Source organism: Triticum urartu, chromosome 5 (genome assembly GCF_003073215.2).
Source record: "Triticum urartu cultivar G1812 chromosome 5, Tu2.1, whole genome shotgun sequence".
Classification (NCBI taxonomy): domain Eukaryota; kingdom Viridiplantae; phylum Streptophyta; class Magnoliopsida; order Poales; family Poaceae; genus Triticum; species Triticum urartu.
Window position 1 is genome coordinate 183,149 of NC_053026.1, and position 72,089 is coordinate 255,237.

At 46.7% G+C, this 72,089-nt stretch overlaps 2 protein-coding genes and 1 pseudogene across 5 annotated transcripts; 2 read left to right on the top strand and 1 right to left on the bottom strand.

Moving 5' to 3' along the window:
- Nucleotides 1-3,415: 3,415 nt before the first annotated feature.
- LOC125506597 (cysteine-rich receptor-like protein kinase 44) lies at nucleotides 3,416-8,327 on the top strand. Of its 4 annotated transcripts, XM_048671384.1 has the most exons (9): nucleotides 3,416-4,161; nucleotides 4,732-4,922; nucleotides 5,188-5,240; nucleotides 6,069-6,215; nucleotides 6,295-6,550; nucleotides 6,636-6,864; nucleotides 6,960-7,113; nucleotides 7,217-7,423; nucleotides 7,717-8,327. In XM_048671384.1, exons 4-9 carry the CDS (start codon nucleotides 6,123-6,125, stop codon nucleotides 8,101-8,103), a joined length of 1,326 nt encoding a protein of 441 aa, XP_048527341.1. In that variant the 5' UTR covers nucleotides 3,416-4,161; nucleotides 4,732-4,922; nucleotides 5,188-5,240; nucleotides 6,069-6,122; the 3' UTR covers nucleotides 8,104-8,327. The 4 variants fall into 4 exon arrangements, with proteins under 4 accessions (XP_048527341.1, XP_048527340.1, XP_048527343.1 ...); XM_048671383.1 differs by having other exon boundaries at nucleotides 3,416-4,922; XM_048671386.1 differs by lacking the exon at nucleotides 4,732-4,922.
- A 3,525-nt stretch (nucleotides 8,328-11,852) lies between these two features.
- LOC125555403 lies at nucleotides 11,853-49,440 on the top strand (annotated as a pseudogene).
- A 16,927-nt stretch (nucleotides 49,441-66,367) lies between these two features.
- Nucleotides 66,368-71,031, bottom strand: LOC125506599. Its single transcript, XM_048671392.1, has 3 exons — nucleotides 70,791-71,031; nucleotides 67,958-68,383; nucleotides 66,368-67,848 (listed from the first exon to the last, which is right to left on the bottom strand). Exons 2-3 carry the CDS (start codon nucleotides 67,988-67,990, stop codon nucleotides 66,388-66,390), a joined length of 1,494 nt encoding a protein of 497 aa, XP_048527349.1. The 5' UTR covers nucleotides 67,991-68,383; nucleotides 70,791-71,031; the 3' UTR covers nucleotides 66,368-66,387.
- Between the last annotated feature and the right edge of the window lie 1,058 nt (nucleotides 71,032-72,089).

A 72,089-nucleotide genomic window follows, 5' to 3' on the forward strand; every position in this document is an offset into this window, starting at 1 on the left:
AAGTTTTTTTCCTCCCGCTAAGATTATTCCTCTTAGAGATGAAATTATGAATTTTAAGCAACTCGAACATGAACATGTTGCACAATCATGGGAGATAATGAAATTAATGATTAGAAATTGTCCCACTCATGGTTTAAACTTATGAATGTTATAGGAAAAATTATGCGGGACTAAACTTTGTTTCTAGAAATCTTCTAGACTCTATTGCAGGTGGTACTTTTATGGAAATTACATTGAGAGAAGCTACAAAACTCCTTGATAATATTATGACAAATTATTCTCAATGGCACACCGAAAGAGCTACAACTGGTAAGAAGGTAAATTATGTCAAAGTAATTAATTTTTAAGTGATAAAATGGATGCTCTTATGAAAATGGTTGCTAGTAAAAATGCCCATGTTGATCCTAATGATGTGCCACTGTCTACTTTGATTGAGCAATATAAGGATGCTATATATTGACGTGAATTTGTCTCTAGAAATAATTTCAATAACAATGCTTATAGGGCTAATTTCAATCCTAGACCGTATCCTGGAAATTCCTCTAATAATTATGATAATTTATATAATAATAATAGGATACCTACTGATCTTGAGAATGATATTAAAGAATTCATTAGTTCTCAAAAGATTTTTAATGCCATGGCAGGGGAAAAATTGAATAAAGTGGATGATATGGATGGAAACATGGATATAATTGCTCATGGTGTGGATAATCTTAAAATTAAAATTTTGCCACCCAAGCATGATATTAATGACTCTATTAAATCTAGCCAAGTCTCCATTAATGAAAGTAAAGAGAGAGCCGCTAGGTTAGAGGTAAGCGAGAATTCCTAGAAAAAGCTATTCCACCCAGTTTTTATCGTAATCGTGATGAATATATTCAAATGATTGGTGTCTCACCTATTGAATCTTTATTTAGTAATATAAAACTTGATGAAAAATGGACTGGAGATAAGTAAACTTTAGCTAGAAGGCATCCCAATTGTTTGGAGGTAGATGACCATAATGATAAAATGATAAAATTAGGTTTGGAGAGGTTGAGACTTTAAATAGTGATGTGCCCAGTACTTTAGATTACAAGGACTTTAATGATGATAGTTGCTCTTTAGTTGAATGTATTTCTTTGTTGAAATCCATGATAAATTCACCCAATGTTTATTAACAAAATACAGCTTTCACTAAACATATTGTAGAAGTTATGATAAAAGCTCATGAAGAAAAGCTAGAATTAGAGGTTTCAATACCTAGAAAATTGCATGATGAATGAGAACCTACAATTAAAGTAAAAAATTAAAGATAATGAATGTAATGCTTTATGTGATTTGGGTCTAGCGTCTCCACTATAGAAAAATATTTATGTGATGTGCTAGGCCTTACCGATATGGATGAATGTTCCCTTAATTTGCATTTAGCGGATTTAACTATTAAGAAACCATTGGGTAGAATAAATGATGTGCTCATACTTGCTAATAGGAATTATGTGCCTGTTCATTTCATTGTGCTTGATATTGATTGCATTCCCTCTTGTCCTATAATACTTAGTGCAGCTTTCCTACGAACCATAGGTGCTATTATTGATATGAAAGAAGGAAATATAAGGTTCCAATTCCGATTAAAGAAAGGGATGAAACACTTTCCTAGAAGGAGAATTAAACCACCATATGAATCTATTACGAGGGCCACCTATGGAATTAATTTGAAGGATGACAACTGATACGTCCATTTCGCATCACATTTTCCTACTGTTATTTATTATGTCTTATGTCATTATTTCACTTTACGATACAATTCTTATGTCTTTTCTCTCATATTTTGCAAGTTTTACATGAAGAGAGAGATTGTTGGCAGCTAGAATTCTAGACCAAAAGGGGCTACAGCAAAAATAGTTATTCTGCACAACTCCAAATGGCCTGAAAATCTACGAAAAATTGTTCTGAAATATATAAGAAATATTGGCGGAAGAAACCATTGACATGTCTCCTTTTGTGGATCCGAAAAAGAAGTCGTTGGGCATCTCAAAGTTTATTAAGGATCTCAAAATTGTGAAGATTGATAGACAGGTTAACAAGGTGACGCATGAGATTGCGAAATTTAATTTTGATAGCAAAAGCAATGAACTATGTAATGAAAGATTGTAAGAATATTGATATTTAAATTAATATATGGGTGAGGTTTTCAAAAAAGAAAGAAAGACGTGTCGACCACTTTCATTCACACGACTACCTGATGCCAAGTTGGTTGGCTGGGTGACTACCGTTGATAGTCAAAGACGACAAGTGGTTTGGCCTTTATATGTATAATGAACGCGGCTAGTAGATAGTCATTTTTTTTATCAAGTGGATAGAAGCGACGACAGATGTTGTTGAATGGTGTCTTCAGACTTAGTAATGTATTACTTTATAAGTCTTTGTGAATAATTAATAAAGTGGCCGTATGCATCGCCCAAATGCAGAGGCCGGAGGTCATCCTCCTTTTTAAAGAAAAATAGATACTCATTTTTATAGTTAGGCACCTGATTTTTTCTGCGGACCATGAATGCGCTTAACTGTAAATAAGGACCATTTAGGGACCTGTTAGGTTACTTGCATCTTTTTTGCCACTTTGCATACTTGTCTCATTTGACCCTGACTGAGCATATTCTGGCAAAAAATAATATTTTCATGTTGATTGATTGCCTGGATCCCCTCAGAAGGCCTGCTGTTTGGTTGCGAATTTGTTTGAGGGGAAACATAAGTCCAGTTGTTTGGTTACATCTAAGACAGTTGTGTGGTAACCTCCTTCTCGATGATGAACTACCAAAAACTAAACTAGGAGCAACAGAACAATCTTAGACACAAACACAAGTCTTAATCATGCATTACAAGTTTTAAACCAACATAGTATAATACGTTTTTTGCTGGCCATGAATGCGCTTAACTGTAAATAAGGATCATTTAGGTGAATAAATACTGGTTGCCCGGCAACCCAGAGAAGCCTTGACCGCCAAATCGTCTCCCCTCTTTCCCCACCTACGGAGCCCATGACGCGACCAAGCAGGGGGACGCGTATGAACTGAACGTCTCTTTTGACGTCTCGCGCCCTAGGCCCTAGCTAGGTAAGGAACCGTGTCGCTGTTGGCAGTAGGATCCAAGAAGGAGCGCCGCACTTCACACTCCGCGTGCACTGCAGCCAGCGGCCAGCTTCACATGATGCACAGTAGTACGTATCGTATCATCAACTGGCTCGTGAGTAATAACTACACTGCTCTGCGCAGCAGCATGACGCGTCCAATCAAGGCCATGCTTTCAGTTCACACGGCAAATTTCATTTTTCTCCATCTCGCAAAATAATAACAATAATTCATTTTTCTCTTTCTTTTTTCGGGCGAAGTAAACTTTGTCATTTTTTCTGTCCTAGTGAGAAAAGGCGTACAGCAGCAATTGACCCGCTGGTAAAACCACACAAGCAAATCTCGTGAGGAGTGAGAGGACCCGAGAGGGCGAAGCTAGGGTTCCTCCCCTGCTCCCCCGCCGCCGCCGGCAACCCACGCTCTCCCCCGCCACCGCCGGCCGCCGGTCGCGCCCCCAGCCCGCCTCCCTCCCCTTTCTTCCCTCCTCCCCTGCGCTCCCGTCGCCCCCCGAAGCGGCGGAGCGCCCCATCTGCTCCTCCCGTCTCGACCCGCCCTCCTCCTCCTTCCCCCTTCGTCGCCGCCGGCAGCGGCCTCTGGCGTGCTCGGGTGGCGCCGGCGGCGGCGGATGTCCCTTCCCCGCGCGCCTGAAGGGGGAGTCGGGGCTCCCTCCTGCCCGGCAGTGGGGCTCGACGGCAGAGCCCGGCGGGCCTCGGGTGCCCTCAACGTGGCGGCGTGGTCGTTGGCTGCGGGGCGGCGCTGTGGGCTGCTGGCCGGCGCCACCCGCTCAGCCCAGATCTGGGCCCTTTCGGGCCCCATCTAGGCTGGGGCGGGCCTGCGGGTCCGGGCGTGTTGGCGTGGCTCCCTGGTGGTGTGGCGAGGCGGCGGTGGCTGTGGTGGTGATGGCTCCGGTGGCCGACGTGCTGCAGCGTGGCTGCAGGGATTGTCCAGACCTGTTTGGGTCCGGCCGGGCCGGCCTGGCCTGGCAAATCCCTGTCGCTACGTCTGGTCGGCTCCGCGCGGCGGTGGAGGTTGTTCCCTCCTGTTGGCTGCGGTGTGTCTTCTCGTCCTTCCTCCAGGCTTCGTGTTGGCGACCTCAGTGAGACGGTGAAAATGGGGCAGTATCCGTAGTGGCACAGGCTGGTGGGCGGCATGTTGAGCGGTGCGCTTTCGATTATCTGAGGTGGCGGTGGTGGTTTCAGGGCAGGAGAAATCTCTGGCGGCTCGTTCGTCACCGGCGTGGCTGCGCCCGTGGGCGTTGCCGGACCCTCCTGAGGGGCGTCGGTGATACACCTTCCCCACTGCCATCTGTGTACCGGGGAAAACCCTAGGATTTGTCCGGGCAGCAGCGGCGTCGTCGTCGCATTTCTTCCTGAAGATGTTGCTTGGTACGTGAGGCTTCGGAGTGCTTGGCGGGCGGTGGTACTTCTCCGGAGGGTACAGTGGGTGTCAGCCATCTTTGCTTAGTTGAACTGCCGGTGTCGGTATTTGTTTTTTTTTTTGGGGTGGGGGGGGGGGGGGGGGGGGGCTTGTTTGTGCTGCGGCTCCAGCAAGCTGCTTGTATCGGTTGAACGTTGTTTTATAATCTAAAATGGGGGAAACCTTTTTTCTCAATGGCGTACAGCAGCTGAGTAGAAACAGAGTAGCAAGAGTGCACACTGCCCAGCCCAAGATCCACCCCCTTCCTCCCTCAGTCCCTCCTCTTACGCGCTGGTGGGTAAGGTTCCTCGCCGAGAGCAAACCACTCGTTTCCGACCATCGCCGTGCGTCCCCTGCCGCCGCCGCTCCTGCTGGGGGAGTAGCCTCCAGGTCCAGGTGAGCTGAACTGCCCCAACCAACTCTTGCATTACCAATTTCTTCTACTCTTTCATTTGTCTCCAACTCATAAAAATCAAACGCAAACTACTCCACTTGTTAGTTCTCAGTTTCGGCCCATCTCTTCTTAGTTGCCTTTTTGCATATTAACATGTTCATAGCTCTTCGTCTCCACTTGTTAGTTCCCACCCACTCTGTTTTTTTCTTCTTTTTTTGAGAGAAATTTGTCTGATTCTGAAGGTTTTTTTTGTTGCTGCCTATGTAGCGCAAGAAAAAGGGTCAGCATAGCAGATTTTTGTGAGGCAGGTTTCAAATAAGGTATATTAAGCAGGTCTCAAGATTTTTCTTTTTAAGCAGTATAAAATTACTCATCAGTACTAGAACCAAACTAATCGCGTAGCCAAACAAATCACTTATGCACTTATGCCCTAGTTATCAGAATGCCAAATTTTCAATTGATCCCCTCTCAGTTACCATTTTGCATACAACAAGTTCATAGCTCTTCCTCTCAACTTGTTAGATCTCAGTCACCCTTTTTTCTGTCTGATTCTGAAGCCTGCAGGGGGATTCTTTTGCTTATGTAGTGCAGAAAAAGGAATTGTCAACATCAGCATAACAGTTTTTTGTGAGGCAGGTCTCAAATATGTAGTATATTAAACAGGTTCCAAGCAAATTTGGTTTTTAGAAAAGAAAAGAAAAAACTATTTGTTAGTAGAACCAAACTTATTATCGCGTAGCCAAACAAATCACCTACACTCTGCTCTCAGCTCTGCTGCCTCCAGCGCTGAGTTGCTTGCTGCTGCAACACGCATGGTTGAGTCAATTCAACTTGCTATGCTTATCGATCAGATCGAGGTTGAGTCAATTCAACTTGCTCTGCTTATTAATCAGATCAAACCGCTCTTCTTAACTTTTGTGAGCTCTTCCATTTGCGCTATCTCCAACTAAGTTGAATAGCTGCAACTCTTACTTAATAATTCCACTTCATTTTATTTTGTTCAGTTATGGAAGTGCATTTTACAGAAATTTACTAGCAGTTCACTTGTCTGACTCATGCATGCACTCGAGGATTCAGTGTTGAGTCCGGTTTTCAGAAAATGCATTATGTTGTTGTGTTGTGTCTGTGAGGAATTTTGTGTTTTTCAGGGAGACGAACATCTGAAGCTGTACTTAGTACTCGTACATTCCTAGGAGATTGATATGGATCTCACGTTCCAGTTGATAGAACAGATTACCAAAAGTTTCTCTGACGATCAAAATATTGGCTGTGGTGCGTATGGGGAAGTTTACAAGGTACGATGTGATTTCCGGATAGTAGTTATCACTTGCTATGACCGAGTGCTCCATTTTAACACCGGCTTTTAAATAACAGGGAGTGCACAATGGTGAAGAAATTGCCATTAAGAAGCTTTACAACATGCAAGGGATTGATGACAAGGAATTTACAAATGAGTTCCGTAATCTTATGAAGGTCAAGCATCCGAACATCGTACGCTTAATTGGCTACTGCTATGAAATACGACATAGACATGTTGAGATGAACGGAGAACTTGTTTTCGCTAAAATAATAGACCGACTTCTCTGCTTTGAATATATGGAGGGTGGAAGCCTTGCTAAGTATATTTCTGGTATGATGGTATTTCTAATACTTTTAATTCAATATGTTTATGTCTGACAGTCTGAGTATAATGCCTGTCTTTACCTCTTGTGCAGATGAATCCTGTGGTCTTGATTGGCCCACTCGATACAAAATCATTAAGGGAATTTGTGAGGGTCTAAATCATCTTCATAATGGGCGGAGTGATTATATTTATCATCTGGATTTGAAACCGCATAATATACTGTTGGATAAAAACATGATGCCCAGGATTGCAGATTTTGGCATGTCAAGACTCTTAGCTTCATCCAAAACCCATATAACTCAAACTCTAAAAGGAACACTGTAAGTTGATTGAGCATGTCTGATCCATTTCTCTTCATTCAATAGCAATATGTTGTGCTTGCATTGCCTTTACTGTATGTGTCAATACCATGCAGAGGGTACATGCCACCAGAATTCATTGACAAGCGCAGAATCACAAAGAAGTATGATGTGTTCAGTGTTGGTGTCATAATTTTACAAGTAATGGCTGGAGCTCAGGGCTACAACAATTGTTGTGAGATGTCTTCTCCCCAACAGTTTATCGAGCTTGTAAGCCTTTGTACTATATTTTGAGCAAATGTTATGTTTTTTCTGGTATCTTCACACTATCCAAGAATGCGTGCGCTTATGAATCTTTATATATATACCGCAGGTACATGAGAACTGGAAGAAAAGGCTTCAAGGGATGCCAATGCAGGAAAATACTTACTCAATTGACATCCTAGCAGTGCAGAGATGTATTGAACTCGCAGTGAGATGTGTGGAGGCCGATCCCGTAAAAAGGCCTAGTATAATGGACGTCGTCGATGAGCTGAATAAACTAGATGCTGACATGAAGAATATATCACTTCCATGCCAGGTAAGATTCAGGTTATCTTTTCAAATGAAACTGAATCAAAACTTTGGGAGTTTAAGTAATTTGGTGGATCCTAAACATTTCTGTCATTCTGTGGCATGTGTATCTGAGCCAAATTCATACGAATACAAATTAACATTGGTCATATTTCCACAATTCAGAGATCACTCGAAGTTATGTGAATTTCTTTGTCATTTGGCCGAACTGGAATCTCCAATTTTTCAGTTATTTCAGTGGTGCCCAAAATATTTTCAAATCTGAGATTTGATACCATGATCTATTTATTCTCATTGCAGGAAACTTCTGATTCCAAAGATCTTGAGCTCGATCCTGCCCTCGAGCTACGCTTCCCATTTGAGCTAAACAGGGACATATCATGTTGTATGCAGCTAATCAACAAGACAAACGAGTTCGTTGCGTTCAACATCAGAACCAATAAAATGAAGTACAGTGCACGGCCAAATAACGGGACTATGGCACCATATTCCAAGATTTATATCACATTTACATTGCTGGCACAAGACAAGGATCCACCCTATATGCGGTGCCAAGACATGCTCATTGTGCAGAGCACTAGGCTCAGCATGGAATCCGGTGATGAGATCACTGACGAGTTCTTCGAGAAGGCAGTGGCAAGTAGGGTGGTGGATGAGGTGAAGTTGCCGATTGTCTATGTTGTGTAGTTACTGTGCTGGAGCATGAGTGAAATCCATCTAGGTGAGTGACATGACAAGGGAAACATAGAGGCTCATGACTTGCATAAAGTTCTGCGGATATTTGAGAGTAGATTCTGTCGGCAAGAAAACTATGTTCAACTTTTGCGTGTATAACCGTTTAGAAAGACTAATATGAACTTAGATCTGTATCCACCCTTCACTAGTTATATGGACTCAAAGGATTCATGCTACTACATTGCGTTTTTGTAAAGGGGGTGTATATTAATTAAGAACCATTGTCATCATTACAATCACACAACGTCAGATTGGACACGCATGTTAGAGCATCTACAGCCGGACTTGACAAATTCAACCCCTCAAACGCCTGTGGACATGCCCGAGCGCGTCCACGGACAGTGACCGGTCACCTCTCAAAAAACAGATTCCACATCCGGATACCTCAAATTAGAAACCTTAAATCCATATTATTATATGCAATGTGAAACCTAATCTACGCGGAGCTCGTCCGGTTCTACTCCCTGCTCGTCCGGCTCCGCCTTGGCCATGTCCAGTGGCCGCCTGCACTCCTCAGAGTGTTGGGCCGGTCGCCGGAAAGGTAGGGTAGAGCATGGGACACGAGCTGGCTCACGGGACTGAAGGCCCCGCCGTCTCCCGTGCCCTACTCTTCCTAGTCGGAGACCGGAACCCGAACGGTGTCGCCGACGTCAGATCGATGATGGATCCATCCGGACTGTTGCGCCATACGGGACGCCGGAGAATGCGACGGGAGGCACCATGGGCCTTGTCCGACGAGGCCATGGCATGGCGTGCCTGCTGTGCAAGGCACCAGGCCCGGGAGGCGGTGGCAACCACGGTGGCGGAAGTCGGCGAGGCGGAGTCTCAGCGGCGTGGCACAACGTGGTCTCGGCGACAGATGCATAACGATGTACGCGCGTAGGGAGGTGGTGTTGTCTAGTGTCGTGCCAGCGTTGATGGCAGGCCTGACAATGTCGATGCATCAGTACCTGCTCTGAAGATAGATGGATCAGTGAAAGACGGCGGCGATGACCTACGAGTGTGCGTCGGACCGGTGTGTGCCCCAGAACGGTATGCGGCTTGGTTGGGGCCTCCTGCTATAGATGTTAGGCCTAGGAGAGAGGTCTAGGTATTCGGCTCGGACTATCTACATCCCTTCATCAAGTGGATAGGAGTAACAACAAATATTGCGAAGATGACAGCTTCAAACATATTGAGGTATTTCTTTATAAGGTCTTTATAAATAATTAATAAAATGGTTAAAATGGTTGTATGCACCGCTTAGATGCAGATGTGTCAAGGATCGACCTTCTTTTCAAGGAAAAATGTAAGAGAAGGGCAATCAAATCAACGCGTAGAACCTGCAAAAAAAAAACACGTAGAACATAAAAGCAAAGTTGAGAAGCCTTTATCTGAAAGTTCAATTTGAGATATATATGGGGGGCGTATGAAACTGCTTTGTGAGACAAGGAGGGGACGTAACGAGACGGGAAGACGCCTGCTGCCCCCATGTGCAGGGACGGATTCAGGGGGGGACGAGGGGGGGGGCGGGGGGGGGGGCGGCCCCCCCCCCCCCCCCCAAGGATCGTGTCGTACCTTGATGGGGACGAGTTAATCGCTGATTTTTTGGCTTCCATAACTGCCCGCAACGTGCATCGCCCCCCCCTATCCATTTCGGCCTTTGCAATTAACGTTAAGCCAGCTCAGCCCACGTACAGCTCGATCCCATTTTAGGCAAAGCCCAAAATCATGGAAAGAAAAATGTCAGCCCAACGCTGAAGTTGGACTACGCACGTAGTCACGTACATATCGCTAACCTCTTCGTTTCCCCGCTTTTATATGATCCTGACCGGCTGATCAGACTCTCCATCGCGCCGCCATCGAGATGGGCAGAAGGGAAGGGGACGCCGGACAGGGTGCCGATCCACGGACACGTTGTCGCCACCTTGCGAGCGGATCGGACGCACGGATGAATCATGAGGGGCAACAACACTAGGAGATCTTTCTACCTGTACTACGCTTGAGTCTCCGCCTATCGCCGCCAGGGCAATTTGCTCCAGTTTCCAGTCAGAAACCAGAAGAGGACTCAACGAGATCCTCCATGGCTGCATAGGTGCACAATTATTCCTTTCCCCTTTAGTTCATCTTTTGATCTTTAATTTGTTCAAACCCATGCGTATTGGTCTATTCAAAACTACAGACGGTTGACACTAGCTAGGAAATACTTGATTGTCCAAATATACTTGTGTAGATATGAAACAAGGCGTGATTTGTTCACGTACATGATGATGCACGTCGTCTGTTTAGGCCTCTACTATGGTACGTTCAGCCTCATTATTAACATTGTCTACAAATCTCTAATTTTTTTTCGTCGTCTAACATGAACAATCGTTGATTAATTGACAAAAAAATTGGAGTTGGAATCAATTAGTTACAGCATACCAAAATTTCCTATATAACTAATTTGGGAACTAATTTTGTCTTGCCAAAGCGGACAATTTGTATTTTGTTCTTGTTGTGTACCAAACGTCAATGAAAACATGAGTTCAAGATTAGCCTTTTTTTCACACTCAAATCAACTTTTAGCTCATTAGTCTAGTAAAGCTTAAGTGTGGAACTCGCCCCCCCTATATCAAATTTCTGGCTCCGTCCCAGCCCATGTGAAAGTGAAACCAAGAACGACTCGTCTCGTTCCCATCAAAATCAAAAGGAAAAAAAGAAAAAGAAAAAAGCTACCCGTCTCGTCTAGTCGTCTTAGAGGTTCTAGTCTACGGCATTTTTTCGGCGAAAACTGTATTTTTAAAGGTTTGAGGGTTTGAGGGCTCTACCCTGAAAGCGTCGTTCCCAGCAGCAGTAGCAGTAGAGAGACCGCGCATGGCACATTCTTGTTCCTGGCCATGGTGGGGCATAGCTGAAGAGTGAAGAGAGATCCCCTGGTGGTGGAGGCGGCGTCGCGCGGGGGGAAGGGGAAGAAGTCAAGGCGCGTCTCAAGGCGGTGGGACGCTGCAGCGGGGGCGCCTAGCCCCGCATGCGCATACACTTGGAGTTGGAGGGGATTTGGCCGCTGCATCTGCATCCGCTCCATCGATCCCCACGCAGGCAGCAGGTTCGGGATCTATGCTCCCTCTCATTTCTTATCTCCTAAAACTGCAACATCTGTATTAATTGTGGCGTTCCAGCAATTCCGAATGTCCGTTACCATTTGGTTTCTTTTTCGACAAAGGGTGTATTTTATTACTATTTTTGGTTTCTAGAGTGGGCTAATAGGAGTCCATATATAAAAAATAAATAGATCTGCTGCTACACCAGAATGGCTGCTCAAGGTATATTATATCATCGAACATTTAAGGAAACGTTTTCAGTTTATGACATTTAAGGCCCAAATAAATTTTCTTTATTTTTTTCGAATAAATAATTTAAAGGAATCCCCTAGAATAATTTAAGGGAGTACTAGATAAGAAACCAATGTCTCAAAAAAAAACTAGATAAGAAACCAATTTCGCATTGCACAGGCTAGCTAAGGGAGTTCAGATCTGCGTACATACAAGACATACAAGAGGTCCTTAGCAGGAAGGCTACTCGATCTACTACTATCCAGCTACGGTTGTATACAGGTGGGAGCCTCGCTTTTGGCTCGTCGCCGGCGAGCTGGTTCCTGGTTGAGGTTTCAGATTTGGTTCCCCAAGTACTTGATATTACATATGGCTCTGAGGGTCAGATAATGCAAGGACCATGACGTGTTAAACTATTTCTTAGAGCTAAGATACTTGATAGTTTTTTTCACAGTTCTTTTTTCTGTATGTGCAGAAGGGCCAAGCTGGATGAATGACATGACTGCAGCAATGAATATACGTTTACATATTTTAGAAAAGATTACAAATGGATTCTCACCGGACTCGATAATTGGAAGGGGTGAGTATGGAGACGTTTACAAGGTATGGCTTATGACTAGATATTTTGTGTTTCAACAAATGTACCAGCACTAACAACAAACCACACAAATATAAAAAATAATAATTATCTACGGTACTTATGTCAAGCAGGGAGTCTACAATGGTGAAGTGATTGCTGTGAAGTTGCTTCATAATGATCCGCAGCAAGTACTCGATGACACACAATTTAACAGCGAAGTCGGTAACCTTTTGAGGGTTGAGCATCCAAATATTGTACGGTTGCGTGGTTATTGTTATGAAGCACAGTATAAATATGTTGAACACAATGGTGAGAAAGTTTTGTGTAAACATATGTATATAGAGTTCTCTGCTTTGAGTACTTGCAGGGTGGAAGCCTAGACAAACATCTTAATGGTACAATGGAACTTCACTTCAGTATGGTCATTATTTTCTATGCTTAAGCAAAACCGAATTCTTAAATTCTCATTTGTTAACATTATCTTTACCAACTTCTGTAGAACAATCTTTTGCACCTAACTGGAGCACACGTTACAGTATTATAAAAGGGATTTGTGAAGGTTTAAATTTCCTTCACGGGTGTGAACCACCAATTTTTCATCTTGATCTGAAGCCTGCCAATATATTACTAGACAGTTCCATGGTGCCTAAATTGGCGGATTTTGGATTGTCAAGGCTCTTCAATCGATCACACACTCATGTCAGAGAAAGAATTATAGGAACACAGTAAGTGCTCGTGGGACTCCTCATTTTGTATTTTTCTTTCTTTTGTGATCAAATAAATGGTATCTACACCTGACTGTGTTCTTTATATATCACAGGAAGTACATGCCACCAGAATTCATAAAGAAAGGCTTCATCTCAATTAAGAATGATGTCTTTAGTTTAGGTGTTGTAATCATGGAGATAATAACAGGGCTTAGTGGTTACTCAAGTTTCTTAGAAATGGACGACGTCACACAATTTATGCAGGAGGTAAGAATAAGCATAGAGTTTGGCACTCAAGTTCATATAACAAACTACCACATGATGAAATGCCTGGTGTCTATACTCTATGAGTCATGGTCGTCCAATAAATGAGTTAATAAGAGGACCGAAGGATAAAGAAACATATAGCAAAACTTTTTGCCCCCACACAATACATTCTGCATGGAATATTTTTGTCAAGGACAAATTTGAACAAGTATCATATATCATAGTTTTACATCCTTCATCTCCAATGTTATCTGTATATTTTGGTTTCATAGGTACTTACTGTTGGGCTGTGTGTGTATGTGTGTGTGCGGCCCAAAGGCCCACTAGTGTACATATATGTACCCTGCTCTGTAGCTAGCAATGTGAGAAGGAATCCAGAAATTTCCACACAACTCTTCATGGTATCAGAGCGGGTGCGGCTGCTGTAACCCCCGTCGCCGGCGGCGGCGAGAGGGACGGTGGAGGTCAGGAGGGGAGAGAAGAGCAGCGTCCTGGGGTGGTCTGGGATCTGAGAGGAGCAACTGCTGGAGGAGAGTAGCCCCCGTACTGGTGGTGGTCTGGAGCGGAGCAGGAGAGGAGCAGCTGCTGGAGGAGGAGAGTGTCGCCCCTGCTTCTGGTGGCCTGTAGTGGAGCGGGAGAGGCAAGCTGCTGGTTGAGACAGAAGAAGGCAGCTCGTGGAAGAAGGCAGAGAAGGGGAATCCGGAGGGAGCTGCTTGGGGTAGATTTGGTCGCCTGTGACAGTGAAAAAGCAGAGACTGCTTGCTGTGTACAGAAGAGAGGTGTATTGCAAGACTGGGAGGCCTTGTCTGGTACCTTGTTGTGCTTGTTGCTCCAGTACTACAAGGTGAGTCTTGTATTGAGGCTTGTACTGCGGTTTGCCTGTGTATTTGAGTGCTGCTGCAGCAATGGGGGAAAATCAAGGACTCCAGCAAGTGCTTGAGAAGTTGGCACAACTTCTCACAGAGAAGACCGGAGGCGGATCGCCCTCTGGTAGAGAGATGATATCTCATGCTGAAACTGTGCAGAAGATAGAATTGATGCCGAATGATATTAAGTTAGAGGGGGTAAGAAATTACTTAAGTTGGTCACGAAGGGCTTTGCTGATCCTAAAGACAAAGGGGTTAGAGAGCTTTGTTGAAGGAGAATCGACTGAGCCAGTGGGCAAGGCGAGTGCAGAATGGAGGAATTGGAATACCACCAATTCATTGATGGTGGCATGGATGTTAAATTCCCTGTCTCCGAGCATTGCTGCAACTGTTGAGACAATCTCAAATGCCGCTGAGGTATGGAAAACTCTGTCGAAGCTATACTCTGGGAAAGGGAATGTGATGTTGATGGTGGAGACACAAGAGAGAGTTAGTGATCTGAGACAGGGGGAGCACACTGTAATGGAGTATGTTGCTGAGCTGCGGCGATTATGGGCTGATCTAGATCACTTCGACCCTCTCGAGTTGCCACATGCAGATTGCATATCTACTGTTAAGAAGTGGATTGAACGTAGGCGAGTGATCCAATTCCTCAAGGGTTTGAACTCAGAATTTGAGGGAAGACGCGCTACTATGTTCCATCAACCCTCTCTCCCCACTTTGGAGGAAGCTATAGCAGCAATTGCACAAGAGGAGGTCAGACTGAAGGTGATGAAGAACAATATAACAACTCCATCTCGTCCTGCCTTCATAGTAAGGAACAGTGAGACCAGGGAGTGTTTCAACTGTGGTGAGACAGGGCACTTGAGTCGTGATTGTCATGCCCCGCGCGGGGCTACCCGTGGAAGAGGGAGAGGAAATGGCCGAGGTGGAACAAGAGGAGGCAGAGGTCGAGGATATAGGATTGGTCACAAAGCAAATGTGGCGGTCCATGAAGATGAATCCTCTGACAAAGTTGAGTTCTCTGTAAAAGAGTTAGAAGAGTTGAGGAAGTTGAAAAGGAAGATGGAGAATGCGGGGAATAAAGGCCAAGGAGACATCACATTTGGTGATTTTGCTCACTTTGCTTATGCCAATGAAGGTAATTGTGCCCACACATCTACTTCCTCACTAGTATCACAACCAGATTGGATCCTTGATTCAGGTGCATCTAAACATGTTGCGGGCACATCGAATGAGTTTGAGTCATATACTCAACATCCACCCACACATAAGGAAACTATCCAAACAGCCGATGGCACCTCACAGCCCGTTAAAGGTGTCGGCACAATACAATGCACACCACTTATTAAACTTTCATCGGTTTTGCATGTTCCTGCTTTTCCGGTCAATCTTGTGTCAATGAGTGCTTTGATAGACGATTTGGATTGTCGAATAATAGTTGACCGGAAAATATGTATAATTCAGGAGAGGCGAATAGGGAGGAGGCTTGGGACCGCAACCAGGCATAATGGGCTATGGTACATGGATCGTGAGGATACAAACACCGCAACGTCTACCGTGTTAGCAGTGATGATAGGAGAGAAAGAAGCTACTGTGATACTTCTACATTGTAGAATGGGACATATGTCTTTTGATAAAATGAGCAAAGTATATCCTGATGTAATGTGTGGGGTGGATAAGAGTAAGCTTTTGTGTGACGCTTGTGAGTTTGGCAAACACACAAGGAAGTCTTATGTAAATAGGGGGATTAGGAGTATATCTCCCTTTGTGCTTGTTCATTCAGATGTGTGGACATGTCCTGTTATCTCTGTTAGTGGAATGAAGTACTTTGTTACATTTATTGATTGTTACTCTCGCATGACATGGGTGTACCTTATGAGGCACAAGGATGAGGTGTTCAAATGTTTTCTGGATTTTTATGCCTATGTGAAGAATCAGTTCAACACACAAGTTCAAATGATCCGGACAGATAATGGGACAGAGTATGTGAATAAGGAATTTGGTGCTTTTCTGTCAGCACAAGGTATATTGCATCAAACCTCTTGTCCAGACACACCTCCTCAGAATGGAGTGGCAGAAAGGAAAAATCGCCACATCTTAGAGGTGGCTCGGTCATTGATGTACACGATGAACGTGCCAAAATTCTTATGGAGTGAGGCTGTGATGACAGCTACATATCTCATTAATCGCATGCCATCAAGAGTGATTGGAATGAAGTCTCCATGCGAAATGCTGCTAGGTGAGAACAAATTAGTGGTTCCACCCAAGGTTTTTGGATGCACTTGTTTCGTTAGGGATCATAGACCCTCAGTGGGGAAGCTAGATCCACGTGCAATGAAGTGCATCTTTATTGGATACCTATCGGGACAGAAAGGCTACAAGTGTTGGAGCCCGAGCGAGCGACGCACATTTGTGAGCATGGATGTGACGTTCAGAGAATCTGAGCCATATTATGGTGAGAGGACTGACCTTAGCTCATTATTTGATCTCGAACCCCCTAATGGTGATGGTCGAGAGGGGGGACATGAATCAAGTAGCGAGGAGGGTGAAGAAGCAAGGAGGTCAAAGGTAGTAATTGGTTCCATTCCATGTCTGGTGAATGAACCAACAAGTGAGCAAGCATGGAGACGAGTAAATGAAGAAAAAAATCTACAGGTGTATACGAGGAGAAACCAAAGGAAGGTGCTCGTAGAACAGCAACAACCAGTAGAGCATGTTGAGTTGCAACACTTAGAGCAGCAGGTACAATCGGTAGAACAAGAAGGACCTGAAATAGGTGATATTGTCAATTCCACTCCATCAACAACTGATACACCATGCAACACACCCACTCCATCTGGGAAAGATAGCTCTCTTGAGTTGCCAATTGCTTTGCGGAAGCCAACTCGCATCAAGGCCGGAAAGCCCCCATCAAGGTATGGCTTTGAGCATGACATAAGCAATTATGTATCTTATGAATCTTTGTCCCCTGCATATAGAGCTTTTGTTTCATCACTACAATCAGTGGAAATTCCAAAAGACTGGAAAACCGCAAAGCAAGATCCAAAGTGGCATGATGCTATGATTGAGGAATTGAATGCCCTTGAAAAAAATAGAACTTGGGAACTTGTACATCTTCCTGAGGGAAAGAAGGCTGTTAGTTGTAAATGGATATACACAGTGAAGCAGAATCCAGAAGGGAAAATCGAAAGGTACAAGGCAAGACTAGTTGCTAGAGGATATAGTCAAACATATGGGATTGACTATGATGAGACTTTTGCACCGGTGGCAAAGATGAGCACAGTGAGGATCCTAATCTCTTGCGCGACTAATTTTGGGTGGCCTTTACATCAGTTAGATGTTAAAAATGCTTTCTTGCATGGCGACCTACATGAAGAGGTGTACATGGAGATTCCGCCTGGTTTCTCCACTCCTAGGACCGCCGGAAAGGTGTGCAGATTGAGAAAGTCACTATATGGGCTCAAGCAGTCACCACGAGCGTGGTTTGACAGATTTAGGCATGCGGTATGTCATATGGGGTATAAGCAATGCAATGGTGATCACACGGTGTTCTATCGGCACGCAGAGCGTAGGATTACAATCCTCGCAGTATATGTGGATGATATCATAATCACAGGAGATGATGACATAGAGATATTGCGATTGAAGAAGAACCTAAGCAAGGAATTTGAGGTGAAAGATCTTGGCCACCTTAGATACTTCCTAGGCATTGAAATTGCAAGGTCTCCAAAAGGGATAGTTCTCTCTCAAAGAAAGTATGTTCTGGACTTACTTAGTGACACAGGTATGCTTGGATGTCGGGCTGCATCAACACCTATTGATCAAAACCACAAGCTTTCTGCGCAGTCAGGAGAACCAGTGGATAGGGAGAATTATCAAAGGCTTGTTGGGCGACTCTTATACTTATGCCACACAAGACCTGACATTTCCTATGCTGTGAGTGTGGTAAGCAGATACATGCATGATCCTAGGAGTGGCCATCTAGATGCAGTACACCATATCTTGCGATATCTAAAAGGTAGTCCAGGGAAGGGGCTATGGTTTAAGAAGAATGGCCATTTAAATGTAGATGGTTATAGTGATGCTGATTGGGCGAGCTGTCTTGATGATAGAAGATCTACTTCCGGATATTGTGTGTTTGTTGGAGGGAACCTTGTGTCATGGAGAAGCAAGAAGCAATCAGTTGTATCAAGATCGACGGCTGAAGCGGAATACAGGGCTATGTCATTAGGCCTTAGTGAAATGTTGTGGGTAAGAAATCTTCTAACAGAACTGAAAGTGATGAGAAGGGGCCTTGTGAAGGTGTGGTGTGATAATAAATCAGCTATCAACATAGCCAACAACCCAGTCCAGCATGATAGAACAAAACATGTGGAGATTGATCGCTTCTTTATTAAAGAGAAGTTAGATGAGGGTATAATAGAATTAAATTATGTAAGCTCAGGGAACCAAGTAGCAGATAGTCTAACTAAGGGTTTAGGTGTCAAAGAATGTAATTTAGCATGTAACAAAATGGGAATGATAGATATCTATCATCCATCTTGAGGGGGAGTGTTGGGCTGTGTGTGTATGTGTGTGTGCGGCCCAAAGGCCCACTAGTGTACATATATGTACCCTGCTCTGTACCTAGCAATGTGAGAAGGAATCCAGAAATTTCCACACAACTCTTCACTTACCAATTGGAAGAATATCATTCAAGACTCATCGGTGTACCCATCAGAGGAACTACATCAAGTGAAGATATGCATTAACACAGCAATATGTTGTGTGGATTCTGAAAGAGACAGTAGACCCACTGTAGCAGGTATCCTGGATACCCTGAATAAGACAGAAACACATATTCCCAGGAGACAGGTACAATCTGCCTACTTAATGAGAACGAAATGCATTACAGTTTGCAGAAAATAATTGGTCGGATAGTTAATAAAAAAGAAACGATCTCTTGGATACATGGACTACTAAGCACTTGTAGAGTTTGCAGCGCCTCATTTCCGGTCAAATATCTTTCCATATCTGTGCGCTTTCTCTGTGCTGCAATTTGCCACACTTGTATGTTGCTTTTTTATGTTTGAATGTGGTGCCTTTTTCCATGGTGCCGTTTTGACATTGTATTAAAGCTCTTCCCCTGCTGGTTTGCATGTTTTGTGAATAGCAGTTTAATCACCGAATTGTCTACCACATAATGAAAGCATATTCATCACAGAGAGTTAATTGATTATGATAATTTTCCTTATCCTTCCTAGTACTTATACATGAAAGTTATTGTAGTTGGAAGATGTGCTCCCTTGTCCGACAGTTGGTCCCACGAATACAATGGCTAAAAGGTTGAAGACGATTCCTGCAAAGAAAAATAAAAGGCTGAAGACTCTGACAACTGAAGTGGACAATATAACAAATAAACACCAAAATTTCTGTTGCACGCCAAGAGATAGCTTTAACATTAATGTTCAGCAAGTTCCTGACAAGGAAACATCGTCAGATGTGGAACAAACATTAATCATTGGAAGGACTGAAGAAAAACAGAAAATATTGTCTATTTTATCTGAGAGCATCACAGGAGAGATGGCCATTCTTCCAATATATGGGATTGGAGGCATTGGCAAGACAACCTTAGCACAATTGGTATTCAATGACTCACAGTTCCATGAATATTCTCAGGTGTGGGTATATGTTTCCCAGGACATCAACTTGAAGAAAATTGGCAACTCTATAATATCACAGTTAACAAACAAGACCAGCCATATAGCAGAGAAGCAGGTGCTTCATAACCGCCTTGGAGAGCTATTTGCTGGTAGAAGAATCCTTGTTGTTTTAGATGACCTGTGGGAGGAGAAACCATCTGAGTAAGATAAATTGAAGGCTATGCTAATGCCTCACCTGGGAAGCAAGGTGATCGTAGTAACTACACGTGATGAAGCCATTGCAAGGAAAGTTAGCAGTACTGTTATGCCATTCAAGCTAGATATTTTGACGGATGATATGTGCTGGACTATAATAAAACAAAAAAGTTCCTTTGAAAATCGACCTGACAAAAAACAGTTGGAGCAGATAGGAAGGGACATTGCAATCAAGTGTGGGGGCATGGCTTTGGCAGCTCAATCACTTGGGTACATGTTGAGGGACATGACGTCTGACAAATGGCAGTCAGTGAGGGACAGTTATATCTGGAATTTATCTACTTCTGAAGATCCATCATTAAGAAATCATGAAGTGCTTGCATCCTTGCTGTTAAGCTATAGTCACATGCCTGAATTCTTGAAGTTGTGCTTTTCCTATTGTGCAATCTTTAGGAAAGGTCAGAAGATAAAGAAGTACGATCTAATTCACCAATGGATAGCTCTTGGATTCACCGGACCATCTAGGATACTTGGTCCTATGCAGCTCTGCGAGAAATATGTTAGTCAACTTTTGGGGATGTCTTTCCTTGAATATTCAAAGGCACCTCAGGTGAGTTACTAAATGGTTCTATTATTCTTTTCTATCTTATGTATACCAACTCACATGGGATATATTTTTTCATGTCGACTCTGGTAACATATTATAGTGTGTATGCCCATGTTGTAGTTTTTCTGCCCTATCTTTTGGAAATTCACAAATGTGTATATTTTACACAAATGTATGAGGCTACAGTGCTGTACCCACTAACAGTAATTTTGTGCCAAACATAATAGAAGATTCAACATTCTTATTCATCACATGCCTCATGGTTGCAACAATCTGAGTACCGCTTGGATCACAGTGTGCATCAAATGCTAAAGAGAAGTGTGCAAATAAACAAATTTTTTGTTGATTATGTCTATGGGCGTAGGCAAGGTTGTCAGAATCGCGATTCCGTTATACGATTCTACGACTTTACGATCCAAACTAACCCCTATGATTCTACGATTTTAGTTCATAGAATCTACGTTTCTACGATCCTGATAGTGAAGATTCTACGATTTGCGATCTTACCATCGAAGCTCCGATCCGATTCAAAATCACGATTCTGACAACCTTGGGCGTAGGGGCAATGTAGGCGGAAAGTAGTGCTGCCGTCACACAAGGCTGTTTTCAGTTGACGATATGATTCCTTAGATTTTTCGGATATAATTGACCGAAATATTTGAAAGGTTGCATGGTAATAAAATCACGGTGTACAATTATGAAGATCTACTGATAGTTGGTCATTAGCTAAAATAATAGTTTGCTGGTCATATATTTTGCTTTTCTGTAGGAATTTTTAGCCTATTCCTCTTTTTCCCTTCGTATGGTGCTTTTAGTTTATAAAATATGGATATACTATACAATGAAGTAAATTCAAAATTCTGACACAAATAGGTGTTTTCTATGCAGAGAGGACAGCGGGACAAATATGTTACACTATTCACGATGCATGACCTAGTGCACGATCTTGCAAGGGCGATCTTGGCAGATCAAGTTAATGATAAGGGCAGTCCTGGGGGAAACAGTTGCCACTATGCATTGATCACATATTGTAGCAAGCCATTGCAGTTGTCCCCGAGTTATCTTGAAAATATAAGGGCGCTGCATTTTCGGGCCTGCCACGAAATAGAGCTTCATGGTGGTGCATTTTCACCGGCTAAGTGCATCCATGTCTTGGATTTAAGTGAATGCCTTATTCAGAAGTTACCTGATTGTATTGGCCAACTGAAGCAGCTGAGGTATCTTCGTGCTCCACGGATACGAGATAAAATGATTCCCAATTGTATCACCGAGCTCTCAGAATTAACTTACCTCAACCTTAGAGACTCTCATATCTCAGCACTGCCGGAGTCAATTGGTGATATGAAAGGTCTGATGCATCTTGATTTAGCAGGTTGTGCTGGCATTTGTGAATTTCCAAAATCATTCGCGGAGCTGAATCAGTTGGTGCATCTGGATTTATCAGATCGCTATTATACCAAACTTCACTTGAGTTTATCTGATACCATTGGCAATCTAATCAATCTCAGGTATCTAAATCTTATGGGGTGCATTAATTCTTGGGGCGTACCAGATGATCAAGTGGGCAACTTGCTTCACTCTGTCAGCACCCTTTCCAATCTAGAGCATCTGGACTTGTCGTACAATAGTAATCTTTCTACTATACCAGAAAGCATTAGCAACCTCAGGAAGCTTCATACATTGGACCTCTCATGCTGCTGCAACCTAGAGAAGCTTCCCGATAGTATGTATCAGATGGTTAGTCTGAAGGTTCTAATTGTGGATAAAGAGGTTACATTGGATGAATCCATGCTCTCTCGGTTGAATTTTGCCTCGTTGCCACAATTTGTGGTGCATGCTTCAAGTGATAAATGTTGCAGCTATATCAGCCTGCTCCAACATACAAATACTGATGACCTGATGATAGATAGACTTGAAAATGTGAAGTCTTCCGAAGAGGCACAGAGTATAGAACTGATAGATAAACGAAATATTGAAGTGTTAAGATTTGAATGGACTTCAGCTGCTCAGAGGTTTGTGGATGACAAGGATGTGTTGGAAAAACTAGTGCCACCAAGCAGTGTACAGAAATTGACTATAGTTGGTTACAGGAGTGTCAGCTTACCTGGTTGGTTTATGGATATTACGCGGTATCTCCCTAATCTTTTGGAGATAAATCTATATGATTTTCCTAGGTGCAAGAAGCTACCACCACTTGGTCTACTACGAAACTTAGAATACCCGGGTCTCCACCGTATGGACGGCTTGGAAGAGTGGACCACGACACATTACAGTGGCAAGGAAGGTTCAAATGAGCTCATGTTCCCTAAGCTTCAAAGGTTGACCATAGAGCAGTGTGCCAAGCTGAGGATAAAATCGTGTCTGCCTAGAGCTATGTATTTGTACATAAAAGATTGTGATACTATGCTATCATCATGTGGAGAGAGCTCTTCACACAGCGGTACTTCCTCATCTTCTCCATTAACTTGCCTGAATGTTGCTGAAAGCAAGGTGCCCATGCATCAATGGAGGTTGCTTCACCACCTCCCCGCCCTTCGTTGGTTAACTATTACCGGTTGCAGTGATCTGACCACCTCACCTCACATCATCCACAACCTCTCTTTCCTCACAGAACTGTGCCTCAAATTCTTGTCCCAGGCAGAACTGCCGAGATGGTTGGTTGAGCTGACATCTCTGGAGCAACTAACTCTGCGTGGGTGTGCAAGCATGACACTACCGGAGTGGTTAGGTGAACTTCCCTCTCTCAAGAGATTTGAGCTCTGGAACTGCAAGGGTATCAGGTATTTGCCGGACAGCATACAACAACTGACCAAGCTTGAACATCTATCCATTCACGACTGCCCAACATTAGAGAAGAGGTGTGAATCAAAGGAGAACAAGAGGAAGCTCTCTCACATCAAAGAGGTATGTGTGCCCGCGAAGCTATTTATTGTATTTCTTTTATTCTTGGACGGACTAGTCCTCTTTTCTTTATCCGCAAATACATATACACATGGCACGAGTATCTTGTATATTCATCTAAGAAGAAAGGAATTCTGTTTTTTTTTTTTGCGGGAGAATTCTGGATGTAATTGTGCTATAGCATGGCTGGCTGTACACATGCTCTGATTATACTGTTTATGTTGTTCAGGTCGTCCCATCATCACTAAGGGCAGATCCCATTCATGGTACTTTGATGGGTAAGGTGCGTCGAGATGTGGTGCGTAGTGATGTGATGAACACTAGGAGGCCCGCTCACATCACAAAGGTTTGTGTGCCCTCCAAGCATCTGTTGCATTGCTTTTATTCCCGCCCTGACTAGTGCCTACAAATTTATCCACATGGCATGTGTATCTTATATATTCAGAAGAAAGGAGTTCAGGTTGTAATTGTGCCATAGCATGGCTGGCTGTACACATCATAGATTAAAATAGCCCGCAAAATTGCCGCGATAGCTGCGCTATAGCTGCCCAGAAGCCTCGCCGCAACGCTATGGCTGCTGCCGCGAAATCCTCCACAACTCCTTATAAATGGCTCAACAATGAGCAAAACCCTTCGGAAATCATCTCTCCCATCAGATTTTTTTTTGCTATTTGCCGCGATTGCCCGCTATGGCGGCCACTATAGCTGCTGGGAGAGGCCGCCACGAAATTGTTTCTCCCGCGATTTTAATCTTTGGTACATATACATGCTCAGTTGTTCTGATTATACTGTTTATATGTTGTGCAGATCGTCCCATCATCATTAAGGGCAGATCCCATTCGTTGTACTCTGATTGGTAAGGTGCGTCAAGGTGTGCTGCGTAGTGCTGTGATGAACACGCCTGGCTTCACGGAGGAAGATTTGAGAGTTGCCGTATCTCATTTGGAAGAAACGTTCCATGGCTCTGTGTATATGGGCACATTGGTAGAAAAAGGGCCTGTTGTCCCGGTTCGTACGGGCCTTTTGTCCCGATTCCTGAACCGGGACTAAAGGGTCGGTACTAATGCCCTGTTCCTTTAGTTCCGGTTCAATCCAGAATCGGGACAGATGGGCCTCCACGTGGCCTGTGCGGGGAGCCCAGGCAGGAGACCTTTTGGTCCCGGTTGGTGGCACCAACCGGGACCAATAGGCATCCACGCGTCAGCATTTTTGTGGCTGGGGTTTTTGTTTTTGTTTTTGAAGGGGGGGGGGGGTTGGGGGTTTTGGGGTTAATTTAGGTGTTTCATATATTGTGTTAGCTAGCTATAATTAATAGAGAGAAGTGTCCTCTCTTATGTCCGTGCTTGGTCGACGCTACGTACTATACATACGTATAGAGAGGACTAGACACGCTAGCTAGCTAGTAAGCAAACGAAGCAAACAGAAGATCGTCATGAACATATATGCATACAGAGAGAAGTGATATCGACCACCTCTCCTTCTCCGAGAGATTGACCGAACAACAAGTTCTCGTATATCTATCCGACACTACCGGCTACATATATACAATAATTATTTCTTACAAATATAATCATACAGACTCATGGTCCACATAGTATTCTCCGTCTTCAGCGACCACGTGGTCAAGAAAGAATGCCGCCAATTCCTCTTGAATTGCTCGCGTGCGAGCTGGTGCTAGGAGTTCATCGCGCTTTCGAAACATCTAATTTGAAGAAGGGGGTCAATACATATATATATGAATGAATGAAACTCAACACAAATGATGGTAATAAAATAAAATTGTGAATGTTGTTATTTACATACTTCATATTGTTCGTCAGTGTAGCCCCGCTCATAGGTCGTGTGGCGGATGGACTTACAAATGTAGTATCCACAGAAATCATTCCCTTGTTCCTGCCACAACCACTTTATAAGAAATAGAGGTCAATCAAACTGATAAGTAAGAATGCCAAATGGTATATTGATGAAACTAGCGCTTGAATCAATAGGAGATGCGCGGAACATGCTACTATAGTACTTACTTTCGGGTGTCTAAATTGCAGCTTCTTCGGGAGTCCTGGAGCTTTTTTGGAGAATTTTTTCCAAACCCTGCCAGACAAAGAAAATAATTACTTGATATATCAGGAAATTAACAAAGTTGCTGATATGGTGGATAATGATCGATTTAACTTACTTCTCGAGCATTTGAGTCATGTCCGCATAATTCTGGGGATCTTTTCGTCTTGAGTCTAAGACTGTTACTAGTCCCTGCTCAAACTTAATCTCTAGGAGAATATAGTGGTAACTGCACACGCATGCATAACTCATCAATTACATTACTATAACCTTGACTAATATATAAGGGAAACCGAATACGCACAAGACAGTAACACTCACTTGAAGTTGTAAGGAAAGAGTATAATATCTTTGTTTTCATTTATTACCAACGATCGTAGCAAGTTGGCCTCTGTATCTGCGGCATTAAATTTAACCTGAGTTGCATCTATGAGATATGTGTTAATGAACCCAATATCACCGACTTGTCTTTTCTTCAATTCGGTGATCTTCAATCTGCATAATATAGTGAGGATGATTATAAATACATGCAATGAAAGAGCTGAGCTATATAGAGAGACTTAATGACAGAAGTAGTACTACTTACAGACAGTAGCAGGTGACCGTTGTTTTATCGAGGGCCAATTGATTGAAAAACTGAAAGAACTCCTCAAATGGAACAGGCAGCAGTTCAATTCCAACGAGGTCATGCTCCTTTTTAACTTTCACATACAAAGTACTCCTCCCCCAGAGTCTCTGCAGATTTTCAAGTACCAATCATGCAATCTTCGCATCATCGTTGATAGAGATCTTTCATCTTTGACGAGAGCCTTCCCGTACTCGTATCTTTGTATCTACACCTCCATGAAATCGTAATGTACATCGTCGGGCAGGTAATCGCCAAGATTGCTATAACCGGGCACCATCCTCGGATCATTAGCGACGTTGTCGCTAGGCACCTTGAGCGGGGGGCACGATTGCTTCGCTTGTTCGCCGAGCTGGGCAATTTGTTTCCCAGCTCATCGTTCTTTCAGCCTTTGATCACTGACAGTACTTCCCGACCGCTCTGCTTCGGCAAATTCCTTTCCAATAATGCGCTCATAGTTTCCTTTCGGCGGAGACTTGGGTGGTTTTGTCAGGGCAGCCAGAGTGCGCTTCGCTTTCACCGGATCTACCTTCTCCAGAGGTGGATGTTTCTTTGCTTTCACCCCTTCAAAGTAGTTCCTCACTTCTTCTCGTGCGATCTCGGCGTTCTCCTCCGGGGTCCTCTCATATGGTAACTTCTCTGGAGTCTTCAGAGAAGGACCGAATCTGTATGTCCTCCCGCCTCTGGCTGTACTGCTAGATGCCGCCAGAGCAGACGGAGCGGTTGTCTTCTTTACTTGCTTACGAGGCGGAGGATAAGGACTACGACGCGCCGGAGCAGCCGGAGCGGCGGCAGGTCTCTTCCGCCCTTACGGACGAGGCGGAGAAGGAGGAGGCTGGCTGCTCGGGCGCGTCGGCGCAGGCGGAGAAGGAGGCGGAGTGCCGCCACGCGCCGGAGAAGGAGTCGGTCGAGTGCCCTGATCGTCACTTGCCGGAGGAGGAGGCGGTGGAGGAGGCGGAGTGCCCTAACTCGCCGGAGGAGGAGGCAGTGGAGGAGGCGGAGTGCCCTGACTTGCCGGAGGAGGAGTGGGAGGCAGAGGCGTCCAGTTCGGAAGGTTGATGAGCTCCTTCCGCCATAGGCATGGAGTCTTCAGAGTAGAACCCAGCCTAGTCTCCCCTTCACCGGTAGGGTGGTCAAGCTGGAGGTCCTCAAATCCCTCCGTTATTTCATCCACCATCACCCTAGCATATCCTTCTGGAATCGGCCGGCAGTGAAAAGTTGCGCCGGGTTCAATAGGATAAACAGAGCCAACAGCCGCCTTGACCTTCAAATTCATCCATTGCGTCATAAGGTGGCAATTTTGAGACTCCGTGATAGCATCCACGAGATAGCTGGCAGGAGCCGTCAAGGCATGCTCCGGCTGAAGCAGCTCGGTGGAAACCATGCTGCTTCTCCGCTGAGATGGCGGGGTAGCTTCGGGGGAAGCTTCGGCAGTACGTTTGCTACGATTTGCTTCTCGTTCCTCTATCGCTTGTACCCTTGCTTGCAGCGCCTGCATTTGGGTCTGCTGCAATTTTTTCCTCCTCTCCTGGGATTTGTAACCGCCTGCGTCCGTGTAACACCCTTGATGCGACTATATCTCCCACGTGTCGAGACACGACTTAGAGGCATAATCGCATTGAAGGCATATGTCGCAAGTCAGGTAATCATCACAAACATCCCATGTAATATAGATAAATAAAAGGGATAACATAGTTGGCTTACACTCGCCACGTCAATCAAGTACAAAAATAACATACATCATCCAAACACTCATGGCCCGACTACGGCGCCAAAATAGAAGAAAACCCAACATGCGACACGGTCCCAATCACCCCAACTGGGCACCACTACTGATCATCAGGAAAAGAGACATAGTAACGCTGAGAGTCCTCGTCGAACTCCCACTTGAGCTCGTACGCGTCACCTGGAGCGGAATCACCTGGACCTGCATCTGGTGTAATAGTAATCTGTGAGCCACAGAGACTCAGCAATCTCGCACCCTCGCGATCAAGACTATTTAAGCTTAATAGGTAGGGTAAGGTAAAAATATGTGGAGCTGCAGCAAGCGACTAGCATATATGGTGGCTAACTTATTCGCAAAAGAGAGCGAGAAGAGGAGGCAAAGCGCGAGCGAGAAACTAGAGAGCAACCTGCGCAAACATTACTCCAACACCGTGTCCACTTCCCGGACTCCGCCGAGAAGAGGCCATCACGGTAACACACACGGTTGATTCATTTTAATTAAATTAAGGTTCAAGTTATCTACAACCGGACATTAACAAATTCCCATCTGCCCATAACCGCGGGCACGGCTTTCGAAAGTTCAATCCCTGCAGGGGAGTCCCAACTTAGCCCATGACAAGCTCTCACGGTCAACGAAGGAATAGACCTCCTCCCAAGACGTTCCGATCAGACTCGGTATCTCGGTAATTCAAGACACTTCGACAGGTTAAAACAAGACCAGAAACACTGCCCGAATGTGCCGACAAATCCCGATAGGAGCTGCACATATCTCTTTCTCAGGGCACACTCAGATTGTCCTAGGTACGGGTAGGCCAGCCCAGAGTTGCCCCTGGTGGCCACCGGCAGCTGACAGGTGGACCAACACTCAGAGGAGCACTGGCCCGGGGGGGTTTAAATAAGATGACCCTCGGGCTCCGGAAACCCAAGGGAAAAAGAGGCTAGGTGGCAAATGGTAAAACCAAGGTTGGGAATTGCTGGAAAAGCTTTAATCAAGGAGAACTATCAAGGGGTTCCCATTATAACCCAACCGCGTAAGGAACGCAAAATCCGGGAACATAACACTGATATGACGGAAACTAGGGCGGCAAGAGTGGAACAAAACACTAGGCGAGAGGCCGAGCCTTCCACCCTTAACCAAGTATATAGATGCATTAAGATAACATAGCACTATAATGATATCCCAACAAGTAAATAGATGTTCCAACAAGGAACGGCCTTCAATCTTCACCTGCAACTAGCAACGCTATAAGAAGGGCTGAGCAAAGCGGTAACGTAGCCAATCAACGGTTTGCTAGGACATGGTGGGTTAGAGGTTTAACATGGCAATTTGGGAGGATGACAAGCAAAAGGTAGGCATCGTAGCATTGCCATAGCAAAGAGCGAGCAAACTAGCATAGCAAAGATAGTAGTGATTTCGAGGGTATGATCATCTTGCCTGCAAAGTTGTCAGAGTTGACTGGATCCTCGAAATCAAACTCAACGGGCTCCTCGTTAGCGAACTCGTCTCCCGGCTCTACCCAAACAAGACAAACAAGCAACAAGGATACAATCAACCACGTGCAAGCCTAAACAATAAGATGCAATGATGATATGCTATGCGGGATGCAAAATGCAAGATATGACAGGAAATGCATGAACCTGGCCTCAACTTGGAAAACCAAGTGTGCCACTGGAAATATGACATGAAATCGCTTGAAAACAATATAAAGATCGCCGGAATCGGAGTTACGGTTTGGAAATGGCAAGCGATTCAAAATTGGCACCAGTCTGCGATTTACAGCAAGTAGGCATCTAAATGCAACGAAATGAACTTGCTACAGCACTCAAACATGGCATCAAAATACATGGCAGGGAAGCATTCAAGATGCTTAACAAAAGTCTAGCACTGAGCTACGGCCAATTCATCCATTAACAGGTTCAAACAAGCATGGCAAAAACGCAAATGGAAAACAGATCTCAGACTTAGTGAAATTAACACTTGTCTGAAATTTCAGATCATATAGCCCTATTCGGAGCAACAAACCAACATGCTAGAGGACCTGATTATGATAAATAAGAACATGTCATGGAGCTACTCAACAAGCTTAACAAAAGTCCCTTAGTGACCTTGAGCCAAAAGGGGTCTGAAAATATACTAACAAGCACACGAACATAGCAAAAACATAATCAGTTTTCAGACTTGGTGAAAAACTGACACATGCTGAAATATAACTCAAGTAGGCATGTTTACGAGCTTGATGCTCTCACTACGGTGCAAGTCATGCCAAGGCAAGCATACATCCATTAAGAAGGCACAAAATTCAAGCTAGACATAGCAAGAACAATAGTATAGCATGCACGGATCAACTACAACATCACCGGCAAAATTGCAAACGAGTTGACAATCTGCCCAGTTTCACAACGAAGCAAAAGTAGAGCTCGATTGACTCAAGCTAGGGTGCTCCATAATTGCAAGCAAAGACATGGATGGATAGAGAACTACAATATTAACAAAACTCCTTTACTGATCATCCTCAAAAGAGGCACGGATCACTAGGAAACAACACGAACATATGGCATCGTGAACTAAACAATCCCAGGACTTAGTGAAAACGCTAAGTCCCTGAAAACAGAATTACCGGGTGCCTCACTTTGCAAGCTTTCACTAGGCACCACACACATCACAAAAATACATGGGTTGCACCTCTGGAAAGATGACAAAACCTTTAACAAAACATATGTATAACTCATGGGCATATCATGCACACAACAATCATGGCAAAACTGACAAATGTCTAAGATGAAGTAGTAGATCTGACAATTAACTCAAGTAGCCCTCTTCTAACAGCATTTCGGGCATCAAGATGACCTCAAATGAAAATGATGCAATGGAATAAAACGATGTACTCTCTGAGACGAACATTTTGATATGCTATATGCCAAAAACGGAGTTACGATGATGAAGTTATCACAGGTCAAAGTATGCCAAAAATAACATGGAGGAGAGGGAAAAAATCAACCCTAGATCTCAGATCTGAGATCTTGCACTGTAGCCACTTCACGCGCGACGAGGATGGCTGGCCGGAGTCGCGGCTCTCGCCGGAGAAAGGGGAACCGGTCGGAGCTGGGACCGTCGCCGGACTTGGACGACGGAGCGGGCGACGAGGGGGCGGCGGACGGTGGCGGTGGGTGGCGCCAGAGCGAGTCGGCGAAGGGGCGACGAGGCGGCGTGTGCTGCGGCGGCCGGTGGCGAGGTCGCTCGCGGCGGCCGGCAACAGAGGCGGCGGGGCGCTGGGTTGCCACGGGCGATGAAGAAGATGGCGCGGGCGGCGGGAGGAGATGGGCCGGGGAGGGCCGCGGTCGGGCCCCGCGGGCCGGCGCTGTTGGAGGCGGCGGCGCGCCACGTGGCGATCGCGGAGAGGGCGACGGCGGTGTCCGGCACGCGGACGGACGTGTCCGGCGCGCAGATGAGGAGCGGAGCTAGGGTTAGGGTGGTTTGGATCCGGAATTTCGGGGAGAGGCCTTTATATAGGCATAGAGGGAGCTAGGAGAGTCCAAATGAGGTGTGGTTTTCGGCCACGCGATCGTGATCGAACGCTCTAGGTGATGGAGCAGAGTTAGGTGGGTTTTGGGCCAAATTGGAGGGGTGTTGGGCTGCAACACACACGAGGCCTTTTCGGTCCCTCGGTTAACCGTTGGAGTATCAAACGAAGTCCAAATGATACGAAACTTGACAGGCGGTCTACCGGTAGTAAACTAAGGCCGCTTGGCAAGTCTCGGTCCAATCCGGAAATGTTTAATCCCCACACACGGAAGAAAGGTAGAATTGACCACCGGAGGAGAACGAAGCGCCGGAATGCAAAACGGACAACGGGAAAAATGCTCGAATGCATGAGACGAACACGTATGCCAATGCAATGCACATGATGACATGATATGAGATGCATGACAACGATAACAACACACGGAGACAAAAACCCGAACCCGAGAAAATAAATATAACTTAACGCCGGAAACGGCAAGAGTTGGAGTACAAATTGGGAAAGTTACATCCGGGGTGTTACAACACTCCACCACTACGAAAGGATCTCGTCCCGAGATCTAGGACTGAAAGAACGCCGGGTACTCAGAACGGAGGTGATCCTCGCGTTCCCAGGTAGCTTCACGGTCGGAATGGTGTGACCACTTGACTTTGAGAAATTTGATCGACTTGTTGTGAGTGTTGCGTTCAGTCTCTTCAAGAATAGCAACTGGGTGCTCACGATAAGAGAGATCTTCTTGGAGCTCAATGTCCTCGAAGTTCACGGTGCGGTCAGGCGTCTTGAAGCACTTTCGAAGCTGAGAGACATGGAACACGTCATGAACATTTGCAAAGTTTGAAGGAAGCTCGAGTTGATAGGCGAGATCGCCTCTCTTGCTGACAATCTTGAAAGGTCCCACATATCTAGGGGCAAGCTTCCCTTTGATACCGAAGCGACGAGTACCTTTCATAGGAGAGACGCGGAGGTAAACATGATCTCCGATCTCGAAAGCCAAATCACGGTGCTTACTATCATAGTAGCTCTTCTGGCGGGATTGGGCTGCTTTGAGGTTATCACGAATGACTTTGCACATTTCCTCTGCCTCTGTGATTAAGTCATTACCCAAAAGCTGACGTTCACCGGTTTCAGACCAGTTGAGAGGGGTACGGCACTTCCTACCATACAGAATTTCAAATGGGGCCTTGCCCGAACTTGCTTGAAAACTGTTGTTGTAGGAGAATTCAGCATAAGGAAGAAAATCCTCCCACTTCATGCCGAAGGAGATCACACAAGCCCTGAGCATATCTTCAAGAATCTGGTTGACACGCTCGACTTGGCCGCTTGTTTGTGGATGGAAAGCTGTGCTGAAGCGGATGTTGGTGCCCATGGCCTTCTGAAAAGAATCCCAAAACTTGGAGGTAAAGATGCTGCCACGGTCTGAAGATATCACTTGAGGAATACCGTGCAGAGAGACAATTCGAGAGGTATAGAGTTCCGCCAATTGAGCTGCAGTGATCGACTCTTTGATAGGCAGAAAGTGAGCCACTTTGGTGAGTTTATCGATGACAACGAATATAGCATCATTGCCACGCTTGGACTTTGGAAACCCAGTCATGAAGTCCATTTCAATGTGGTCAAACTTCCATTCTGGAATGGAAAGAGGTTGGAGGAGACCAACTGGCCTTTGGTGTTCTGCCTTCACACTTCTACAGACATCACATTCATTCACGAATTGAGCAATCTCGCGCTTCATTCGAGTCCACCAATAAGCCTGCTTAAGGTCCTGATACATCTTCGTGCTCCCAGGGTGGATGGGAAGGAGAGAATTGTGAGCCTCGTTCATGATCACTTTACGAAGTTCACCTTTGGGTACAACAATTCGATCCTCGAAGAAGAGAGTATCCTTGTCATCAAGGCGGTAGCACTTGTACTTGGGTTGACTCTTGGTAATCCCAATCTTCACCTTTTTCACCATAGCATCAAGAAGCTGGGCTTGGCGAATCTGGTCTTCCAAGGTAGGAGAGACTTGAAGGTTGGCGAGGAAACCTTGAGGAACAACTTGCAGATTAAGTTTGCGGAAAGCTTCACAAAGCTCGGGTTGATAAGGCTTAAGAATCAGACTGTTGCAGTAAGCCTTTCTGCTCAAAGCATCAGCAATCACATTGGCCTTGCCTAGAGTATACTCAATACTCGGATTATACTCTTGAATCATTTCGACCCATCGAGTTTGCCTGAGGTTGAGATTAGGCTGAGTAAAGATGTACTTGAGACTCTTGTGATCAGTGAAAATGTCCACTTTTCTTCCCAATAGAAGATGTCTCCAAGTCAACAGAGCATGCACAACTGCCGCCAACTCGAGATCATGAGTGGGGTAGTTCTTCTCATTAGGCTTCAACTGGCGAGAGGTATAAGCAACAACTTTCTTCTCTTGCATCAACACTGCGCCAAGACCTTGGAGAGAGGCATCACAAAAGACCTCGTACGGTTTGGATTCATCAGGCGGAGTCAGAACTGGAGCAGTGATCAACTTCTCTTTCAAAGTGTTGAAAGCAATATCACACTCCGGAGACCAAACGTACTTGACGTGCTTCTGAAGAAGATTTGAGAGAGGCTTCGCGATCTTAGAAAAGTTTTCAACGAATCTTCGGCAATAGCTTGCGAGACCGAGGAAACTGCGGAGTTGCTTCACGTTCTGAGGAGGTTCCCAATTCACAATTGCAGACACCTTCTCAGGATTCACGGCAATGCCCTTGGCAGAGATGATATGACCAAGATAAAGAACCTCATCGAGCCAAAATTCACACTTGCAGAACTTGGCGTAGAACTGGTGTTCCCTGAGCTTATCAAGCACCAAACGCAAGTGTTTGGCATGATCTTTCTTGTTCTTCGAGAAAACCAGAATGTCGTCGAGATAGACCAAAACGAAGTCATTGGTGTAGGCGTTGAAGATGAATTTCATCATGCGAGAGAAAGTCGGAGGAGCGTTGACGAGGCCAAAAGACATGACAATGTATTCATATGAACCAAAGCTTGTCCTGAAAGCTGTCTTGGGAATATCTTGCTCACGAATACGAATCTGATGATAACCCATACGGAGATCAAGCTTGGAGAATACTTGAGCACCTTTGAGTTGTTCGAACAGCTCATTGATGTTGGGAAGTGGGTATTTGTTCTTGATGGTCTTCTTGTTCAATGGACGGTAATCAACACAAAGTTGGTCCGATCCATCCTTCTTCTTCACAAAAAGAACACCACAACCCCACGGAGAAGAACTAGGCCGGATGAGACCCATTCTCTCTTGCTCATCGAGTTGTTTCTTCAGCTCCTTCAACTCTTCAGGTCCGAGCTTGTAAGGACGCTTGCACACAGGTTCCGTACCAGGCTCAAGATCAATGACGAATTCAACTGGCCGGTGCGGAGGCATTCCTGGAAGCTCTTCTGGAAAGACGTCTTGATATTCGCAAACGACTGGAATTTGCGAGATAGCATCGAGTTCACCATTCTCATTGAGAGAAAACAGACGGATGGTATCATCACGAGCGGCAAAGACAATTACATCCTCAGACGAATGAGTCAACTGTATCTGCCTGGCTGCACAATCAAGCTGAGCCTTGTGCTTAGAAAGCCAATCCATTCCGATAATAAGATCAATATCCGAGTCACCAAGAACCGTAGGAGAAGATAGAAACTTGTAGTCGCCCAAAGTGATAGTAACATCCGGAGCAATGGAGTTAGCATGCATGCGCCTACCAGGAGAGACAACTGCTAATGGACTAGGCAAAATTTGCTAAGCCAAACCATGCTTAGATGAAAACGGTGTCGAGATGAAACAATGCGATGCACCAGTGTCAAAAAGAACTTTTGTGGGAACATCATTAATAGGAAGGTTACCCATAATCACATCTGATGAGTCCTCTGCCTGAGCTGCATTCATCAAGTTGACCTTGGCGTGCTTGGGGTTATGCTTGACCACAGCTGTACTTGTCGATCTCACAGGAGGAGGAGGAGGAAGACGCCTCTGGTTGAAACACTTGTTGGCATAGTGACCCTTTTCTTGGCACTTGTTGCACGTGACCTCTGAAAGCGGACGGTGGTACGGAGCACTCAATCTTGGAGGTTGAGACGAAGACTTGTTCTGAAAGCCAAGGTTGGGTGGGTGGGAAGAACCAATGCCACCTTTGCTCTTCTGCTGATACGGCTGACGAAACGGAGGAGGAGGAAGCCAATACTTCTGCTGCTTGGCCACTTGAGTAGAGGAAGAAGGAGTAGCATCTCTGACTCGCTTCTTGGAAGCATCACACCTCAACTGAGCAGCCTCTTGCTTCAGTGCCATGTTGTAGAACTCATCGTACCTCAACGGCTCAAAGAGAAGAAGAGCGAGCTGAATTTCTTCTCTGAGACCACCCCTGAACTGGTATATCATGCTCTTCTCATCAGGTACGTCCTGCTTGGCAAAGCGGGCGAGCTTCTGGAACAACTTGTTGTAGTCATAGAAAGACAAAGAGCCTTGCTTCAAGTTGCGGAATTCCTGACGCTTACTTTCAACCACACATTGAGGGATGTGATGAGCTCGGAAATCTTGACGGAAATCATCCCAAGTGATCACACATCCACCTCTGGAATCCTTGTACTGCTGGAACCATTCTGCAGCTTGATCTTTGAGTTGGAAGGAAGCGAACTTGACGAAATCTTCAGGCCTGACGTTGCTGCACTCAAAATGCTTACACAGATCCACAAGCCAATCGTCAGCATCGGATGCCTCAACACAATTGCTGAACGTCTTTGGCCCATTAGCAAGGAACTGGTTCAGTGTAGCAAAGTGATTCTGATTGCTGCCTTGATTCCCTTGACTGCCTTGATTGCGCTCTTGGAGGATTTGCATGATCAACTGTGTGTTTGCATTGGTTGCGACCATCACAGCTTGCCATGCCTCCGGAGGAGGTGGAGGTGTTGGCGGATCTTGATTTTGATTCTGACCGGTGCTCTTAGCGGGAGCCATCCTGAAGAGGTTGACCACCGTTAGCACATAGACAGATAAATGAAGCTGAAACCAACGGAATGAAAATTGCAACCTAAAGTCTTCACATCTGAACAAAATGAACGAATGCATTTCTCTTGAAGTGGTCACATATCCATAAATTGCGAAGCCACGTAGAATGAAGGTAGATAAATAAATCAACAAGGTACGGCTCAAGAACGAGTAATCAGTAAGAAATCCCAATCTCAAACCAATATCCGTGGAAGAAGAACTAGAGCTACAAGAATTCCCACCTATGAAACTCCCGAGCCTTTCCGGTTATGCAATCGGGTGTTGGGGATACAGGGAAAGCATAATATCTCACCAAAATCTAGCAAATCCTACATCCAGCTGTATCCATCCTTCAACACATAACCAAGAAAAACTTCGGAAACCATCTACCCCAACCTTCGAAAAACATCCGTTATACAAGTTATGGCGATACTCCCGAACTCCCGCCCCAGTACTGGGTGGCGTCGAGGTTATCTCACCAACGAACTGCATAAAATAGATTTACGATGTCGGCGTACTAAACTCAAGTATTCCAGAATTGCAACGATAAAATTATGATGACAACACCTCAGAGCTCAACTCCCCGGGACACTTCCACTAAACCCCTGACAGGAGGCACCAAGACAATGTTCTCATCATAAAACAATCGGAACGATTCCAAGATACCCGCGTGATCCTAAATTTTTTTTAGTGAAATTTGAGAAGAGAAGACTCAAAACTCTACGTCAGGATGCCTTACCAGAGCGATGAGGAGACTGGGAAGTAAAAAGAATTCCTAACTCTCCGATATATAATTCCTAAATGACTCAAAACATTTTTCTAGACACAACTCGGCTGCTAAAAACAATCAAGCAATGGGGCTCCTAAGGTCGGGGAAGGCTCTGATTACCAAATTGTAACACCCTCGATGCGACTATATCTCCCACGTGTCGAGGCACGACTTAGAGGCATAATCGCATTGAAGGCATATGTCGCAAGTCAGGTAATCATCACAAACATCCCATGTAATATAGATAAATAAAAGGGATAACATAGTTGGCTTACACTCGCCACGTCAATCAAGTACAAAAATAACATACATCATCCAAACACTCATGGCCCGACTACGGCACCAAAATAGAAGAAAACCCAACATGCGACACGGTCCCGATCACCCCAACTGGGCACCACTACTGATCATCAGGAAAAGAGACATAGTAATGCTGAGAGTCCTCGTCGAACTCCCACTTGAGCTCGTACGCGTCACCTCGAGCGGAATCACCTGGACCTGCATCTGGTGTAATAGTAATCTGTGAGCCACAGGGACTCAGCAATCTCGCACCCTCACGATCAAGACTATTTAAGCTTAATAGGTAGGGTAAGATAAAAATATGTGGAGCTGCAGCAAGCGACTAGCATATATGGTGGCTAACTTATTCACAAAAGAGAGCGAGAAGAGGAGGCAAAGCGCGAGCGAGAAACTAGAGAGCACCCTGCGCAAACATTACTCCAACACCGTGTCCACTTCCCGGACTCTGCCGAGAAGAGGCCATCACGGTAACACATACAGTTGATTCATTTTAATTAAATTAAGGTTCAAGTTATCTACAACCGGACATTAACAAATTCCCATCTGCCCATAACCGCAGGCACGGCTTTCGAAAGTTCAATCCCTGCAGGGGAGTCCCAACTTAGCCCATGACAAGCTCTCACGGTCAACGAAGGAATAGACCTCCTCCCAAGATGTTCCGATCAGACTCGGTATCTCGGTAATTCAAGACACTTCGACAGGTTAAAACAAGACCAGCAACACCGCCCGAATGTGCCGACAAATCCCGATAGGAGCTGCACATATCTCTTTCTCAGGGCACACTCAGATTGTCCTAGGTACGGGTAGGCCAGCCCAGAGTTGCCCCTGGTGGCCACCAGCAGCTGACAGGTGGACCAACACTCAGAGGAGCACTGGCCCGGGGGGGTTTAAATAAGATGACCCTCGGGCTCCGGAAACCCAAGGGAAAAAGAGGCTAGGTGGCAAATGGTAAAACCAAGGTTGCGCATTGCTGGAAAAGCTTTAATCAAGGCGAACTATCAAGGGGTTCCCATTATAACCCAACCGCGTAAGGAACGCAAAATCCGGGAACATAACACCGATATGACGGAAACTAGGGCGGCAAGAGTGGAACAAAACACTAGGCGAGAGGCCGAGCCTTCCACCCTTAACCAAGTATATAGATGCATTAAGATAACATAGCAATATAATGATATCCCAACAAGTAAATAGATGTTCCAACAAGGAACGACCTTCAATCTTTACCTGCAACTAGCAACGCTATAAGAAGGGCTGAGCAAAGCGGTAACATAGCCAATCAACGGTTTGCTAGGACATGGTGGGTTAGAGGTTTAACATGGCAATTTGGGAGGCTGACAAGCAAAAGGTAGGCATCGTAGCATTGCCATAGCAAAGAGCGAGCAAACTAGCATAGCAAAGATAGTAGTGATTTCGAGGGTATGATCATCTTGCCTGCAAAGTTGTCAGAGTTGACTGGATCCTCGAAATCAAACTCAACGGGCTCCTCGTTAGCGAACTCGTCTCCCGGCTCTACCCAAACAAGACAAACAAGCAACAAGGATACAATCAACCACGTGCAAGCCCAAACAATAAGATGCAATGATGATATGCTATGCGGGATGCGATGCGGGATGCAAAATGCAAGATATGACAGGAAATGCATGAACCTGGCCTCAACTTGGAAAACCAAGTGTGCCACTGGAAATATGAGATGAAATCGCTTGAAAACGATATAAAGATCGCCGGAATCGGAGTTACGGTTTGGAAATGGCAAGCGATTCAAAATTGGCACCGGTCTGCGATTTACAGCAAGTAGGCATCTAAATGCAACAAAATGAACTTGCTACAGCACTCAAACATGGCATCAAAATACATGGCAGGGAAGCATTCAAGATGCTTAACAAAAGTCTAGCACTGAGCTACGGCCAATTCATCCATTAACAGGTTCAAACAAGCATGGCAAAAACGCAAATGGAAAACAGATCTCAGACTTAGTGAAATTAACACTTGTCTGAAATTTCAGATCATATAGCCCTCTTCGGAGCAACAAAACAACATGCTACAGGACCTGATTATGACAAAGAAGAACATGGCATGGAGCTACTCAACAAGCTTAACAAAAGTCCCTTAGTGACCTTGAGCCAAAAGGGGTCTGAAAATATACTAACAAGCACACGAACATAGCAAAAACATAATCAGTTTTCAGACTTGGTGAAAAACTGACACATGCTGAAATATAACTCAAGTAGGCATGTTTACGAGCTTGATGCTCTCACTACGGTGCAAGTCATGCCAAGGCAAGCATACATCCATTAAGAAGGCACAAAATGCAAGCTAGACATGGCAAGAACAATAGCATAGCATGCACGGATCAACTACAACATCACCCGTAAAATTGCAAACGAGTTGACAATCTGCCCAGTTTCACAACGAAGCAAAAGTAGAGCTCGATTGACTCAAGCTAGGATGCTCCATAATTGCAAGCAAAGACATGGATGGATAGAGAACTACAATATTAATAAAACTCCTTTACTGATCATCCTCAAAAGAGGCACGGATCACTAGGAAACAACACGAACATATGGCATCGTGAACTAAACAATCCCAGGACTTAGTGAAAACGCCAAGTCCCTGAAAACAGAATTACCGGGTGCCTCACTTTGCAAGCTTGCACTAGGCACCACACACATCACAAAAATACATGGGTTGCACCTCTGGAAAGATGACAAAACCCTTAACAAAACATATGTAGAACTCATGGGCATATCATGCACACAACAATCATGGCAAAAATGACAAATGTCTAAGATGAAGTAGTAGATCTGACAATTAACTCAAGTAGCCCTCTTCTAACAGCATTTCGGGCATCAAGATGACCTCAAATGAAAATGATGCAATGGAATGAAATGATGTACTCTCTGAGACGAACATTTTGATATGCTATATGCCAAAAACGGAGTTACGATGATGAAGTTATCACAGGTCAAAGTATGCCAAAAATAACATGGAGGAGAGGGAAAAAATCAACCCTAGATCTCAGATCTGAGATCTTGCACTGTAGCCACTGCACGCGCAACGAGGATGGCCGGCCGGAGTCACGGCTCTCGCAGGAGAAAGGGGAACCGGCCGGAGCTGGGACCGTCGCCGGACTTGGACGGCGGAGCGGGCGACGAGGGGGCGGCGGACGGCGGCGGTGGGCGGCGTCGGAGCGAGTCGGTGAAGGGGTGACGAGGCGGCGGTGTGCTGCGGCGGCCGGCGGCGAGGTCGCTCGCGGCGGCCGGCAACAGAGGCGGCGGGGCGCTGGGTCGCCGCGGGCGATGAAGAAGATGGCGCGGGCGGCGGGAGGAGATGGGCCGGGGAGGGCCGCGGTCGGGCCCCGCAGGCCGGCGCGGTGGGAGGCGGCGGCGGTGTCCGGCGCGCCGACGGACATGTCCGGCGCGCAGATGAGGAGCGGAGCTATGGTTAGGTTGGTTTGGATCCGGAATTTCGGGGAGAGGCCTTTATATAGGCATAGAGGGAGCTAGGAGAGTCCAAATGAGGTGCGGTTTTCGGCCACGCGATCGTGATCGAACGCTCTAGGTGATGGAGCAGAGTTAGGTGGGTTTTGGGCCAAATTGGAGGGGTGTTGGGCTGCAACACACACGAGGCCTTTTCGGTCCCTCGGTTAACCGTTGGAGTATCAAACGAAGTCCAAATGATACGAAACTTGACAGGCGGTCTACCGGTAGTAAACCAAGGCCGCTTGGCAAGTCTCGGTCCAATCCGGAAATGTTTAATCCCCACACACGAAAGAAAGGTAGAATTGACCACCGGAGGAGAACGAAGCGCCGGAATGCAAAACGGACAACAGGGAAAATGCTCGAATGCATGAGACAAACACGTATGCCAATACAATGCACATGATGACATGATATGAGATGCATGACAACGATAACAACACATGGAGATGAAAAACCCGAACCCGAGAAAATAAATATAACTTAACGCCGGAAATGGCAAGAGTTGGAGTACAAATTGGGAAAGTTACATCCGGGGTGTTACAGTCCGGAAACCCAACCTTCCACGGAATGGAGCCTGGCGTGCCTCGTGTCCGTACAGGGTGCTCAGGATTCCCGAGGGCCATTCTGAGCTCGTTGTTCTCTCTGTCTGGAAAGAACGTCCCTTGCTGCATTGCTTCGATATACTGCTGAAGCTTCCTGACTGGTATGTCCATTTGATCGTTCGTCCAAATGCACTTCCCTGTTACAGGGTCCAAGGTTCCGCCAGCCCCGAAGAACCAAGTCCGGCAACGGTCTGGCCAGTTAATTGTCTCTGGTTCGATCCCCTTATCAACCAGATCATTCTCAGTCTTGGCCCACTTAGGCCGGGCTATGAGGTAGCCACCTGACCCCGTGCGACGGTGATGCTTCTTCTTTGCAGCATTTTGCTTGTTTGTCGCCGACATCTTCTTACTCTTTTCCGATGTCTTGTGGGCCCCAAATGCGGGCCAGTGATCTCTGATCTTCTCATATCCGCCCTTGAATTCTGGTGTCTCTTTATTTTCAACAAACTTATTCAGCTCTTTCTTCCACCTCCTGAATAGTTCTGACATCCTCTTAAGAGCAAAAGACTTGATTAATTGCTCTTTAACTGTCTTCTCTGGATCATCCTCTGGTGGTAGGGTGAAATTTGACTTTAGCTCAGTCCAAAGATCATTTTTCTGCATATCATTGACATAAGACACCTCAGGGTCTTCTGTAGCCGGCTTTAACCATTGCTGGATTCTGATCGGGATCTTGTCCCTAACCAAAACCCCGCACTGAGCAACAAATGCGCTCTTTGTCTGGAGGGGTTCAATCGGTTGGCCGTCGGGCGCGATTGCTATGATCTCAAACTTTTCATCCGAGCTCAACTTTTTCTTCGGGCCTCGTCTCTTTACCGAAGTTGTGCTCGATTCGGAGGGCTAGAAAAAAGAACAAAGACTTAATTAATATGTGTACATACCAAAACAATGAATGCATTAATTAGCTAGTCAGAAGAAGCTTAACTAATATATATACCTGGCCGGACTCGGTTCGGTCACCGGAGACGTCATCACGGTCTCCTTGCACCGGCATTGGGTCACCGGAGCCGTCCTCACGGTCTCCTTCTTGCACCGGCATTAGGTCAGCGGAGCCATCATAATCATAGCCAGCTGCTTCCAGACCATCGGTGTCGTTGAGAAACAACGAGCAGACGACATCACTTCCTCATGCGATTATGTCCCCCAACAACTCTTCTTGTACTTCGTCTCGGGCGGTGTCCATAGTTTCTACAAATATTGACAACGTGGCAATTATTATTCAAACATGACAGATGGATATATTAGTGGCAAACGTAGAACTAATATTAATTAGTGGCCTCGACGCTGCTTCTCTAGGGTTTGGGGTGGCCTTGACAACGCTTCAAGGATAAAAAAAGAAGAGGAAGAAGAAAAAAAAGAGGAGAAGAAAGAATAGAGGAGATTCTTCTTCTCTATTCTTTCTTCTCCTCTTTTTTTCTTCTTCCTCTTCTTTTTTTATCCTCTTCTTCCTCTCATGTTTGACGACCCTCGACCCCTCGGCGACCCTAGACCCCCTCTCGACCCCCTCATGTCGAAGTTATCGGGTAGGGGGTATATCGACAACGACATACCCGATACATACATACATATCACATACATCCATACATATATGAACAAAATTAATATCTACTAATTAACAACCTAAATAAAAAAACTAATACATATAGGAAGAAGAAGAAAAAAGAAGAGAAGAAAGAATAGAGGAGAAGACTTCCTCTTCTTCCTCTCCTCTTCTTCTCCCTCTTCTTCCCCTTCTTCCTCGCCTCTCTCATGAATGTCCGACGTTCTCGACCCTTGACCCCCTAAACTAGTTCTCAACCCTCGACCCCCTAAACTAGTTCTCGACCCCCCCTCATGTCGAAGTTATCAGGGAGGGGGTATATCGACCCCCCCCCTCATGTCGAAGTTATCGGGGAGGGTTATATCGACCCCCCCTCCTGTCGAAGTTAACGGGGAGTGGGTATATCGACAATGACATGCATACATGGAAAAAAATGCTATCCATCTATACATACATAGCCACATACATATATACATGGAAATAATGCTATGAAAAATATATGAACAAAAAAATGCTATGAACAAAAAAAATAATACACATAAACAAAAAAATACATATATGAACAAAAAATGCTCTGAACAAAAAAATACACATATATGAACATCTATACATACATGTAGCCACATACATATATACATTATATATACGAACAAAAAATGAAAAAAATGATAAACCGGGGCAGCGGCGGCTCACAGCAGTGAGGTTGACCGGCGAGGGCGTCGGCGAGGGCGACGGCGAGGGCGTCGGCGATGGCGGCGGATGGCTCGGGGAGAGGGCTCGGGGAGGACGGCGAGATCGGGGGCGGCACGGGCTCGGGGCGGCGCGGGCTTGGGGACGACGGCTTATAGAGAATAGATGCGCTTATAGAGAAAATTCAACCTAAATTCATAGTAAATTTCTATGAATTTCAGAGAAATTTACTATGAATTTAGGTTGAACTTTTCTCTATTAGGGCATCTATTTTCACTTTGAGAGGAGCTCAACAAGGCAGAGAGGGAAGGGCTTATAAACCGGTGTGAGCCCCCTTCGATTGGCGAGGTGGGACTAAACTCTGCCCGCAACGAGGACCAACCCTTTAGTCCCGGTTTGTGGCACAAACCGGGACTAATGGTCATGGGCCACGGGCGAGGAGCAAAATTATAAACTTTCTGTTAGTGACATTAGTTTTAGAAAAATTATAAACTTTCTATTAGTGCCATTAGTTTTCAAATTTGAATAGTTAAAATTTGAATTCTTTGAAAATTGTTTGAATCACAAGTTTGTGATTAACTTTACTTTTTCCAGTTTTTTTGTTGTTTTTTGCATTATTTATTTTCTTTTGTTTTTTGCATTTTTTAATTCTTTTTGCTTTTAGGTCAGAAAAATTATAAACTTTCTGTTAGTGCCATCAGTTTTAGAAAAAATTATAACTTTCTGTTAGTGCCATTAGTTTTCAAATTTGAATAGTTAAAATTTGAATAATGGTATTACGAGGGTCGAACCATAAGATATTAAAGCATTTCAAATGAACTCTGAAAAAGTTGAAAGTTGGCATGGTATCATAATTTCACCCACATAGCATGTGCATGTACAAAACGGACAATGGTAGCATGTTCGTGTGTTACAAATAAGTTGGCATGGTATCATCATAATAGTTGTGGGAGAAAGTCTTCACTTTTTCTTCGCTTGTGTCATTTGCTTATTGCGCCATAACCATGGATAATCTTCATCGTTTATCAGGATGCTTGGGTCAGCCTTGACATTGAAGGGAGGAATTTCATGAAACTTTTCATAATCTTCAGACATGTCTGTCTTGCCGTCCACTCCTAGGATGTCCCTTTTTCCTGAAAGAACTATGTGGCGCTTTGGCTCATCGTATGATGTATTCGCTTCCTTATCTTTTCTTTTTCTCGGTTTGGTAGACATGTCCTTCACATAGATAACCTGTGCCACATCATTGGATAGGACGAACGGTTCGTCAGTGTACCCAAGATTTTTCAAATCCACTGTTGTCATTCCGTACTGTGGGTCTACCTGTACCCCGCCGCCTGACAGATTGACCCATTTGCACTTAAACAAAGGGACCTTAAAATCAGGTCCGTAGTCAAGTTCCCATATGTTCACTATGTAACCATAATATGTGTCATTTCCGCTCTCGGTTGCTGCATCAAAGCGGACACCACTGTTTTGGTTGGTGCTCTTTTGATCTTGGGCGATCGTGTAAAATGTATTCCCATTTATCTCGTATCCTTTGTAAGTCAATATAATCAAAGATGGTCCCCTGGACAACAAGTACAACTCATCACAAACAGTGTTGTCACCTTTGAGACGTGTTTCCAACCAACTGCTGAAAGTCCTGATGTGTTCACATGTAATCCAGTCGTCGCACTGCTCCGGGTGTTTGGAGCGCAGACTGTTCTTGTGTTCATCGACATACGGGGTCACCAAGGTAGAGTTCTGTAGAACTGTGTAGTGTGCTTGAGACCAAGAATATCCGTCCCTGCATATTATTGAGTCTCTTACAAGAGTGCCTTTTCCAGTCAGTCTCCCCTCATACCGCGATTTAGGGAGACCTATCTTCTTAAGGCCAGGAATGAAGTCAACACAAAACCCGATAACATTCTCTGTTTGATGGCCCATGGAGATGCTTCCTTTTGGCCTAGCGCGGTTACGGACATATTTCTTTAGGACTCCCATGAACCTCTCAAAGGGGAACATATTGTGTAGAAATACGGGCCCCAGGATGACAATCTCGTCGACTAGATGAACTAGGACGTGCGTCATGATATTGAAGAAGGATGGTGGGAACACCAGCTCGAAACTGACAAGACATTGCGCCACATCACTCCTTAGCCTTGGTACGATTTCTGGATCGATCACCTTCTGAGAGATTGCATTGAGGAATGCACATAGCTTCACAATGGCTAATCGGACGTTTTTTGGTAGAAGCCCCCTCAATGCAACCGGAAGCAGTTGCGTCATAATCACGTGGCAGTCATGAGACTTTAGGTTCTGAAACTTTTTCTCTGGCATATTTATTATTCCCTTTATATTCGACGACAAGCCAGTCGTGACCTTCATACTGAGCAGGCATTCAAAGAAGATTTCTTTCTCTTTTTTCGTAAGAGCGTAGCTGGCAGGACCTTTATACTGCTTCGGAGGCATGTCGTTTTTTTCGTGCAAACGTTGCAGGTCCTCCCGTGCCTCAGGTGTATCTTTTGTCTTCCCATACACGCCCAAGAAGCCTAGCAGGTTCACGCAAAGGTTCTTCGTCACGTGCATCACGTCGATTGAAGAGCGGACCTCTAGGTCTTTCCAGTAGGGTAGGTCCCAGAATATAGATTTCTTCTTCCACATGGGTGCGTGTCCCTCAGCGTCATTCAGAACAGGTAGTCCACCGAGACCCTTTCCAAATATTACGTGTAAATCATTGACCATAGCAAGTACGTGATCACCGATACGCATGGCGGGCTTCTTCCGGTGATCTGCCTCGCCTTTGAAATGCTTGCCTTTCTTTCGACATTGATGGTTGGTCGGAAGAAATCGACTATGGCCCAGTTACACATTCTTCCTGCATTTGTCCAGGTATATACTTTCAGTGTCATCTAAACAGTGCGTGCATGCGTGGTATTCTTTGTTTGTCTGTCCTGAAAGGTTACTGAGAGCGGGCCAATCGTTGATGGTCACGAACAGCAATGCCTTAAGGTTAAATTCCTCATGTCTGTGCTCATCCCACGTACGTACACCGTTTCCATTCCACAGCTGTAAAAGTTCTTCAACTAATGGCCTTAGGTACACATCAATGTCGTTGCCGGGTTGCTTAGGGCCTTGGATGAGAACTGGCATCATAATGAACTTCCGCTTCATGCACATCCAAGGAGGAAGGTTATACATACATATAGTCACGGGCCAGGTGTTGTGATTGCTGCTCTGCTCCCCGAAAGGATTAATGCCATCCGCGCTTTCATTATGATGTGTGTGAAACTCATCCCAGTACTTTCTCTCAATTTTTCTCCACTGCGACCCGTCAGCGGGTGCTCTCAACTTCCCATCTTTCTTTCGGTTCTCACTGTGCCATCGCATCAACTTGGCATGCTCTTCGTTTTTGAACAGACGTTTCAACCGTGGTATTATAGGAGCATACCACATCACCTTCGCAGGAACCCTCTTCCTGGGGGGCTCGCCGTTAACATCACCAGGGTCATCTCGTCTGATCTTATACCGCAATGCACCGCATACCGGGCATGCGTTCAGATCCTTGTATGCATCGTGGTAGAGGATGCAGTCATTAGGGCATGCATGTATCTTCTCCACCTCCAATCCTAGAGGGCATACGACCTTCTTTGCTGCGTATGTACTGTCGGGCAATTCGTTATCCTTTGGAAGCTTCTTCTTCAATATTTTCAGTAGCTTCTCAAATCCTTTGTCAGCCACAGCATTCTCTGCCTTCCACTGTAGCAATTCCAGTACGGTACCGAGCTTTGTGTTGACATCTTCGCAATTGGGGTACAACCCTTTTTGTGATCCTCTAACATGGATCGAACTTCAGCTTCTCCTTTTGACTTTCGCATTGCGTCCTTGCATCGACAATGACCCGGCGGAGATCATCATCATCGGGCACATCGTCTGGTTCCTCTTGATCTTCAGCAGCTTCACCCGTTGCAGCATCATTGGGCACATCGTCTGGTTCCTCTTGATCTTCACCAGCTCCCCCCGTTGCAGCATCACCGTATTCAGGGGGCACATAGTTGTCATCATACTCTTCTTCTTCGTCGTCTTCCATCATAACCCCTATTTCTCCGTGCCTCGTCCAAACATTATAGTGTGGCATGAAACCCTTGTAAAGCAGGTGGGAGTGAAGGATTTTCTGGTTAGAGTAAGACCTCGTATTCCCACATTCAGTGCATGGACAACACATAAAACCATTCTGCTTGTTTGCCTCAGCCGCATCGAGAAACTCATGCACGCCCTTAATGTACTCGCAGGTGTGTCTGTCACCGTACATCCATTGTCGGTTCATCTGCGTGCATTATATATAATTAAGTGTCCAAATTAATAGAAGTTCATCATCACATTAAAACCAAAGTGCATACATAGTTCTCATCTAACAACATATAGCTCTCCAGAGCATCTAATTAATTAAACCATACATTGAAACTATGTAAAACATTTCAATGCGAAAACAAATGCGATCATAATCGCAACCAAGGTAACAATTGATCCAACGGCATAATGATACCAAGCCTCGGTATGAATGGCATATTTTCTAATCTTTCTAATCTTCAAGCGCATTGCATCCATCTTGATCTTGTGATCGTCGACGACATCCGCAACATGCAACTCCAATATCATCTTCTCCTCCTCAATTTTTTTATTTTTTCCTTCAACAAATTGTTTTCTTCTTCAACTAAATTTAACCTCTCGACAATAGGGTCGGTTGGCATTTCTGATTCACATACATCCTACATAAATAAAATCTATGTCACGTTGGTCGGCATAATTTTCATAAACAATAAATGAACCAATAGTTATAAAGATAATATATATACCATATCTGAATCATAGACAGGACGAGGGCCGACGGGGGCGGATACCAAAACCATCGCACTATATAAGATGCAATAATAAAAGTAAGAAAATAATACAAGTATCTATGTAAACATACAAGTAAGAATATTTTTCCTTTCAGAAAGAAGATAAGAACAAGAGGCTCACCACGGTGGTGCCAGCGATGAGCTCGGCGCGGGTGATCGATGGCGGTGAAGACGGGGACGGGGCGTGACGGACCGCTAAACCTAGACAAATATTGTGGAAAATGGAGCTTGGAGGTCGAGCTTGGAGAGGAGAAAGCTTAAGTAGTGTGGCTCGGGCATTCCATCGAACACCTTGTGTGCATAGGAGGTGAGCTAGAGCACCACCAAGCCCTCTCCCCCTCGGCCAGAAAAAAACAGAGCAGTGTGCTTTGCTCTTACGCGAGGGGGTATATATAGGCACTTCATTGGTCCCGGTTGGTGGCATGAACCGGGACTAAAGGGGAGCCTTTGGTCCCGGTTCAAGCCACCAACCGGGACCAATGGTGGTGGGCCAGGAGCGAGGCCCATCGGTCCCGGTTCATCCCACCAACCGGGACCAAAAAGTCCAGATGAACCGGGACCAATGGCCCACGTGGCCCAGCCGGCCCCCTGGGCTCATGAACCGGGACCAATGCCCCAATTGGTCCCGGTTCTGGACTGAACCGGGACTAATGGGATGATCCGGCCTGGACCAAAGCCCTGTTTTCTACTAGTGGCATGAACAAGGAGCACCGAGTATTGTGGCTGAGGAGCTTCCTGGCAGAGTACTACTACAATTTAACCAATGGTGGTTGGCAGTCAGTGACGAATCTACCACCCCTGCAGTTGAGAATGCACCAGTAGCGATGAGCAAAGTTGCTGGCAGCGAGCAGAGTGATGTGATTGATGGGGCGCGTCTGGATTTTAACTGCTGCTGGTTGGTGGTAATTATTTTGCAAGGTGATGTGACTGTAAAACAAACATTATATTTTTGCTGTTACAATCTATCTAGAACGCACCACAATCCTTGCTGGTAGTGCATCACTATGCTTATTGGCCTGTTTCAGGGATAGTATGCCTAGCTCTAGATTGAACAACCAAACTGTACGTGCTATTGGTAGAATCAAGTACTCTACCAGGTCTAGGCCGTAGGTGGTAAGGGAAGTATGGAGGATGGCGTGGCGAGGAACGGGCGCGCCGGCGGCAGGGCGCCGTCGCGAGCTAGGAGAAGGGCGGCGGCGGTTAGGGCTGTTGGCGGCTAGGGTTTCCGGCTCCTCGGGGAGCCGGGCAATAGGAGATAATATTCTTCTTATTGCTTGCTCTCAAACGATGTCTTACACGAGTATTTATAACTTTAGCCTAAGATAACTTGCCTAAGATAACTTGCCTAAGATAACTTGTGGGCCAAGCCCCTAATACTAATGCCCGGTGGGCCTCTTCCTAGTATAGACCAAACCGGTCATAACATCTCTCCCCGCCTGCGCAAACAGCTTGTCCTCGAGCTGAAAGTCTGGATAGTGTTGACGGAATTACTCATGCTGTTCCCAAGTAGCCTCCTCCTCCGGAAGGCCTGCCCACTGAATTAAGACGAACCAGATGCCACGACGGAGCTGGGCCTGCAACACCTTTGCTGGTTCTGGAAGAATGCGACCATCGGCGGTTGGAGGAAGCGCCGGAGGGGCCGCCGGTGGCTCGCCACGAAAAGGCTTGAGCAGCCCCACATGGAACACGTCGTGGATGCGAGCGCGGGCTGGAAACTGAAGACGATAGGCCACCTTCCCGATGGGCTCCACGATAGGGAAGGGCCCGGCGTAGCGAGGGCCGAGCTTGCGCTTCGCGCGCGGGTCCAGTGACTGCGTAGAGCGGTGGAGAAGATGCAGCCACACCCAGTCACCCACTGCGAACTCCGCCTCGCGATGATGATCGTCGTAGTAGTGCTTGGCCGCCTGCTGGGCCTGAAGTAGACGCTGACGGACCTCAGCCAGCATCTCATCACGGGTGCGGATAAGGTCACCCGCAACCGCCGTCCGAGCCGTCTCCGGGTCGACCGGAAGTATAGGCAGGGGTGGTCGACCATAGACCACCTCAAATGGCGTCGCGCGCAGGGCGGAGTGATAAGAGGTGTTATAGCAGTACTCCGCCCAAGAGAGCCAGTCCACCCAAGCTCGAGGCCGATCACCTGTCACACAACGCAAATACATGGCAATGACCTTGTTAACCACCTCAGACTGACCATCCGTCCGAGGATGGAACGCCGTACTCAGGCGGAGCTGGACACCCGCCATCCTGAAGAGGTCACGCCAGACATGGCCCGTGAAGATTGGGTCCCGATCACAGACGATCGAAGTAGGGAACCCGTGTAGACGGACGATGCCGTCGAAGAAGGCCCGGGCCACGGACGCCGCCATGTACGGATGGCCAAGCGCGATGAAGTGGGCGTACTTAGAGAAGCGATCGACCACCGTGAGGATGACCGACTTGCCCCCACCTTGGGAAGGCCCTCGATGAAGTCCATGGAGATATCCGCCCAGACCTGAGACGGCACTTCCAAGGGATGAAGGAGCCCAGCCGGCCTCAGGGTCTCTGTCTTGTTGTGCTGGCAAGTCTGACAAGACCGAACCCAGTCGCGGACCAGGGCACGATCACCAGGGATGTAGAAGTCGGCGCGAAGATGTTGGAGGGTTTTCTACACACCCTCATGCCCCGCCGAGTGGGCGAGTTGCAACACCTGGTGACGGAGATCATCATGAGCCGGAACAAAGATCCGGCGCCCTTGGAGGAGCAGTCCGTCAGAGAAGCGCCAGGGCTCCTCCAAGTCGCCCCCCGCGAGCTGCTGCTGAAGAAGTGCGGCGTCATCGGCCGTCACAGTGGCGCGGCGAATGTCGGTGAAGAGACCGAACGATGGCCCGGAGCGGATGCACAGGGCCGTCCCGGCGGACGCGTCGGCGGGTGGCGCGAGGTCAGAATCGCAACGGGACAGCGCGTCGGCCACGGTGTTAAGACGGCCCGGCCGATACTCGACGGAGAAGTCGAAGCCGAAGAGCTTGCTGATCCACTGGTGCTGCGGAACGGTCGACAGCCGTTGATCCAGCAAGAACTTCATGTTGTAGTGGTCCGTGCGAATATGGAAGGTCCGCCCCCACAAGTATGGTCGCCAATGACGCACGGCCTGGACGAGGCCAATGAGCTCCCGCTCGTAAGATGCCAACTTAAGATGGCGCGGCGCGAAAGGCCGACTGAAGAAAGCGAGGGGCCCATCGCCCTGATGAAGTACGGCGCCGAAACCGGCACCCGAGGCATCACAGTCCACCACAAACGGGCGGTCAAAGTCTGGCATCTGGAGGACGCGGCCCGTCGTGAGGGCCCCCTTGAGGGTCTCGAACGCCGTCGTCGCCTCGTCGTCCCAGGCGAAGGCGTCGCAGCGAAGCAACCACGTGAGGGGCGCCGCGATGAGTCCGAACTCCCGGATAAATTTCCAGTAGTAGCCGGCGAGTCCGAGGAACCCGCGGAGAGCCCGCGGCGAGTGAGGCGTTGGCCATGCGGAGACGGCCGCCACCTTATCGGCGTCCATAGCCACCCCGTCGGCCGAGATGACATGGCCGAGGTAGGCGACGGTAGGCGTCCCGAACGAGCACTTCGAGCGCTTAAGGTGGAGGTGGTGCGCCCGAAGCTCGTTGAAGACAATGGCGACGTGCTGGAGATGCTCGGCCCAGGTGGCGCTGTAGATAAGAATGTCATCAAAGAAAACAAGCACAAACCGCCGTAAGTAGGGTCGAAGGACGTCGTTCATCAGGGCCTGGAACGTCGCCGGGGCGTTGGCGAGGCCGAAGGGCATCACCAAGAACTCAAAGTGACCATGGTGGGTGCGAAATGCCGTCTTGGCGATGTCGTCCGGATGCATGCGCACCTGATGATAGCCCGACCGGAGATCGAGCTTGGTGAAGAAGCGCGCCCCGTGGAGCTCATCCAAGAGCTCGTTGACCACCAGTATAGGGAACTTGTCCTTGAGCGTGAGCGCGTTGAGGGCACGGTAGTCGATGCAGAAGCGCCATGTGTCGTCCGACTTACGGACGAGAAGCACCGGCACCGAGAAGGGCGACGTGGAGATCCGGATGATGCCCGCAGCGAGCATCAGTGCACACTGGCGCTCCAACTCATCCTTCTGCAGCTGGGGGTAGCGGTAGGGCCGCACCGCCACCGGAGTGGAGCCCGGTACGAGGTGAATATGATGGTCGTACACCCGGGCAGGCGGAAGACCCTGCGGCTCGTCGAAGAGGGTGTTGTGCTGCTGCAGAAGGGAATCCAGCAGGGGGTGCTCGGCCTCCGAGGACGCGGCGGCCAACTGGAGGTGTGGCACGGCCGGCGCGGAGCCCCCAAGGCCCTCCCACCGGATGCGGCGGCCCTGCCGCCAGAATGTCATCATGAGCACATCGAAATCCCACAGGATGGGGCCGAGGGTCCGGAGGAAGTCCACCCCGAGAATGAAGTCGAAGCAGCCAAGGTCGATGCCTGCACAGGTGATGGATAAGTGTTCGCCACCGATGGAGATGGGAACGTTGCGGGCGAGTCCATGGCACCGGAGGCGATCGCCGTTCGCCACCGTGATCCGCAGGTGCTCCCCGCTTGTCGTCGGAAGGGCTACTCGACGCATGGTCGACTCGGGCAGAAAGTTGTGAGTGGAGCCCGTATCCAGCAGGGCCAACAGGCGCGCGCCATGTATCGTCACAGGCAGCAGCATGGTCTGCTCGCCCCGGATGCCGGCCAGGGCGTGAAGGGAGACGACGCACGCCGTCGCCACAGGATCCGCGGCCGCGTCCTCGGGCGCCGCAGGTGGAGGTAGTGCGTTGGGCGAGTCGTCCGCCTCAGTGTAGTCGACCATCTCCAAATAAAATAGGCGGGGGCAGACATGGGTCGGCGTGTATGGCTCATCGCAGATGAAGCAGAGACCCTGAGGGCGGCGCTCCTGCTGCTCGGCCGGTGACAGCCGACGGAAGGGTCGTGTGACGGCCGGGGGTGTGGCCGTCGCGGCTGGAGGAGGCCGACCCGGGGCTGGGGGAGTCGGAGCTGGCCGACTGGGCTGGCGGCGCTCCGTCCGAGTGGCTGCTGAAGTGCCTGGGCCCGCTGCTCGAAGGCCCGGGCGTAGTGCATGGCCGTCTGGAGGTCGGGGGGTCTCGGAGCTCGACGTCCACGCGAATATGGTCCGGCAGGCCGCCCACAAAGAGCTCGGCGCGCTGGGTCGCGGAGACGCCCGGCGCGTGGCACGCCAGGGCCTGGAAGCGGTCGGCATAGTCCTGCACCGTAGATGTGAAAGGTAGACGGCCGAGGGCCGCCAGTCGGCTCCCGCGGATAGGAGGCCCAAAGCGGAGGAGACAAAGCTCCCGGAAGCGCTCCCATGGTGGCATGCCGCCCTCGTCCTGCTCGAGAGCGTAGTACCAAGTTTGTGCTGCGCCTCAAAGATGATAGGAAGCGAGCCAAGTACGATCCGAAGCGAGCGTCCGTTGCCCTCGAAAGAACTGCTCGCACTGGTTGAGCCAGTTGAGGGGGTCCTCCGTGCCCTCATAGGTGGCGAAGTCCAGCTTGGCGAAGCGAGGGGGTGGCGGCCCGCCGTGCCTGGGGGCGGCCGCAGTCGCCGGCAGCGCGTATGCCGGTTCAGAAAGCGCCGGGGCGTAGTTCACTGAGCTGGAGGGGTGATCGAATCGTAGGGAGGGCGTCGGGTGTTCCGGCGTCGTGGAGTATACCGGGCCCGGAGACGAGCCGGTCGTCCACGCGGGGATCGCCGAGGGTGACGGTGGAAACTGCACCTGGTGCAGGGGCCGACCCGTGGCCCGAGACGCGGGTGGTGGTGCTGACGATGGCGGTGGCGCCGGGTGGAGCTGCTGCACCGGCGCCTGCGTCGGGGGGGGGGGCGGTGGCGCCGGAAGAAACTGCTGGGTCGGGCCCCCCAGCGGCGCGGTGGAGGCCGGCCACGCTGGCCAAGGCCGTCCCGCCGCCGAGTAGTGCGGCAGCAGCAGCGGCGGCTGGGCGCCCCTCCGGAGGGCGCCTGGAGGGCCGGGGCGGCCCACTGTAGCGGCGGCGGTCCGTAGGCGGTGGCGACGGCGCTCGGTGGCGGGGGCTGGTTCCCGGCGAGGTAGAGGGTAATGCTCCTGACCGCCTAGACAAGCTCCCGCAGGGTGCCCGACACCTCCTCCGGCGAGAGGAGCGGGGGCGGATCCCCCGTAGTGGTGATGGCCGCTGGCGCGGAGGGGGCGGTGGTCTCGGACGCGATCTCCGTCATCGCCGTGGAAGTGGCCGGCGGCAGCGAGAGCGGGGCGGAGGTGGATGGTAACGGCGGCGGTGATGGAGGGAGTGACATGATCGGCCTGGTGTATCTGGATACCAAATTGGTAGAATCAAGTACTCTACCAGGTCTAGGCCGTAGGTGGTAAGGGAAGGATGGAGGAGGGCGTGGCGAGGAACGGGCGCACCGACGGCAGGGCGCCGTCGCAAGCTAGGAGAAGGGCGGCGGCGGTTAGGGCTGTTGGCGGCTAGGGTTTCCGGCTCCTCAGGGAGCCGGGCAATAGGAGATAATATTCTTCTTATTGCTTGCTCTCAAACGATGTCTTACACGAGTATTTATAACTTTAGCCTAAAATAACTTGCCTAAGATAACTTGTGGGCCAAGCCCCTAATACTAATGCCCGGTAGGCCTCTTCCTAGTATAGACCAAACCGGTCATAACAACTATACTATAAACTCCATGTACGGTAGAGGTGTCGCCCGCCTTCTTCTCCATGGGCACAAACCTGGCCTTGATGGAGCGGACCCCTGATGCACCGGTGCACCATTCGGATCAGGCACTACCAGAATCGTGATTAAGCCTGTGAGCCAACATATATTCCCGTCGGCCTCGCGTAGACTCCCAGGAAAATGTCATTTTACTGTGGGCCAGACACTGACCGACAGGTTTTTTCACCATATTCCTGTAGGTTCTGAGCAGGCGCACAGGAAAAGTATATCCCTGTGCGTCGCGGCCCACAGGAATCGCATTCGGCCCTTCGCGCCCGCGGGCTGCCGCTTCGCGCCATCGGGTTTTTATTGCGCGCGCATTTTTTCGGAGAGGCCCACCCTTTTGTCTATTTTCCTGTGTGTTTGGGCTCACAGAGTTAGGCCCAATACAAAAGGAGAGGGCAAACACGTACAGCCTCCATCCCCAATTCAGTCGTAGTCTTCAGAATCCTCTCGATCCCCAATCCAGTCCCGCGCTTCACCGCCGCCGCCACCATCGTCCGGTCCACAGCCGGAGCCGCCGCCACACCATCCTCCGGTCCACCGCCGCCGCCGCCACACCACCCTCCGGTCCACCGCCACCGCCGCCACACCATCCTCCGGTCCACCGCCGCCGCCGCCACACCATCCGCAGGTCCACCGCCGTGGCAGCAGCTACACCATCCTCCCATCTACCGTCGCGGCTGCCTCCCCTCCCTGCGGAAGGCCGTCCTTCCGCCTGCATCTTCCTCACCACTTGCGTAGTGCCGGTCTCTGCCTCGCCACTCGCCGGAGCACCAGCATCTGCCCCCCACCAAGCTCCCGTACTTGTCCCCCGATTCAGATTTACACGTCTTCACCTCCGGCTGCCTGTACTCCTCTACTCGCTGCCTCACAAGTCCCCATTTTCCATATCTCTGGTAATATATTACCTTCTTTTCCTAGATCTACGATTTGTTTGCTCTATTTCTTGTGTAGCGTACAAGCTTCGTTGGAACTAATTTAGGCACATCTGATTAGTATACGGTTGATTTGGATAAGTTCAAACACCAATTTTTATGGGTTCCAACGCAAAACTAGTTGTACATGACCATGTACAGTTCTTTGGTGTGCAAGTTGATTTGGACAGATTAGTTTTGGTTGTTCTTAGACGTAAGTTGGAGCTTCTGTAGCAACATCAGTGAACAGCTAGCATGTAGCTTATGTACATGACCATCTAACTGTTCATTTTTTCTAGGTTGTAGCTTCCGTGACACCTACCTGCTATTTATTTAAAGTGAATTTAAGATCTATAAATCCTAGAATAATCTTATCTTTTCATATTCCAGAAACATCAGTGAACAGCTAGAGGAGTTGGCTGGCCACCCTTTTCGACGCCGTAATTTCCCAGCTTGAACAAGTATATTGGTAAGTTATAGCTTTGAGCTCTTAAATTTATGTCTGAAACAATTGTCTTTTTGTGAATTGTTATTTGTGCTGCTGCCCTTTAGTATGCTATTATTTTTCTGAAATAGCCCCATTTCTGTGAATTTTATTTCAGTATGAGTTCTTGGTTAAATAATGGAGAACCGTGATTGGATGTATAGTGGATGGGTGTTTGGTCAAGTCCCTTCTAATATATGGCTTGAAGAAACTGCACGATTTATAGACCGGGCCTTCTCTTCCGTAGCTGAAGGTGGTAAAATTAAGTGTCCATGCGCCAAATGTCGGAATTATTTTCCGCAAGAAAGGCACATTGTAGAGAAACACTTGTATAAACATGGGTATAAGCCAAATTACAAAACCTGGACAGAACATGGTGAGAGTTTTGTAGCTGCTGCTGATGGATCTGTCCCTTTAGTACATCAAGAGGGCTGTAATGAAACTGATCGAATGGACAATATGTTGGTTGACTTAGGTGGTAGCCATCTTCCACCGGTTACTGAGGAGCCAACCTCCTCTGCCAAGGCTTTTTATAGGATGGTCAGTAGTGCCGATGAATTGGTACATGAGAACACAAAACACTCACGTCTTTCTGCTGTAGCTCGTTTGCTGGCTATGAAATCACAATACAACATGTCCATTGCACATTTTGATGATACCTTAAAAATAATCCATGAACTTTTGCCTCCTGAATCTAATTTGTCCGAAGACTTCTACCAATCCAAGAAACTCTTAGAAGGTCTTGGGATGCCATATGTCAAAATAGATGTGTGCAAAAATAATTGCATGTTGTATTACAAAGATAACAAACATAAAGAGAAGTGTGACTTTTGTGGCACATCTCGTTACGAGGAAGGCCAAAAGAAAATCCCACGTAAAGTTTTGCGGTACCTCCCTCTAAAAGATAGATTGCAAAGGCGTGCTAATGAAGAAAATGCAGAACTCAGGCGTTCTAAGGAGATGCTACAGCAGAAAGTAGATATGCTTGGGCAGCTCATAACTGTATGTACAAATTAACGCCCAAATTCTAAACCAATGGATCTCAACTTCTCAATTATCAACTCGAGTAACATTTCTTCCTTTTGCAGGCACTTTTCAAGGAGATAGGAAAAGAGTTGCTAGCGCATATACTACATATACTAAGCCATGGAGCTGTTTCGCAACCAGAAGTAAGTGTATGAGAAACTTGAAGTTATCTATATCATATGGATGAATGTGTGATGTCCACTACTCAACTTGAATTTGTGCATTCCTTCTGACCTGTCTACGCTGATGTAGCTGCAATATCAACATTATGTTGCATATGAGATTTTTTTTCATGTTTTATATCAAGATATTTGGCTGTTTGCATCTGTGAGCTTGTCTACTCTCATAAGATTCTTTAGCTGTTATGCCCAATTTTTTTTTCATGTTTTATATCAAGATATTTGGAACTTCAAAGTAGCCTGGACATGTAAATGAAAGGAAAATCCATTCTTGGTGCCAAGCATTAATCAATAAATGGAAATTATTTTGTTCTGTTGTCTCCACTTATTATCCAACAAAGTATTGTGTTTTTATTGTTCTAAATCAGATTAAATAACAATTTGGTTACTTGGGCTTGATTCAGGGGACAAATAACTCGTCTCAAGCCGGCTCACAAGCGGTTGATGGCAACAATGATGTCATGGAGTCGAGCGAGGAGAACGACACCACTGGGAATGTCGGTGATCAGATCGTTGACGCAGCAGCCAACCATGGCGGAAACTGATTGCTCAAACAACATGATAACATCAGACTGTAGGTGGTCTTCATACGCTCTTTTGTGGACTTGTGTATCCAGTATGGTTTAGGAATGAGAACTAACATCTGGTGGTAGTTGCAAGCGGGCGTATTTTGCTAGTATTGTTGTAGTTGGAAGGTCCTTTTGTGGATGGTACCATTGTAGCCTTGTAGTGTACTTTGTTGATCTATATGTATGGAACTAATGATGATATATGAAGTCTGATGTTGTCATATAAATCTATTCTCACATGGTCTCTGTGAAATAATGTAACATCTGTAGCATCTGGGTTAAGCACATTGCTTTTCCGGCAGGAATATGAAAAAAAACATCATGATGCAACAGTGACGGCCAACGGTTGACAGGAATGCACGAACGTTGCAGCTTTCCTAGCACAAATTCCTGTTGGCTGAACCTACAGGTATAAGTTGGTAGGAATGCCTCCTAGTACAAATTTCCTGGCGGCCTTTCCTGACAGGTGGTTGACAGGAATATGTATTTTCCGGGAGGCATAAATCTGACAGAGCATTTCTTTCGTGTGAGCCAACCGTCAGGAATAACCGACAGCAATAATATTCCTGTGGGCCGACCGGCAGGCATATTGTTTCATTCCTGGCAGGCTATGGCTGTCGGTTGTTCCTGTCGGTTGGCCGACAGGAATTATATTCCTGACGGCCAGTTTTATTTTCCTGACGGCTGTTGGCCCACACGCTTAGTCGCGTTTCTGGTAGTGAGGGTTCAGGGATCATCCTCTTTCCCGCCACATGTACATGCATCAGTTGTTTTTTGTTGAGTATATGTGTTATGTGTATATTGTGTATTAGGTCTATCTTCTAGTTCTTTGTATAGTTGAGGTCCGTGGCCCATTTCTGTACATCATATATACATGTCTATGCACAAAAGCAATATATTATGTAATCATAATCTCATACACCCTCCGTCCAAAAATACTTATCACAAAAATGGATATAAATGGATATATCAGTTTTTGAGATTTTAATCTCACCTTCGGCTGCCGCCGCCGCCGCTGCCCGCGCGTCGTCTCCCGCGCCAGCCGCTGCACCCCCGCTCCTCCGCCCGCTCGGTAAACTGCCGATCGGCCCGCCGGCCTGCATCGCTAGCTAGCTACCCACCCCGTGCCCGATTCCGTCAGCCGCCAAGTCACGCCCGCGTTCACTCGCCTCCATCGCCCGCTTTGCCAGCTCACTGCCTCGCTAGTTCCATCCGCTGCTGCCTGCCACGCATCGCTCCACCCGCTGCCTGCGCCGCGTCGCATCACCCGCCACCGCCAGCCGCCAAGACGCCTCCAGTCGCAAGCCGCTTCGCTGCTGCAGTTTGCTCTCTGCCGCCCGAGCCGTCCGCACTGTCCCGTCCTAGCTATGTCGTCCGTCATCTCCTCCGCGTCCACCAATTTCAACCCGTTCGTCGATGCCAACCCTCCCGACGTCAACGACATCCGCAAACTCAACATCTTCGAGCGGGTGCCGGTTCGTCTCTTGCAGACGGACTCCTCCTACTACACGTGGAAAACGTATTTTTCTTCGATCAGGAGCTACCAGCGAGAAGTCCCGAGATGCTCGGTTGAGACGAGGGACTAGTGCTACAACAGGACATCACTAGCGCAGTGGTTAGGACTTAGGAGAGATTTGTGATAGCGGTCTTTGCCGGACTGCATCAATAACTGTGAACTGACCAGGCCTGAATATCTAAGCACTGATGGCTTCTCTACATTATTGAAGTGGTGTCAATCAGAGGAGAACAATATGAAGCTTGCTCACATTAGAGAGAAGGTATTGGTGGCAACATTATATTGGATGTAATACATCTTATATTATGGGACGGATGGCGTATCTATTAGGTTGTCTTGCTTTCATTCTAGAGCCATACATGCTCTGTTGTTCTGATCATACTATTTCTGTTGTTCAGTCCTTCTCAACAGCCTATTAACGTCAAGTGGATCAAGGATGAAAACAGAGCCCAATCCATGGTAGCATGATGAAACAAGCTGCAAGCAAGACAAGGTTGAACAACGAATCCCCAATATACATGCCAGGCCTCCAATGCCTCAAGTTTTTTTGTGCGAATCGATGTAGCCGGCCTGATTTCATTTTTCCATACTGACTCGTGATAGGTGTTTGCCAAAGATGAAATGTTTGTTTAGCTCATATATGACGATTGTTGATTTCCAATTGGATTCACTCTGTTTCGCTGCCATGTGTAACGAGCTCTGGTTTGAATATACATTTTGCAGATGCTACCCCCGTTTCACATTTCTGGGCGGATTGTTTCATATGCATAGATGGTGTAGATGTCCAGCCTATTGGATTGTTCACAACCTCAGACAGATGACTTTGCCTGAGGTTGTTATAGCTTGTTTAGACTGCTGGTTTTACCTGCAGCAGCAATCAATCGATGTATAATACCAATAGCAAAGAGTTAAACAAACCAAAGCTGTTGACCGAGGTTCTCCTGAGATTCAGATATTTGAACCTGATATTTCCTACGAGGTGACTACAGCCGGTTCTGTTGGTTGCTGATGGCCTGAAGCCTAAAAAAACTTGCTCATCCATATAGCTTATAAGAAAATAGATTAATTATAGGTTTGACCCGTATCAAGAAAACCCACTATCTGTACTGGTACTCGAATACAAACTACTTATTGGACGAAAAACCTCATGCACCAAACTACCCTATTACAAACACACAATATAGAAAATGGTTCTAGCTAAACACACAGTACATGTTCTGTGTTGATGCGGGGACGGCTGGGTTTTTTCTCGCTGTGATTTGAGACGAAGCGGTGGTGCAAGGCGACGCAGTGTGGGCTGATCCAACGGTTAACATGCCTGCCATCCAATGGTGTGGAAGGGGACCGATCCTGGCTCAGATAGGTCAGCCGGCGAAGAGTGCTGGCTGGTGGAATTCCATCTCTTACATATATTGATCTGACTTCTCCCCGTGTAAGAGAAATGTCTCGCTCATTGAAGGCATAGTAATATGGACGCAGGATATATAGTCTAGGGCTTCTTTGATTCAAAGGAATTATATAGGAATTCTGGAGGATTGAAATCCTCAGATATTTTTCTTATGTTAGTCCTTTGATTCATAGGATTAGATTCCATAGGAATTTTTTCTATGAAATCTTTTATACTACATTTCATGGGAAATCTAACATCCATTCCAACCTCTTTTTACAAAAAAAAATTTCTATGGCATCAAACACTCTTTGCTAATCCTACAGAATTCAAGTGGGCATACCACTCCAATCCTCCACTTTTTCTATTCCCGTGTTTTCAGAATCCTGCAAATCAAATAGGCTCTTACTTTTGTAGGCAATAACCATCACCCACTCATAACTCACGGGTCATCTTAGATGGGAATTTCCTTTACATTCGAGTAGTCGAGCCCTTTTCTTTCCCCTCTCGCAAGGCGAGTAGGGAATTCCTTACTCCTCTCAATCTTTGTCGGCAAACCTGTGGCTTCATTTCTCCTATGCCCGCCGCTCCGGTGTTCGATGGCGGAGAGGGGCTTACTAGTGCCTCAGCTCTGGCTAGTAGATAGGTAGGATTTTAGTCGTCGTAGGGGCGGCGGTTCTTCTTCGAGTCGGTCTTCCAGGCTCCGATCCTCCTCAAGTTCGTCTATCAGGACGGTTAGACAAAGCTTCGACGTAAATTATTGCCAGCTCCTCGGGGCGGTGAGGGTTAGGTTTTCTCGCCATGCGTATGCAACAACGAGATTTGGTATCAGATCGATTTAAGGATTCAACGACGATGACTGCGACTCTGGGGCGTTGGTTCTTATGGGCATGTCTACAAAGACTTCCCAGCCATCATCGACAAGGTCGGATTGGATCCAGTATGGGAGCAGTGACAATCGTCGTTCGGTGGTCCATGAACCTAGATGTAATTTTTATTATGTTTGATGTGCTTTGTACTTCTGACAAATCTTTATAGTAGATTGACTATTTTCATTAAAAAAAGGTCATACATACATACTCCCTAGCTACATTTCAGAATGTAAGGTGTATTGATTTTCGTGCAAGTCAACCATTTGAATGTTTGATCAAGATTATAGAATAAAATAGCAACATCTAATAGATGAAATATGAAACTACTTTTCATGATGGATCAAATGATGTAAAATTCATATTGTGGATATCGAAAATACTTTTATAAAAACTCAGTCAAACATGCACTCGTTTGTTTTCTGAAAAACAAATACACCTTATATAAAGGAACGGAGGGAGTATATCATAGGGTGGATTGTTGAAGCATCACACCACATGCTTGCCTGGCCCGGCATATTCACATTATTCTCCGAAAAATTGATGATTGCTTACTTGATTAATTATCCTTCAGTTGAGTTCGTTCCATAAAAATAGTCTACTAGTTGCCAAACCATGTCCTTGGTGGATTGAACCAGTTCGCACAGTTCCGCGCGGTGGGGGGGGGGGGGGGGGGGGGGGCCGGGGGGGGGGGGGGGGGGGGTCCATTTTAGAATCGTGCCATTGATCTGACTTTCCTCTTCCTAAAAGAGATGTCTCACTCAATCTCTACTCCTAATGGACGAATTGGTTGAATAGTCCCCCCCACTTTCAACCGGTTTATTTTCAACCGGTTTTTCTTCGTCCCACCTCCCACCAGCCCCTCCCACCGGTTTTTCTCTTTTCTCGTCTGACCGGCAATACCTAACGTATTTATGGTAATCAATCATAATTAATCCACGTATAGTAATAAATCAATCCAGGTATGGTAAGGTCATAACTCAGGAAATTTTGAATATGGTAATTATATGGTAATAAATTTAAATTACCCCAAAGGCTATCAATCCAGGTATGGTAAGGCCATAACTCGGAAAATATCAAATATGGTAATAAATTTAAATTACCACCAGGTATGGTAAGGCTATCCACGTATAGTAATAAATCATATAGTAATAAATCATAATTAATCCACGTATAGTAATAAATCAAACCAGGTATGGTAAGGTCATAACTCAGGAAATTTTGAATATGGTAATTATATGGTAATAAATTTAAATTACCCCAAAGGCTATCAATCCAGGTATGGTAAGGCCATAACTTGGGAAATATCGAATATGGTAATAAATTTAAATTACCACCAGGTATGGTAAGGCTATCGATCCAGGTATGGCACGCCCTCACCTGATCACCTATCACAATCTCCAGCCCCACGCACGCACCAAAGAACCCACCCGGCACCAAACGCAGCTCCTCTCGATCCCGTCGAGTAAACGCCGCCACCGTCGTGCGATCTTCCTGACACAGACGCCGTCGCCGCCTCCTTCCCACCTACGGCGTCCCCACGTCCATGGTGACGGCGCTCGCGTCCTACACTGACCCTCCGCCTCATATAGGTTGGTCGTTGATGGAGTGGGATGTGCCGCTGCGGTTTGGGGAGGCGCAATCACGATCTGATTGGGATCTCAGTGTGGACTCGTTCTCTGCGATGAAGGATGGCGCTGCCTCCCTGGCAAATGGGATCGGAGGAAGGGGCTCTACGTCGTGATTGTCGGCGAGGCAGCGGCCGAAGGCGAGCCCGACGGTGAGCACGGGTGTTCGTCCCATGAAATAGGCGGCCACGGAGGGCGGATCTGAGGCCACCCCAATCGTCGGTGGCCCTTCCTCCCATCGCTCATCGCCTCCATTCTCTCTCTCCTCTAAATCTTTGTCGCCCCTGCCTGATTCTGGCCGATGCCATCCGGCTCTCGCATCGACCACCACCAGCACGGCTGCGGACGAGGCGCAACCGCAGACGCCGCCGCCGCCATCCTCATCCACCTCCACCATCCTTCCCAGCCGTCGTCGGGGGCACCCGCCATCTGCGCTCTAGCCCACCCGCTCCCTCCTATCCCCTCCTGGGCACCGCCTTATTCTCATGCGTGCACGTCTATATCAACGTCTCATTCCACCTCACCCGAGCCTTTACCTTCCCACCTCTGCTTCAGATCCACATCACTTTGCAAGGTATGTGCTTGATTGTTCCGAACTGGATCGATGGATTGTGCAAGGTACTTTGGGTGTCGTCATTGACGGCAATTGTCACGCCATGCTACCATCGGAGGGGTCCCTCATCGATGATTAGGGTCTTCCGAACTGCACGAGCTCCATTGAGAAGGATGTTTTTTATTCTGGTTTTGCCTACATGCTTTCTTTGCCTGTATCTACTTAGCTAATGTCTTCTTATAGATAGTAGCTGCTGAAGTGGTGATCAAAGTTGTTCACTATAAGGAAACAACCATGATAACAAAAGTGTATATTCCCTGACCTTTGACCTGAAGTACTTTTTCATTAGAAACTTGCAACAGCCAGGCATTGAAATTAGCAACAGCTTCGTACGTACTGAACTAATTTGCAGCAACACGTACTGAACTAAGTTAGGTTATGCTCATCGTTCCAACATGCTTAGTGATAACCACCTAGCAAGCTGATCAAACATGAAAAAATTGAAGTGCTACTGCTAATCGTACTATTATGAATGTGAAAATCTATTTAATTGGCTCTTCTCTAATTGTACACTTGCATAAATCTCAGATCTTGCAAATTACAGTATAACCATAAAAGTCATGCTTTGACTCCTATAGGGCCTTTTGCACTTTAATATGACCAATGATTTGCCTTAATATCACAGATTGTATTACTACCTTTCTAAGTGAATGACATTCAAGAAGGTCATTAAATAAAACCAAGAAATCCATAGTGCCAGTGATCCAAAAATCATAGGGCCTGGATATAGCTCTAGCAGACGTATGCGGCTTGCGCATCGAGCTTGGTCGTCTCGAGAATGGAGATAGGCGAGTTGTAGACAAGAGCATGGTGGGCAGCAAGAAACGCATGCACACTAAAGAACAAATCTGAGTCACATGCCTACTTCTATTGGTTTCTACAAAGAGCGGCTAGCTTAGATCTTAGACCAGTCGGTCACTGTCGAGGTCGCCAAGGTGATCTTACAGCACCACCGTGGGGATTTCTCATGATTTTATGTAGGCAAGCCGCAAGCGGTGGTGGTGATTGGCTGGGTGGTGTCGCTGCCTTGGGAAGAGACGAAGTGATGGTAAAAGTAAGCAGGATCCGATGATTCTTCCGTGGGGATAGCCAAAGTCAAGATGTCGACTACAGACTCGTTGCAGACTTGCAGTGAACCTGGATGCGGCGAGCCTGATTTGTGGATCGATGGCGGGTCTTGACTTTGTTAGGCCGGGATTGGATGGTTGCCGGAGGGTGGTGTGCTTGGTTGGGTTCCCATGGAAGAATGTGGCCTCCTCGTGGATCTGGTCATGCCCATCCTAGAGAACATTGTGTCCCTAGCTCCCTCAAGGAGCAAGGACAGTGCAAGCGGCAGCAGGGGGTAGGGGTAGATGTGGGGAGGGATGTCGGCGGCTGCTCGAGGTCATCATGATGAAACCCTTGACGTCCCATCTTTATCAATGGAAGTGGAAGAGCACGAAGTCGAGATTGGATAGGAGTTTGAGTTCTTTTTGGCACCGATCGGTTCCCCACTTTAGAGATGTATTTTTTTGCGTGCGAGCAAACAGTGGGTTGATTCTAAAAGGGATAGGCACTTTTCAACAGAAGTGCATGACGGACCAAAAATATGACCTCATTTTATTCGTTTGATAGATATCGTATTATTCGTTGTTGTTCGTTCGGTGAAATTTCCTAATATTTGATTGTTGTGTTTCTAATTAGAGCACCCCATAATCACCCAATATGAGGGGATGATAAATGAAAGATACTGATTATAAATTTTGAAGAGCCCGTGGCAACGCACGGGCGTTATACTATTAGAGGTATTAAAATCTGGTTAATTATGTGATATTGTTTGTTCTTTAATCAAAGACGACCATGACCCGTTCACAATACTAATTCACAGTTCATCTTAGCCATTGATCAGCTCTTAAGATACCTGTGCGCAATATGAGTATATTGATCTTGTGGCTAGATAATGACCAGTCTTTGGATGCTACTGATCCAGCTACATCCATGATTTAGTTACATAGTAATAGTATATACAGAGAAGTATGTAATATATGGTACAAAATCAACGGAAAGATCGAAGACATGTAAATTAAGCTAGTGTCTCTTGAGAGAGAGGATAGCCTTGAAGATGCCCACAAGAACACCAGTGATGGAGAGCACCGTGACGATTGCTTTGAAGTTTTTGTAGACGAACTGGTGCACCTTGATCCACATCCACCTGTTGAGCTTGTAGGCCTCAACCTCCTCCATGATTTGAATGTAGAGGGGGCCGCCACTTATGCACTTGACAAGCATCTTGAAGAAGTCAAGCGTCTCTTTGTTGGTGAATTCTCCCTGCACCAGGCGCTTGGATCGCAGCTCGTGCACGTCCTCCTCCCGATCCATGAGCATGGCGAGGACAGCAAGGTAGGAGCAGACGACTGCTGTACTTTGATGAGCACCAGCTGCCATGCCCAGGCATACCTCGAAAGCCGCCATGTTGACAAGCCAGCAGGACCTTATGTCGTCCAGCAACAGAGGCGCCAGGAAGATCTCGGCAGAGAGGAATATTTTCTTGATGCCCGTGTCCATGAACTTTGTCGTCTTGCCGGCTGTGAGCTTAATGCCAATCTCTGCAAGCTCAATGGCGCTAATACTCTTTGACATGGATCTAAAACCATCTGGAACAGACAGGGGCACATTATTATTTATGCCTCCGGCTTTGTAGAACAGGAGGATGCCAAGAAGATGTGGCGGCATGTAGCAAGCATCCATCACAACTGGTCTCCTGTGCATGTCCCCACGGATTTGGAGTGTGGGTCCCATCTTACCGATAAACTCCTCCACAGGCACGGACCTGAACGTCCTTAGGATGTTGACCACCATCCAGGGAAGTTGATTCTCGAGCAGCATTATGTCATTGATGATGCAAGCCTCGTTGGACTTGAAGCAAGACAATAATGACGGAGGCAGCTTGCCAAGGCCGGTACACATAAGCATATACTGCAGCAAGAAGCAACCATCGATGAACATCATGTCCGCAAATTCAGCATCTCCTACGTCGACCTTGGAATCCTTTGTGTCGTAGAAGCTGCGGGCAGCACCTATGACGGAGAAGACCGCCGCATACATCTCCTCAAATGAGCGGCCTGAGTAACTGATGAAGTGGTGTGTAGCCACACGCTTCACCTTCTCCATCTCATGCAGGCTACTTGAGCCATGGTGGTAAAGACCGATGCTCACAGCCATTGGGAGGATATAACGCCGTCCAAGGCTCCGCATGCTTGCAGGGAACCTATGAATCTTCATTTCCATCTCGCCAAAATCAGTCTCAAACTGTTGTGCTTCTATCTTCCACTCCTCGACCTGAACCTGTTTATCTGGGAACATAACAACAGGTAATAGTCCTTGTTCCATCTCCAAATCATCAGAATAATTCTGAGGATCTCCTTCATTGAAGTAATAGTAATAATAGCAGCTAGGCCGAGACCGATGTGTAGCTGCTTTCTTCAACTCCTCCTCAACCTTTGACTTTTCAGGCTGAGAGGCAGGTTCGCCCCTGGCATCTGTTGGATCCTGTACAAAAGTTACAGTTAGACCATTTTTGCAAGACAAACCAAAACCAGTGTCCTCAATGTTACCACCAAGGTCGGCCCCTGTACAGCTGACTCTTGCACACACTCACCGCGGAGGACGGTTGAGAGGCTTGTATCACCATCTGCAAATAGCTGTGCTGGGTTGCTGTTGCTGAAGTGCTGCTGCGGTTCCTATCCAAGTTAAATGTATATATAGGCTTTGTACTAGCTAGACTAGTTGCTGCCCTCCACGTTCTGTCAGCAACTTGTCATTGCTGCCTCCATGATAAATGATGGAATAATCCAACTTGTTGCGTCTTAATGTTTTGACTTTCAGGCTTTAACTCAGAAAACATTGGCAAGTTTTAGTTGGTATTGACTTGGTAGCACATTGCCAGCCAGACCTGTCGACATTCCCAGACCTCAAACAATTTCCTCTCAAAGTCAAAGCTATGAGCTCTGAGGAATAAATTCCTAAAGCCAGAACAGCAAGTCATGAGCTGGGTGCAAGTAAAGAAGACACCAATCCATGTGTGCTGCAGAAGATGGTGCATGCAAAATATCATCTCATTAACATGTATAAAACTTGGTTAAATACATCCCTTGCAAAAACATTGCCTGCTAATTGTGGGAACAAGTCTCGACTTGTTTTTGTCGTGGGCAAAGAAGGTGGAAAGGTATGCTACAATAACAAGAAGCTTCATAAAATCTACACCAGCAGCAGCTTCAATGGTCTTGCTCAAGAATAGCTCTGGGCGTTGCACTACATCACTTGTATTCTAGTGGTAAGAACTAAGAATATCATAGCAATCAATGCCCAATGCTACTTGGTACCTCCTCTGAGCATTTTCCTTTTCTTATGACTTTGGGCAACCTCTTAATGCAACTAGCACACACATGCTTGATAATAGTTGCACCAGAACCAACCTCTAGAAAAGTGTAAATTATTTAGGAAACAGACAAATGCCAGCATAAGATGGATTTGTTTATAAACGTTGAACTAGGGTGAAGCATAAGTATACTTTGACAAAATGACCTGTCACTCCTAAGAAACACGAGAAGTAAGACTTTACTGTCTTGCATATACTTCCGCTTTTTCTTAAAACTATTTTCTGTTGGATTATATTAAGTGTGCCTGACCCAATGTTTACGAGTCGAAGAGTCGTCGAGTCGTTCCAAGGTTGAGACTCATAAACTAATCGTGACTAGTCTAGACTAGTGCAAGACTAGTCGACATGGTACTGTAGCACTGAACTTACAGTACATAACTACTAGTAATACCTAGTAGTAGTATGCAGTATTACATTATATAAGTATACAAGTACAGTATACAATACAAATGAATGCATGGCTTTGAACTTGGTTGAGTTAGTCTGCATGTACGAATGCATCTCTTTCCTGATTTCATCGGTTGCTTTCAGACACATTAACACCACTGTGTAACCCCCACACCAAGGTGCTTCTTCATCCTTAGCACTATAGAAGACACGTTTTTGCCACACAAAACACACTGGATTGTCAATTTGTCCTACAGATTAGGCCAAAAGGCATACTAACATATGCTGGGTCCTTGGTCCTAGTTGGCTTCCTCCCAGGATCCTTTGATGGATCATAATCCTCAGCAGCTTGAGCTAAAGCGGCTGCTGAGCACACTGTTTGAGATATCTCTGGTGTTGTAGACATTGTAACTCTAGCTCTGCTCAAACCTAAGGATGTTGAATTGAAACAAGCAAACCTAAACCAGGAACCAACAGTAGAGGAACCAGCCAAGGAACAAGCAATATAGGAACCATATGAGGATAAGAGAAGGGAGAAATTACTTGCAAAGGGAGGATCCAGGAGCAGATGAACCAGCCCAGGAACCAGCAGAGATAGGGCTGGATCTGGACAGCAGAACGAGTGAAAAGGGGGAGCTCCAGAGGAGTGGGAAGCTCTCTCTGGAGCGAAACTGAAACCTAGCCATAAAATTTCCCTCTGTAGGGCTCGCGGGCCGAGTGCCTCTCTTATCCCCTCGAAAAAAGATTGAGTCGTTCGACTTAATGTACACGACTAGTCTAGACTAGTCTCTCGACCGCTCGACTCATCGAATTAGTCTACACGAGATTTGCAGTCGACACCACAGTTGCGACTCATAGACTAGTCCATCGACTAGTCTCGACTAGTCCTTCGACTCGTAATCAGTGGCCTGACCACCATCCGCATCAGTATCCCCTGATATTGCAAGTCTATCAAGAATGGTGTTGGATAAACTGCGATTTCTTTTATTCGTCGTTTGAAACTTTCCAGCAAAAAAACCTGGAAAGCACAAAGCATATTCAGCAAAGAGATTGCCAGCCCCAGAACTGAATAGCTACCAATTTGAATATTAGGCAAGACGCCCGATCATGGAAGACGATCGACTATTGGAGTATGTTGCCAATATTTCAGTTCATGTGAGGACTGTAGAGGCCAGCAAAAAATGTATGTTATTCAAAAGTTTTCTCCAAATCTGTCTCTTTCTCACATAAAATTCAGAGCATTGAGAATAATAGATAGTTGAATGTTCTATAATCCTATGACACGGCTGCAAGGGCACATAAATAAAATAGTTGCTTTACCACCAAAAATCTAACATCAGCCCTTGGCATTGAGCCAGTAACCAGCAGATCGCAAGACATATAATGATACAGTTCAGGACGGAGATGCTGCAGATAACAAGTTAACAACCCCCTCAAAGCCAGCACTGGACTCCCTATTGGCGATTTACTAATTAACTGGTTTTAAGCATTCACCAGCATACCATTAGCACAAATGTTTCTCCATTTATTGTGAGCATATTAGCATAATGCTACAGGGGTCGTTTAGCCGGAGTGAGTCAAATTAAGAGTCTAGCATGCCATGCCAATTCCTTTTTTTTTTCGAACCATGCCAATTTCGATAGATGGAAGTAGTCAAAGTATGTACCGAGATCCCGCAGCATGCGCAGATCGAGCGCGTCGGCGAGGTTAGCGTGGACGGCCGTCTCCGACCGCTTCGGAGCCAGCATCTTCAGGCGGACGAGGAAATCCTGCACACAACCACCATCGAATTAGCTCTCGTCAGCAAGGAAGATAAATACCAGCGGGGAGGGGGAGTGAGGGTTGGGGGGGTGACGCCGTCGCTGCTGCTCTGTGTGCCCACGGGTTTCGCCGCCGGCGGCGGCCTCCGTGAGGAAGAAAGGACTTTTTTTTAGGTAAAAATGAGGAAGAAAGGACGAGACGGTTTTTTTGTTTTTGACCTTGGACGAGATGGGTTTGTTTGTGTCTACTGTTCGTGGGCTCACAGGCCCAACTTGATCAAGTCCCTCACAAAGACCACGAGGCCGACCGCGCCGTGGCCCATGGACATACCCCTAAAAAACCCTTAAAAATAGACTTACCCCTAGAAAAACTTAAAAAATATTGCTCAAAAAAAACTTAAAAAATGGACGGTGCCCCGCCTGGACTGCTGGATCTGACGGCGGCGGAGCGGTTTCCGTGGTGGAGCATGGTGCGCCAGCACGGCTATACTTAGGGTTGTGGCATGCTGCACCTGTATGCACTGGATCGCCGCTGACTTGGGCGGCGATCTCTTATGTGGCTTGTTGGTGCCGGCAGGATCCTCCCTCGATCTGATGCCCAAATGGCCAGTGGTTTCGACCAGTGGCTGGTTGCTACAGAGTGCGTGTTGCAGGTCTCCATGTCGGTCGGGCGAGCCGCAAATGTTTCCCAACCTTGTGAGCTGTGAGGAGCAGTAGCCGTCTTGTGTTGGCTCCATATGACGTGGTAGAGGCGTGACTGTGACAGTGTTCCGAGCATGGGTGTGTAGCTTCTCCGGACAAAAGCCCAGCTCGACTCCTGTCGATGCGGTAATTACGACCACACCTTCTGTGTGGTATTCCTTGTTGAAGGCGTCACCATGGAGCGTTGGCACCCCTCCCTATCTGAACTCCTGACTCAGGGTGAAAACTTTGATCCGTCTATCGGATCGGTGATACGTCTCCAATATATCTATAATTTTTTATTGTTCCATGCTATTATATTATCTGTTTTAGATGTTTTATATGCATTATTATGCTATTTTATATTATTTTTGGAACTAACCTATTAACCTAGAGACCAGTGTCAGTTTTTGTTTTTTTTTCTGTTTTTAAATATTGCAAAAAAAATATCAAACGAAGTCCAAACGGAATAAAACTTTCGCGATGATTTTTCTTGAACCAGAAGACATTTGTGAGGTTTGGAC

Excerpts from the sequence above, each read along its gene's own strand:
- LOC125506597 (XM_048671383.1), top strand. The coding sequence starts at position 6,123 with ATGGATCTCACGTTCCAGTTGATAGAACAGATTACCAAAAGTTTCTCT. Across the intron at positions 6,216-6,294 it reads CGTATGGGGAAGTTTACAAG|GGAGTGCACAATGGTGAAGA; the intron begins GTACGATGTGAT and ends TTTAAATAACAG. Across the intron at positions 7,114-7,216 it reads CCCAACAGTTTATCGAGCTT|GTACATGAGAACTGGAAGAA; the intron begins GTAAGCCTTTGT and ends TATATACCGCAG.
- LOC125506599 (XM_048671392.1), bottom strand. The coding sequence starts at position 67,990 with ATGGTGATACAAGCCTCTCAACCGTCCTCCGCG. Across the intron at positions 67,849-67,957 it reads CCTCTCAACCGTCCTCCGCG|GATCCAACAGATGCCAGGGG; the intron begins GTGAGTGTGTGC and ends ACTTTTGTACAG.